Source organism: Ovis aries, chromosome 12 (assembly GCF_016772045.2).
Source record: "Ovis aries strain OAR_USU_Benz2616 breed Rambouillet chromosome 12, ARS-UI_Ramb_v3.0, whole genome shotgun sequence".
NCBI lineage: Eukaryota > Metazoa > Chordata > Mammalia > Artiodactyla > Bovidae > Ovis > Ovis aries.
In genome coordinates, this window is record NC_056065.1 from 37,913,086 (window position 1) to 37,968,949 (window position 55,864).

General features: G+C 40.0%; 1 protein-coding gene across 6 annotated transcripts; it reads left to right on the plus strand.

Moving 5' to 3' along the window:
- The first annotated feature begins 6,768 nt into the window (after positions 1 to 6,768).
- FMO3 (flavin containing dimethylaniline monoxygenase 3) lies at positions 6,769 to 37,158 on the plus strand. Of its 6 annotated transcripts, none has more exons than XM_060396475.1 (9): positions 6,769 to 6,829; positions 7,491 to 7,688; positions 18,077 to 18,265; positions 21,153 to 21,315; positions 21,801 to 21,943; positions 23,016 to 23,215; positions 29,258 to 29,613; positions 32,184 to 32,256; positions 36,906 to 37,158. In XM_060396475.1, exons 2-9 carry the CDS (start codon positions 7,557 to 7,559, stop codon positions 36,919 to 36,921), a joined length of 1,272 nt encoding a protein of 423 aa, XP_060252458.1. In that variant the 5' UTR covers positions 6,769 to 6,829; positions 7,491 to 7,556; the 3' UTR covers positions 36,922 to 37,158. The 6 variants fall into 6 exon arrangements, with proteins under 6 accessions (XP_060252458.1, XP_060252457.1, XP_060252456.1 ...); XM_060396474.1 differs by having other exon boundaries at positions 7,551 to 7,688; XM_060396473.1 differs by lacking the exon at positions 36,906 to 37,158 and adding an exon at positions 32,940 to 35,790 and having other exon boundaries at positions 6,769 to 6,971.
- The last annotated feature ends 18,706 nt before the right edge of the window (positions 37,159 to 55,864 follow it).

Genomic DNA, 55,864 nt, shown 5'->3' on the forward strand with positions numbered 1-55,864 from the left:
AATGCTGACCTCAGGAAGACCTCATGTTGATCAATATTCTCTAGGGCCTCTGCCACCAGTGTTCTTGCCACCTCAGTGAGCAGCAGCTGACACCTTCCTCCCTCTGAAATTCCTCCAAGATTCATAGAGAAGTCCAGTCCTGGCTCCTATGGATTTTCTGCTTTGTGCTGAGTCCCAGTGTATGTGAAACCTTGTGTACACCCTCCAAGAATGGCATCTTTGTTTCCCCAGACCTATGGAACTCCTGCACTCAAGCCCCACTGGCCTTTCAAGTCAAATGTTTTGGGGATTTCTACTTCTAATGCCAGACCCTCAGGCTAGAGAGCCTAGTGTGGGGTTCAGGGCTCATTCTTGTGGGAGAACTTCTGTGATATAATTATTTTCCAGTTTATGTGTTGTCCACCTGTTAGATATAGGATTTATGTCATGAAAGTTCCCCCTCCTGCCATCTCATTGTGGCTTTTTCTTTGCCTTTCAATGTAAAATATCTTGATCGATAGATTCCAGTCTTTTTTATTGATGGTTGTTTAGCAGTTAGTTGTGATTTTGGTGTTTTCTCAAGAGAAGGTGAGCTCAAGTCCTTCTACTTCACACTCTTTTCCAAAATCAAGGAGCTGCTTTTACTTTGGATGTTTGCTGTCTCCTTCCTCCATGTGTTGGCCATGATCCCCTTGATATGAGATATGTAGGTACACTTTGCACACTTCTACAATAGCAGGGGCATAAGCCCAGCACTTGTTCACAGATTCCCTAGGGGCTGGCACTCTCCATGTCCTCCTGGAAGAGTAGGGGCAGGGCCTGGTACCTGCTCATGGATTTCCTTGGGAGGGGGGTTATCTTCACCCACCCACCCCCAGACAAAGAGGGCAGGGCCTGGAGCCTGCTCCCAGATTTCCTAAGTGCTGGTGCTCGCTGTGCCCTCCCAGGACAGCAGGGGCAGGGCCATCTGTGGTGGCAGCCAGTGCCTACATCTGGAGCTCACAATGGCAGCAGTGACTCAAGCCTGCCTCCAGAGTTTCTGTAGGTGGTGTCTTGTTGCCCAGGAACACTCACAAGGAAAAAGTATCTTCCGGTGGCCTCATCCCTCTCCTCGTGTGCTCCCAATTAATGCTGCCTTGCACCTTGGCAAGTCCAGGGTTCTTCTGAGTACACACTCAGTTGCCACAGCCCAGCCTCTTCAGGCTGTTTCCACACAGTCAGTCCTGGTCCTCTCCCTGAGCCTGACCTCTGAAGCCTGAGCTTCAGAACCCAGCCCCTGCACCTGCCAACAGATAAATATCTCTGGCTGGGGAGCAGAGGGCTGCAATGCTGACCTTCTGTGCAGGTTACCCTTCATTTGCCTTCCACGATCTGGTTGCCATGCTCTCCTCCAAGGCTCCAAAGCTCCCTCTCAGTCCAGTCTAATCTCCCCACTGGTGAGGAGACTTCCTTGGGTGCAAGAACATTTCCTCCTTCACAGCTCCCTCCCTGAGGTGCAGGCCCCATCCAGTTCCTTCCTCCTCCCTGCCCTTTTTGTCCTATTCAGTTATATGGAGGTTTTCTTGTCTTTTCAGAAGTCTAAGGTCTTCTGTCGGTGTTCAGTAGCTATTCTCTGTGAATCATTTCACTTGTAGAAGGTGAACTTTTCCACTTCCTACTCTTCTGCCATCTTGATACACATCAGTGTCCACTAAATATTTCATAACACAAGCCACTGCATCTATAGTTCCCATAACGGCTATCGGTATTAAATCAATATATTCTCATCAATGAACGACTATTAAAATTTTTAATCCAACATTTTTTATTACTACAGTAGCCCTTATTATAAAACTTTGACGTTCCCATTCCACTTTGAGTACCAGAAGTTACACAAGGTATTCATTCCATTAATATCAAGTTTAATCTTATCAACATGATAAAAACTTACACTTAGATCAATTTTATATCAAATTCAGAGATGATTCATTGGAAAAGACCCTGATCCTGGGAAATAGTGAAGGCAGGAGAAGGGGGTGACACAGAATGAGACAACTGGATGGCATCACCGACTCAATGAACATGAGTTTGAGCAAACTCTGGGAGATAGTGAAGGACGGGGAAGCCAGCTGTGCTGCAGTTGATGGGGTTGCAAAGAGTCAGACATGACTTATCAACTGAACAACAACAACAACAACAAATCTAGATATATCAATTATTGCTGTAATATCAATTACAGTTAGAATACTGAGGAAGGTTTAACCAAACACAACTAAAAAAATCTGCCTATTTATCAACTGGCCATATTATAATAATCTTTTTATAGTAATATCTATTATGATCAGGAGCTTTGGCAGTTGATTAGTATATATCATTAGTAATTAGAGATCCTGATATAGCATCTCCTATAAACAATGTAAGCTCTACTTCTCCCATCATCACTCTTAGGGATTCCTGGATGGCTCAGTAGTAAACAATCTGTCTACTAATGCAGGAGACAAGGGTTTGATTCCTAGGATGGAAAGATCCCTTGGAGGAGGAAAAACTGTCCTTAACCAGTAATTTAACTCTTGAAGGGCGTTCGATAGATTTGACTAACTTTTCATTACATTTAGCAGTTGTCTCATCAGTTTCAGGTGCAATCAGTTTTATTACTAGAATTATCGATCTAAAACCACCAGCCACATCTCAGCATCAAATACCACCACCGTTTGATCCATTCTAATGACAGCTGTATTTTTACTACTTTAACTCCCAATACTAACAGCTGGTATTACTGTATTATTTATCTTTCCTTCAATTCTCAATGATAAACTTACTGGGTAAAGTATCCTAGATTATAAGGTTTTCTCTTTCAGCAGAGATAAACTATCCCTGTTCCATTAGGTTTTCTTTCAGGGGTTTTCTTATTCTTTCACTTGAAATATATTCTTCCATCTTCTCATTTTGTTTAACTTTTTCTGTCTCTATGAATTAGGTGAAACAGCTACCTATTCCAGTCTTGAGGGGTGTCTGTGTGGGAGCGTTTCTTTGCAGTCAGAGTGTGGGCAGTGGCTTTGGTGGGAGAGCTGCAGTGTCAGGAATCAGTGATCTCTTATACAGTAGGATTCAAAGAGCTTTCTGGAATTCAACTGATCTTAAAGGGAATATGTAAACAGGGGAACATATTAGTTAAGGGCATGTTTGATTTGGATTTGTCTTTACTTAGTTGGAATTTTTACCTTCATTTTACATCATTCTTGGCCATTGTCGCAGCCTTTTGGGATTCATAATCTCTGCATATAAGCAGATAAATAAACAGATGGAACTAATAACTTAATTATTGTCCCAGAGAATGAGCGACATTCCCAGCCATACCTCCATTAGTTGAAGAGTAATTCTGCCTTATTCTCATTTCAGAGGCAAGCAGGAGTGTGATGAACATCCACTACAGAAGAATATATCAGGATTGCTAAACTGAACTGGTAAAGGCATATTTATTTCAAAACTTTCTTCCCTAGGAAATTTCTTAAAAACAAAACTACATGCTCATACTTTGAACCATTTTAGTACCTTCGCTTCACAGAAGACCCGTAATACCCTGAGCAATGGTTCACTAGAATAAGGCTGTTTCTCTAAAGCAGGGATCAGTTCAGTTCGGTTCAGTCACTCAGTTGTGTCCGACTCTGCGACCCCATGAACCGCAGCACACCAGGCCTCCCTGTCCATCACCAACTCCTGGAGTTCACCCAAACTCTTGTCCCTTTAGTCAGTGACGCAGGGACAGACCTGGCCAAGTCTCGTCCCATTTGTTTTGTACAACTTGCAAGCCAAGAGTCACGTTTACATTTTGAAATAGTTGGAAAAAGATCAAAGAATAATATTTTATAACATAGAAAAATTTTATATGAACTTCACATATCAGCGTCTATAAGTAAGTTTTCTGAGAACACACCCATGCCCATCAATTTTCTATGGCTGTTTTCACACGACAGCACAGAGTGGAATCATTCCAACAGAGACTATATGGGCTACAAAGGAAAAGTATCTAATATCTGGCCTTCTGCAGAAAAAGTTTCTCAACCTCAGCTCTAGAGTTCATGTGAGGAAAGGAGGCATTGAATTCCCCAGGTACTACAAAATGAACACCTCTTTACAAGCTTGTAAATGCATCTTTCTATGCAATTATGGGGACTATACAAGACAAACAACAGAGAAAAGAGAGACAGCTAGTAGGGTCTAGGTGCTCAGCACCAACATTCCTTCAGGAAATCCTTGTCATTCCTCTCATGGAAGCACTCACTTTTAAACTATCACCTAGAACCTTGAAACTACAGGATTCAGGAGAACAATAGTCAAATAGAGTGTGTAGGCAGTATGGCCAGGAATTAACAGTAATCTTATGATCCACCAGGGACTCCTCTTTGGGGTGCCACACTCTCTAAGCTAAATTGTTATTCCTAATGTTCTCTCTCACCCAGCCCCACTCCAGAGATCCTGAAGGAAACCACATAAAAGAGTGTGGAAAAGAGGAGGCGATGACGCAGGGAGTGGCCACTCCTCCAACCAGGGCCTGGGCATTTGGGATTCTGAAGATGAGAGGGCTTTGCAGAAAACTGCAGCAACCAAAAACTAGGCTGAGATGCCAGGGGGAGAGGATGGGCTAGTTAATGGGTACACCACAGATGAATTACACTCCTATAAAGGGCAGAAAGGGGGAAGAGTAGCCTTTTTTACCTTGTGGAGAGAGACAATAGCATCAGAGGCCAAGATAGAACTGGGTGTGATGTGCACACCCTTTAGACAAAATAATGTTATACAGACAGTACTGCTTCCTCAGGAAGGTATCTGTGATCACTATAGTTTGTGTAGCATTAAAAACTAAAAAGAGCTCTATATGAAATGAGAGGAGATAAAATCATGTGAACTAAATTGCAGCCTAGAAAATTTAGGAAACCTATGATTTTAAAAAGTTGTTCTGGGGTCTTCCCTGGTGGTCCAGTGGTTAAGACTCTACACTTTCACTGCAGGGAACACAGGTTTGATCCCTGGTCTGGGAATTAAGATCTTGCATGCCATGCAGCACAGTAAGAAAATTTTTTTAATAAAAATAAAATTAAAAAGTGGTTTCTTCTTACTTACAATGCACATTTACCATATTGCTAACTACATGCCAGATTTACATATATATATAGACCAGTCTATATAGTAGTCTATAAAGTCTATATAGTCTATATAGACCGGTCTATATATATATAGACCAGTTCAGTTCAGTTGCTCAGTCATGTCCGACTCTTTGCAGCCCCATGAATTGCAGCATGCCAGGCCTCCCTGTCCATCACCATCTCCCGGAGTTCACTCAGACTCACGTGCATCGAGTCAGTGATGCCATCCAGCCATCTCATCCTCTGTCATCCCCTTCTCTTCCTGCCCCCAATCCCTCCCAACATCAGAGTCTTTTCCAATGAGTCAACTCTTCGCATGAGGTGGCCAAAGTACTGCAGTTTCAGCTTTAGCATCATTCCTTCCAAAGAAAATCCCAGAGCTGATCTCGTTCAGAATGGACTGGTTGGATCTCCCTGCAGTCCAAGGGACTCTCAAGAGTCTTTTCTAACACCACAGTTCAAAACCATCAATTCTTTGGTGCTCAGCCTTCTTCACAGTCCAACTCTCACATCCATACATGACCACAGGAAAAACCATAGCCTTGACTAGATGGATCTTTGTTGGCAAAGTAATATCTCTGCTTTTGAATATGCTATCTAGGTTGGTCATAACTTTTCTTCCAAGGAGTAAGCGTCTTTTAATTTCATGGCTGCAATCACCATCTGCAGTGATTTTCAAATACATTTGTACCCTCTAAGTTTGTGACAATTGAGCAAGAAATAGTAGTAGTGTAGATCTTCATTTGATTAATGAATAAAACAAGAATTGAAGAGGCTTAATGACTTGCCCCGTGTCACACTGCTGTAAGTGACTGAACTAAGATCTGAGGTGTTTCTGACTCTCCACTTTACTATATTTACTTAAGAGATGAGGATTACCACATCCAAAAGACATAAAGAGCAATTTCTCCAGAGTTAAATATATGTCAGTTTATTTTAAACATTGTTTGCTTAATGAGAATAATTGAGGTATCAATTTTAAAATAATTGAGGTATCATAATTTTGAGGAACACGATTAGTAGGAAAACAATTTTTACAAACTTCAATATACCTCGTGACTGGGAGTTAGGTATAGTTTACTTAGCCTTATGACCAAATAATTTTACCTGGTACAAATGGATCAATGTATGGAATTTGATCTTTTCCATGACAACACATTAGCCAGAATCAATAAAAGATATTTTTGAGAAATCTCACCTTTGACCTCAAAGGTCAAAAGAGAGGATAGGAAGAAAGAGAGAAAACTCATCATCACTGCAGGGACCAAAAACTCTCAGTTAAGCAACTAGTTTTCAAGAGTATTGGAGGGGGCAGAGGCGGGGGGCTACTATAGAATACCTACAGAAGAATTAGAAATGAGAAAAATAAAGTAAACTTTAAATAACACATCATAAAATGGAGCAGAAAACTGCAGAGTCATCTATCTGGGACAAGTGCCTGAGTCCCAGGCCAAAAGTCCAGGCTTGTAAGCATTAGATTGGGTTTGCTAATGGAAAGCAAGGACTGGGTGGCCAATAGATTGGAGCAGAGACTAACTCTCTGGGGGCATGGATGTTGCCTCACATGCTGGAGGACCCAGAAGCAAGTTCCTCTTTAAGAGTAGCTCCTCCCACTTTCCAATACCACCCTCCTAGAGTATTGGTTCAGGGAAGCATTTTTTCTTTCAAACTGCTCAGACGTTTTGGACAAGACTTAAATCCACAGAAGAGAGGAAGATCACCAAAAGGTAGAAAAAGAATGATACTGCAATGATTTGAGAGGGAGGAGAGTGGGACTGCTAAATGGAGAAGGAGTGTGCTACATTTATACCAAATATGGCCAAAATGAGAAGGACATATAGTTCAATAGAGATCTTTTTTTTCTGAGCAGTAAGGATTCTAACTTTTGTTATCCAAATCTACTTTTCTGTGTAACTATGTGATTTTGCCTAAAAAAAAAAAAAAAGAAGAAGAAGAAGAAGAAGAAGTAACAGTCGAGTCTAAAGATACTGTCAGGAATAGGAAAAGATTAGGAAACAAATTTTTAGAACAGAAGTTAAAGGTAGTAGCTAGTGAGAAGTTGTTTTTAGATAAAGAGATGCTTTTTATTTTTAATTGAGAAGGTTAAGAACATTATTAGAGGAAGAAACAGGTGACTACCTGGCATGAAATACAGATGGAACCAGACCTTTTTCTTCCTCCAGCCTTATGTAAAGTAGAAAGAAGGAATGGATGTGTGTGTGTGTGTGTGTGTGTGTGTGTGTACATACACATACATATGTCTCTTCATATATACATATGGGAGTGGGTATGAGTGTATGTACATGAGTGTATGTATATGTATGTGTGCATATATACATATATACTTACACACATATATTTGTTTCTTCTTCCATGTATGCACAACAGTTTGTGGGAATAAGTGTGTGCGTATGTGTTTTAGTTGTGAATCTCTGGGCCTTTGCACAGGCAACCATGGTGAAGAAAGTGGCCATCATTGGAGCAGGCATCAGCGGCCTGGCCTCCATCAGGAGCTGCCTAGAAGAGGGCCTGGAACCCACCTGCTTTGAGAGGGGTGAAGACGTTGGGGGCCTGTGGAAATTCTCGGTGAGTGGGACATCACTGCAGCAGACCGGGGAGTGAAGGGGGAAGTGTGCGAGAACACGGTGCTTGAGCACAGGCTGTCATGGCAGCTACAAGTGCTCTACCAAGCTTAACATCAGTGGCAGGTGGGGAAGCGAACCCTTGCTTACTTCAGAAGTAAATGGGATAGTGAGCTGGTCAGTCTCTGCGTATAGAACTCAACCCATAAATCACTAATAAGTGAGCCACTTGGGGATAAAATTCATGGTCAAATATTGGCTAAGCTTATGTAACAGAATTACATGAGCTAATCATTTAAAAAGTGCTGGTGCTTTCCATTCATTTGTTGAGTTTCTGGAACAACCTCTTAGAGATTCAGACCACAGATTTTAAGATTTCAGGTGCTGACTTTTTTCTTGCCAAAAATACATAATTCTTGAGATTGCTGCAAGGGGAACCAAGAAGAGGACACATTGATTTGAAGTTGTTCAGTGACTTTTGTTATTGTTCAGTCACAAGTCGTGTCCAGCACTTTGCGACCTCATGGACTGTAGCTTGCCAGGCTTACTTCTATGCATTTATATTAAGGATTCTATCAGCAGGTATGCTTGTAAGCTGTTGTTAGATCACTTCCAGTGATCCTGTCTAACAAGCATATCATCAGGTGTGGAGGCTTCCCTGTGCCCCAACTCTCTCCGTGACTACAACCTTAGGAATACTGTCTGGTTAAGCCTACTCCTGTTTTCTTCTTCTTCTGATAAACCATAAATACATAGGAACATAGGAAGATCAATAACCTCATTTTTTTGTTTTTACCATGCCACACAATATGTGGGATTTCAATTTCCAGGATCAAACCTGTGCCCCCTGCATTGGAAGCATGAAGTTTTAACCACTGGACCACCAGGAAAGTCCCCAGTGACCCCTTTTAAACCACTATTCCCTCCACAAGTACAAAATTAGTGTTAAACTTTATACCTTAATAGAAATGTTATGTTTAAGAAGAAAGTGTCTATGATGGCTCTTTAAATATTATCAATATATGAAAATTGTTCTTACTAATATAGATATTTTCTAGATTTCAAAGAACTCTTTTTGAACCACCCAGCATCGATTATTTTAAAACTGGAGTATAATTGCTTTACAATGCTGTGTTAGTCTCTGCTGTACAACAACATTAATACATATACATATATCCCCTCCCTCTTGAACCTCCCACCCACCCCATCCCACCCTTCTAGGTCATCGCAGAGCACTGAGCTCAGCTCCCTGTGCTATACAGCAGCTTCCCAGGACTGCAGAGCTCAGTGCTTGTCACTGGAATGTGCTCACAGAATTTCAGATTAGCACAGTGAAGGCTGATAGGGCTGTTTTATTAAGTAATTTCTATATACCAAACACCTTTCTCGTTTCATTCAATCTATATAATATATAATAATCCTATATGCGAGGTATGAATTTTTCCCTTTTACAAATGAATCTGAAGCTTAAACGGAAAAAAAAATAAGGTAAATAGCTTGTGAATGGCTAAGACAAGACTCCAATTCAGTCTGACTTGTATTTTTAGTTTGAATTCTTAATCCCTTAATAAATTGCTGGATGCCATTTCAACAAGTGGCCTGTTGAGCTGGCAGGTCTTCTACCCAGTGATCTTAACCAGATCCTCACATTCACACTTACTTTGCAAAGCATTGTTGAAGAAAGACACTGCTGATAAAGCTTTTGAGAGTAGCTGCCTCTCCTGTTGCTCAAGAAAGGCTTTAAAATTTGAACTTAGCATCATGGAGGGATAAACTACTCACCTGCAAGCATGAGGTACTCTTCAAGAAAAAGAAAAATTACCCCAGAGGATGGAACCTCAAACCCAGAAGCTGGAGCCTTGAGGCACAAATGCTTATTTCCCAGAACTTCAAACCTAATGAAACTTACCCTTCTGGATTTCAAAATTGCTTGGGACTGATGATTCCTTTTTTTTCCTTCCATTTTCTCCCTTTTGGAATGAGAATGTTTATTATTGGTACTCTATGACTGTCCCATCATTGTATTTTGAAATAAGATAATTTATTTTCTAGCTTGACGGGTCCAGAAATACAGAATTCTGTCCCAGGGTGAATTACACTGAGTCACTTTGATACCTGATTCAGATAGTTTAGACAATGAGATTTAGAATTATTGAGCTGATGATATATAAGTGAGATTTTGAACCTGATTTTTTGCTGCAGTGGATTGAGACTTTGGAGATGCTGAGATGAAGTGAATGTATTTGACCTGTGGGATAAATGTGAATCCTTAGTGGCCTGACAGTGGACTGTGATAGGCTATTCAAATAATGGGCCCCTCAAAGATATCAGGTCCTGATCCTAGAACCTGTAAATATTCCTAATGAGGGGAAAAGAAGATATTTACAGGTATGATTAATAATCTTGAGATGATGAGATTATTTTAGATTATGGCATGAAACTTCCCTGGTGGTCCAGTGGTTAAGAATCCACATTTCATGGGTTCAATCCCTGGTCAGGAAATGAAATATCCTACATGCCGGCCCTGGGGCAACTAAGCCCACACACCTCAATGAAAGATCCCACATACCACAACTAAGACCTGACACAGCCAGAAAATAAAATAAACTTTAAAAGAGAAGAGAGAGAAAGGCAAAGGGAGTTTTGACACACAGAAACAAAAGAAAAAAGGGAATATGACTTTATCAGAAAGAGAGACACAAAGATGCTATGCTATGACTGAGAAGGAGACATTAGTCAAGAATACAGGTAGTCCCCAGGTGCTAAAAAAAAGCCAAGGAATGCTGGCATCCAGCAGGAGCGGGAAGAGACAATGAATCTCCCCTAGAGCCTCTGGAATGGACTTGGCCTTGCCAACACTTTGACTTAGGCCCGGTGATGCTGGTTTTCAACTCCTGGCCTGTGGAATCATGAGGGAATAGATTCCTGTTGCTTTAAGCTCTCAGGTTTGTGGTAACTTATTATAGTAGCCGCATGAAACTAATAAAGTTGATTATTCAGAATTCCCTAATTATTTCACCTCTGTGGGAGGACTTGAAGATGCAAATGATACTGTGACTTGCAGTGTTTCTCAAATACTTCTATGAGTCTGTAGCAGTATACCTAGAAATCACATTACAGGACTATACTATAAAATCAAGTTAAATTTTGTATTTTCATTACAGTTAGTTTAAAAAGTCAGCATTTTACATTTTCTAAGATCCAATCATTAGATAAGTGTAAAAAATAATATAATAATAATAAAACTTCAGGGACTTCCCTGGCAGTCCAGTGTTTAAGAATCCACGTTTCCAATGCAGGGGCCATGGGTTCAATCCTTGGTCGGGGAATTAAGATTTTGTGTACTGCATAATGCAGCCAAATTAAATTAAAAAAAGGAATGTGCACATAATTCAAGCTTTTGTAGCTTTCTCCTACAGCACTTTCTTAGGTCCTTCTATTAATAGTTCCTTCTTCTAACCCAGATCTAAAGGCAGAATGATGTATTTGCCTCACCTGCTTTGATCATTGAGAAAATACTTTATGACTAGGCTGCAGGTCTAGGGAGAAGGTCTTTCTCAGGAGTTCCACAAACAACATGTCAACAAATTTCCTGGATTTTGGCCTGAAGTATCATGAATAAAGTCTCCTTTTTCTGGGCATGCAATCCTTTGTTCACTTCCTCTGATTTTTTTTCTAGCCTATGTATCAATTTGATCTTTAATATTTAGTCTCTCCTTGTGTTGACTATAATCACTGTCAAGCATCCTCAACTCATCCAAAGCTGTGAATTCCTCCACCTTCGCATCCCACATGCACACTAGCAGAGTCAACAACCCAAGGGAATAATAGAAAACTCTCATCATATTTCAAAATCACATTGCTTTCTGATGCAGATTTGGCAACTAATCTACCACTGAATTACTTTTCAATAGCAAGGCCTCAGACACATTGGCTTTTAATATGATTGGAATATTCTAATATGACACTAAAAATGTGTAATCTAGGGGCCTGACATCTTTGAGTTATATGAGCCCTAATTAAATTTCTAGTGCTCAGTGCTTTTCATTATGAACTAGCAACTCTACAAAGAGATCTACAGTTTGATCTTTCATCAAAGGGAAAACCATTTCAGATAGAAAACAATGTTAATTTTTTTAACCTATATGTTAATTTTATTTCATTTTATTATTTTACTTTACAATACTGTATTGGTTTTGCCATACATCAACATGAATCCGCCATGGGTGTGTATAGAAAACAATGTTCATTTTTTTAAGGAAAGAAAAAATGTTTTTCTTTGGAGTCCCTTTTAGAGTTTTTTTGACTCTTTAAATTTGAAAATGCAATCTTATGAACTGACTAATATTTACACAGTTGTTTTCTGTTTGTTTTTGGTTTTTACGGATTATAGAGTTGGTCAAACAGTAACTTAGCAAGCATTGCATCTTGCACTTTGGTCTGTCATTAGTTGATATACAACAAACCCTGTATTTTAAAAAGATGAAATATGCCTTATTTTCAAGTGCCAATGGAACATTTCTAAAACTGATTCTTAAATCAAAAAATACTCAAATTTTTTGAAAAAGTATGTAAGTAAAATGAAATCCTCAGTTGACAATAAAATAGAAATTTATAACAAAATAAAGATGGAAAATACTGCCTCCAGGAAATTAAGTTCTTTCTTAAAGATCAATTAATTAATATTCTTTTAGAAGTTTGGACTCAGTAAGACAAATGATTGATAACTTAAAACAGAGAAAATAGAACGGATGAAAAATTATCAACTGCTAACTATCTGATTTTATACCATGAAGGATATCAATTGGAAAATGGTTATAAAAAATAAGATAATTCAATGAGGTGCATGATCACAAAATTGCCAGACAAAAATCAATAGTTTATATATGTAGTAGGGTTAGCAGACTGGCTTGGCTCTTTTCACACTAAAGCTGGTCCATTTTATTTGATCTATGTTTTTAATTTCAGTCCATTATTTTAAAACCAGGATATTTCACATAAAAATCTAAGGAAATGTCTTCTTTTGAAAAGTCAGAAAATCAGGTAACCCTGGATCTCCTCTTACTCTAATACGTAGCCTCTTTAGGCTGAATTTAAATTCTGTGTTTTATCATGTTCATTTTTTATTCATTTCTTGTAATTTTCTCTGCATTTATACAATTTATTTTGACTGGTGCTACATAAAAACAATAATCCCTTAGAATTTTTGGAACAGATTCATTTACAAAATTTTCCATTTTCTCTTATTCCTATAGTCATATCATTCTTTTTTTTTAATTAACCTTCATGTCTATATTATTACAACCATGTAAATATCATTGCTAAGCTGCTTAGTGGATTCTGATTATACTTTCTTTCTTGATTAACTTTTCATTTTCACTGGAGTTAGTAACTGCCTTGTGGTCTTTGTTGATTTAATTTTACAATGCTATTCTATTTCACTCCCCAACCTCTCCCACATAATTTTGACTCTCCTCTGAACAGTTAAATACATGAGGTGTTTCACTGGCTTAATTCTTCTCTTAACTGTCTCTTAAAGACACTCTTCTGGATTGTTTCCCTTCTCTAGGCTAACCACACTGCTATTATCCTGGGTAACCCTGTTTTCTGAAAACTTTATCTTCCTACTATTTTTTTATTCTCTCATTTTAGAAGAGTATATGAGAGTACCTCCTTGGCAGTTTTCTATGAAATTAAAATATATGAAGTAAAAGACTGTAGACCTTGAATCTTACAAGATCACTGTTTGATCTGGATTCCTGTTTGATTAGATCTAGTCTAAACTTTCAGGCTTCCCAGGTGGCACTAGTTGTAAAGACCTCCTGCCAATGCAGGAGACATAAGAGATGCTGATTAGATTCCTGGGTCAGGAAGATCCCTGGAAGGAGGGAATGACAACCCACTCCAGTATTCTTGCCTGGAAAATCCCATGGACAGAGAAGCCTGGTGGGTTATGGTCCATAGGGTCGCAAAGAATCAGACACAGCTGAAGCAGCTTACCACATTCTTAACTTTCCGCTTTCTTTGATCTGGTAAGTCAGTTATCACTCATCCATCTGTGCTCTACTTTCAAAATATTGTTTTTGTTTCTTGTTTGCTTTCACTTTTTTTTTCCTTTTTTCCCTGTGAGTTTATACCTCTGATACCTTTACAGTAATTTTAGGGGTGTGTGCATGCTAAGTCACTTCAGTCGTGTCTGACTCTTTGCAAGCCTATGGACTGTAGCCTATCAGGCTCTTCTGTCCATGGAATTTTCCAGGCAAGAATACTGGAGTGGGTTGCCATTTCAAACTCCAGGGGATCTTCCCAACTCTAGAACTGAACCTAGGTCTCCTGTATCTCCTGCATTGGGAAGAAGGTTCTTTACCAATAGCACCACCTGGGAAACCCAAGTTTAGAGGAAGAAGAGTTAAATACATCTGCATAATCTTTCATATGTAATCAGAAGTCTGAGTTACTTTAGTAATTTTAAAAAGATAGATAAAGCTACTTCCATAGATAAGCAAGATTTGGTTCTTTTTTGATCATTTGCCCCCCCCCCAAATAATTATACTTGAAAATGTCATTTACGATCTTAGTCATTCTCTTATGAACTTCTCATATGATCAACTTAAAAGGATCAGTCTATACACATGGACTCTGAGATACACTATAATACCAAATAGGAACAATAAGATGTTCATGACATATATATTTTTTTTTAATAGCAAGTCACAGACGATGTGATTAGCTGATGCTGCAACTCCTTTTCAGTAACCATGGCCCTTGGGGAACCTAAGAAAAACTAAACACCAATCAGCTCTGCATTGCTAGGGAAATTCATTATCCTGGAACAGCCCAAACTGCAAAAGCACCTCAAATCTGTCTCAAGGGTTTGCATCATTTTAGTATATAAAATTCCTCCTTTGCTGTTACATAATTTTCCTCAACTTTGCCTTGCTCCAAAACTTTACCTTGGACTTTGTATTAGTTTTCTATTTCTGCATAGGAAATTACCACAAACTAAAGCAGCCCAGGGATGGGGGAGCCTGGTGGGCTGCCATCTATGGAGTCGCACAGTCAGACACAACTGAAGCAACTTAGCAGCAGCAGCAGCAGCAAAGCAGCTAAAAATATTTCTTTATTACTCTCAGTTGCCCAGATCAGTGGACTTCCCTGGTGGCTCAGATGGTAAGAGAGTCTGCCTAAAATGCAGGAGACCCGGGCTTGATCCCTGGGTTGGCAAGATCCCCTGGAGAAGGAAATGGCAACCCATTTCAGTACTCTTGCCTTGAAAATACCATGGACGGAGGAGCCTAGTGGGCTACAGTCCATGAGGTTGCAAAGAGTCGGACACGACTGAGCCACTTCACTTTCACTTTTCACTTACACAGATCAGAAGTACAGCATAGTTCAGCTAGGTTCTTTGGTTAGGGTTTCATGAGGTCAAAAATTAGGTGCTGCCTGGGCTGGGCTCTTATCTGGAAGCACATGGAAAGAATCTGCACACTACAGGATGGTGGCTGAATTCAGTTCCTTGTTTTTTCAAGATTAAGGTCTTTGTTTCCTTGCTGGCTGTAAATGGGATTCCTTTCAACTCCTAAAGGCTGCCAGTATTGCTTGGCATATGTCTCTCTCCATCTTCAAAACCAGGAACCAGCTGAATTCCCCTCATGTTTTGAACCTCTGACTTCTGATACCAGCTAGAGAAAACTCTGCTTGTAAAGGGACAATGTGATTCAATAATACTTAACAACATAGTCAGAGGAGTGATATAATATTTACAGATTTCATCCATACTCAAAGGGCAAATGACTACACAAGGATGAGATACACTAAGGGTCATTCTTAAAAGTCTGTCTACCATATAGCTCATTTTACCAGTTGAGGGAAAATATGAAATTCTTGAGTGAAGCATGTCAGCCAAACTTAAAACTCTCACTCTGTCCAGGGAGATCCTCTCCCATTTTCTCTGGTGAGTTCTTAATATTTTGAAATGTTTTTTCTGTAATACTAGACTACTAAGTGTTCAGGTCACTCTTTGACATCTAGCATAAATAGGACAAGACAAATATCCAGAATTACATAGAGAAACACATAAAATCATGCTAAGACCCAAGGAGTACCCCATTTGGCACAGCTTAATCTGTAGGTCTCTTTAGGAGCAATGCTCAGTCTTTTAGCTTCCCTTCCTTGTCCCTCAGCTCTTTCTAAAATTGTCTCTGGGCTTATGCAGAAATAGAACTTATATGACCTTGTGGTGAAGCAAAGCCAAAGTTTCCCAAATTCAAACCCAGTCTTGGGCTGTCCTCTGAATCATCTGGTCTCCTGATGTTCCTATTGTAGATGATTACCCTTCATGCCTATCCTTCAGTAATCTTCAACCAAAAGCCAGTTAATGAACCTGCAACTGTCCTCCCTCAGCTGTCAGGGGCTGATGAACCTCCTAGCTGAACAGACTCCACTTACCAGGTGCAGTTTGCTCACTGAGTCCCTGACCCAAATGGTCCATTCTTCAGCTCTACTAAAATGCCACCTAGCTGGCCCCCAGCCCTTGGCAACTCTCTGGCAAACTAGCTACTAAGAGACTCAGATGACTTCTGCATCCCCTTTGGGAACAGGAACTCTTATGTTTTATTCAAACTGAATGAGTTCAAAAGAGCTAAACTAAGGTCTGAGCTTTTCTTAATCATGTTACCTCTTCCTAATCACTGCTACTTGACTCTTCAGTGTCAACCCTCCCCAACCCAGGTTGTTTTGGGGAGCCTTTGAAGTGATATCTTACCAGAATTTCAAATGTGAAAACAAGTTCCCTCTGCCCTCGGAGTTTTGCTCAATCTTTCTAACATGCCAGTTTGGTCGCTCAGTCGTGTCTGAATCTTTGTGACCCTATGGACTGCAGCATGCCAGGGTTCCCTGTCCATCACCAACTCCCGGAACTTGCTCAGACTCATGTCCACTGAGTCAGTGATGCCATCCAACCATCTCATCCTCTGTCATCCCCTTCTCCTTCTGCCTTCAATCCTTCCCAGCATCAGGGTCTTTTCCAATGACTCAGTTCTTCATATCAGGTGGCCAAAATATTGGAGCTTCAGCTTCAGCATCAGTCCTTCCAATGAATATTCAGGACTGATTTCCTTTGGGATTAACTAGTTTCATCTCCTTGCAGTCCAAGGAACTCTCAATAGTCTTCTTCAACACCACAGTTCAAAAGCATCAGTTCTTCTATCCTCAGCTTTCTTTATGGCTCTCACATCCATACATGACTACTGGAATAACCATAGCATAGATGGACCTATGTTAATTTCAGAACTTTAGCCCAAAGAATAATGCTTAGGATTTAAGTAATCTCCTTTTCTGTCGCTGTTCCCCTTTCCCCTTATTCCTTTTTTTATTCCTTTCTTTATTCAGTGAAAAAAAAATTTTTTTCACTGTGGTAAATAAACCACAATAAAAATTTACCAGGTAGCTATTTTAAAGTGTCCACTTCTGTGGCATTAAGTTCATTGACGTCATCATACAATCATACCACCATCCCTCTCCAAAACATTTTAATCTTCCCAAAGTAAAACTCTGCAGAAATTAAACAATTTAACTCTCAATTCCTCCCTCTCCCTGGCCTCAAGCCACCACCACTCTCTTAGTCTCTGTGAACATGATCACTCTGGGTATCTCAGAAAAATGGAATCATACAGAAATTGTCTTTTTGTGACTGGCCTACTTCATTCAGCATATGTCCTCAGTGTTAATGCATATCACGGCATGTATCAGACCTTCCTTTCTTCTTAAGGCTGAATAATGTTCCATTGCATGTATACATCACATTGCCTGTCCATGCTCATGAGCTGGCATATTGAAATCATGCACAGGTAAATTTTGGGAAATACTATCACTGTAATTAATGGTTCAAAGCAACAAAATTAATCCAGTTATATGTTCTTAAAAGGACATGATGAAATTGAGACTCTATTTCCCTTACCTTAGAAAAGATGTGAATAAAGATATATTTTTCTTTTTTAATATAAATTTATTTAATTGGAGGCTAATTACTTTACAATATTGTATTGGTTTTGCAATACATCAACATGAATCCGCCACAGGTGCACATGTGTTCCCCATCCTGAACCCCCCTCCCTCCTCCCTTCCCGTACCATCCCTCTGGGTCATCTCAGTGCACCAGCCTCAAGCATCCAGTATCATGCATTGAACCTGGACTGGTGATTCGTTTCACATTCTAAGTTCCTTTGATTATCATCAAATAATTTAAGTGAAGTTAATTTATGCCTCATCTTATTGCATTTACTTTTGGAAAAGACCAACCAAAAATGAGTGATAATTATTTGGGACTAGTCCTGACCATGATAAATATACTCATTTACAAACTCTGATCCATTTAAAATGTTTCTTTCACAGGACCATGTAGAGGAAGGCAGGGCCAGCATTTATCAGTCAGTCTTTACCAACTCTTCCAAAGAGATGACATGTTTTCCAGACTTCCCATTTCCTGATGATTTTCCTAACTTTATGCATAACAGCAAGCTCCAGGAATATATTACTATGTTTGCCAAAGAAAAGAACCTCCTGAAATACATACAATTTAAGGTAAGATATTATTAACAAAAAAAAACTTATTGGGGGCATAACTGTGAGGAATTCTATATTTATTACAAGATCCCCATTTGTTCCTTTCACTATCTCTTTCTCAATTGTAAGCAATTTTAATAGTATGGCTTCTTTGACCCTAGATTTAGAGAGCATACATTCCTCTTAAGAATATGTAGGAATTTTTTTTTACTTATTTTTTTATTTTTGTTTTTTATTTTTTTAATACAAATTTATTTATTTTAATTGGAGGTTAATTATTTTACAATATTGTATTGGTTTTGCCATACATCAACATGAATCCGCCACAGGAAATTTTTAACTACACATAGTTCTTGAATCAAAATGCCATAAACTTAGAAATAAGAGCAAAGAGAAAAATTCTTGGGTAAACATGAATTTATAAATTAAGAACTCATTATTCCTAAACAATTTACAGGTCAAAAAAAGAAATTGCAGGGGAAGTTTTTAAATATTTAGAGCTAAATGATTATTTAATTTTGATATATCAATATTTATGGAAAGTAGAGAGCACAGAAACTTTTATGAAAATTATAAGCTTAAATGTTTATGTCAGAAAATAAGAAAGATTTTCTAGGTGATCCTTAAGCATACTAAAATATGAGAACTTACACTCTGGATATAGATGATATCTTTCATTTTGAGACAATAACATTCAAAATAAAATGACAAGGAAGTACATTAGGAAATTGCTGTTACTACAAAAGTTATTGGCCACCAGAGTATTTACTACATGTTCTACGTGGCTCTTGTAAACTATAATTCAATTGTCAGAGCTCCAAAAGGAATCACTCTTATACTGCAGAGAATACTGGTCATACACAAGGAACCACGTGGAAATAAAATTTAATAAAACATATAGATAAGGGCTTTCCTGGAGGTCCAGTAGATAAGAATCTGCCTTGCAATGCACACCAGTTCAATCTCTGGTCGGGGAAGATCCCACATACAAGGGGAAGTTAGGCCCAAGAGTTGCAACTACTGAGCCCACATGCCACAACTACTGAAGTCTGCATGCCCTAGGGCCCGTGCTCTGCAACAGGAGAAGCTGCCACAATGAGGAGCCTTCATGCCACAACTAGAGAGTAGCTCTTAATTTCTAATGCTGAGACGCCATATGATTCTATGATCATTTGGCAAAGTTGGAAAGTCTTTCTATGTTTTGATGATCTGAGAAAGGTAGCCTTCTTAATCTAGTAAAGAGACCATTAAGGAAGCTGCAGGGTTAGTTTCACTCCAATAATGACAAAACCCTGATAGTGTTTAATATCAGTGCATCTTCACAAAACTCAATGACCACACAAGTACAAAGTTAAAAAAAAAAAAAAAATAGAATCCTCCTTTCTTGAAGGCCTACTGTAATAGACACTATGGCCTCATTTCTTTCTCCCTTATATCCCTTGATATTGTTTATGGAAATTTTCCCCCGAGAAGCCATCTGTTCCAATTTATGGGGAGTGTCCATGTTATGAAATAGTGAAAGTTACATGATTCATTTGGGGAGGAAACTTGTAACTCTTGGCCAGTTGGCATCATCTTCAAACCTACAGAGAGAAATGCAATAGAACAACAACCCTGCAAGCGCTTTTAACTCTGCCTTCACTTCTCAGTCCAGCTCATTCTCTTACTTTGTTAAGAAACAGCACGGTATGACTGGGACACAGAAGAAAAAGAAAAGCATGTTGTCACTTGAGTGAGCCTGCCTCAGAAATGTTACCAAGTCAGGGTTGGGTGTTTCCTGTCCTTTGGAAGAAAACAGTCCTAAATAGTACCTTCCACATCATGTAGCCCGCACTATGACTGAGATCAGCTTCCTTGGCTGACTTTTAGTCAAGTGTAAATTTAACTTCAAACACATAGCAAAAGGATGAGAGTAAAAAAAATGCTATATTTTCACAGGATCTATTTCATGTAAACTCTGTGTCTTGACCAAAATATGAACCGCCTAAAGAATGAAATTGGAAAGTCAGTGGGAGAAACAGCTGTAGAATCAAGGACCTATATTTAAATTTTGAACCTAGTTATTGGATTTTATGCACATTATTTAACTTCTTTAAGTCTCCATTTCATATATAAAATGAAGCAACTATGTATATTATTCTGAAGATCAAATAAAGGCTTTAAAGCAGTTTAAAAAAAATAAAATGGCTAAAGAAATACGTTAGAAAATTGCTGTTACTATGTAAATTATTGGCCACCAGATTATTTACTACATGGGCTACCTGCCTCTTGTAAACTATATTTCAATCGTCAGAACCCAAAAATGAATCACTTTCGTACTGCAGAGAATACTGGTCATACACAAGGAACTATGTGGGGATTTAAACACACACACACACACACACACACACACACATATAGATAGGGGCTTCCCTAGTGGTCCAGTGGATAAGGATCTGCCTTGCAATGCAAGAGACACTGGTTTGATCCCTGGTCCAGGAAGATCCCCTGTGCCACGTGCAACTAAGCCTGAGAGTTACAACTACTGAGCCTACACTCTGCACCACAACTACTGAAATTTACACCCCCTAGAGCCTGTGCTCTGCAACAAAAGCCACCACCACAATGAGAAGCACTCACCCCATAACAGGAGAGTAGCCCCCACTCACTGCAACTAGAGAAAGCCTGTGAAGCAACAGAGATGCAGCACAGCCAAAAATGAATAAATATTTTTTAAACTCATACAGATCATTTTATGCTTTGACTTATTAAAAAGAAATTTTGAATTTATAATATACACCTTCACAATGAATTAAGTATTTTTCCTAAGGCACTATTAAGGATTTTCTTCATACTATTTGATGATGTTGGTGCCAAATCTGCCTTTTGGCATTGAATAAAGATTATCTTTCTGTGTTTCTCTTAGACAATTGTATCCAGTGTAAATAAGCGTCCTGATTTCTCAACCACTGGCCAATGGGATGTTATCACTGAAAAAGATGGTAAAAAGGAATCAGCTGTCTTTGATGCTGTAATGATTTGTTCTGGACATCATGTGTACCCCAACATACCTAAAGAGTCCTTTCCAGGTAAGGCCAACGTTTACGCTGCCATCCATACATCTTGCATGAAGAAATAACCTTGATGATGTCTTTCTTATGTATACAAAAGTATAGTTTATAAAAGTACACATTAAATTAAAATATGCTTTTCTTGTATCTAGTGGGCTTCCCAGGCAGCTCAGTGGTAAAAGAATCTGCCTGCCAATGCAGGAGATGCAGGTACATTCCCTGGGTCAGGAAGATCCCCTGGAGGAGGGCATGGCAACCCACTCCAGTATTCTTGCCTGGAGAGTCCCATGGATAGAGGAGCCTGGTAGGCTATGGTCCATAGGGTCGCAAAGAGCTGGACATGACTGAGCACATATATCTATACAATTAGATATACTGTATCTGATATAGTTTAAGTGTTAAAATTCCTATTACTGCAACCGTATTCACTAACAAGCTCTGTTATAGCAGTTTTTTTAAGTGAAAATCAAAATAATTCATATGTTTTCCACTTTTTCACTCAGGAATAAAACTTTTTAAAGGCACATGTTTCCACAGCCGGGACTATAAAGAACCAGGAATCTTCAAGGGGAAGCGAGTCCTGGTGATTGGTCTGGGGAACTCGGGCTGTGACATCGCCTCAGAACTCAGCCACATAGCCGAAAAAGTATGCCTCCCTGATACTCAGGGAACTATCTTTAATACCATTTGAAAAGTGTGAAAGAAATTGGGGAGGGCAGAGTCCTTGATGCAAAAAGTAAGTAGCAGTTCATATAGCTCAATGCCCTTTGGTAACAGGTGGGATTTTAAATAGCTTGATGCGGCAAAGGCAGAACATCAGCTGGAATGATGTCATTCAACAAGCTGATTCTTTGGGATGTTTGGTGTCTAATGTGTCCAATAAGTTCTTCCAAAACCAGTGGGATCATCAGACAAGCACTAGAAGAAATATGACCAGTACTCAGTTATTGGTCACCTACACCAGAGAAGATTTGGCTAAAAGATGAAAATACCACAGAAATGATTTGACAGGTGTTGATCCTAAGATATAGGTTATAGTGCAGGAAGTTTATTTGGGAGTGCTCTCTGGATGAATACCACTGAGGGAAGGGAAAGAAGTTTTCCTTTATTTACTCTGAAGCTAGGATAATCCTTCTGAATTGTCCCTAGTTGAAGTGAGAGGCTGGGTCAAAAAAATTTTTTTTACCAGTATAGACGTTTATTTTTATTTACATATATTGCCTCCCTTTTGAGCCTCCCTCTCATCCCACCCCCATCCCACCTCTCTAGGTCATCACAGAGCACCTGGAGCATGTTATACAGAGTGAAATAAGTCAGAAAGAAAAAAAAAAACAAATATCATATATTGAAACATATATATGGAATCTAGAAAAATGGTACAGATGAACCTATTTGCAGGGCAGGAATAAAGATACAGATGGAGAGAATGGATTTGTGGACACAGCAGGGGAAGGAGAGGGTGAGACAAATTGAGAGACGCTAGGTCTTTGTCTTCCTCCCTCAACCGGTCACTGAATGCAGGGGATCCAAAAAGATTATAAGATGTTGGGGGAGGCCCCCTCTTCACCAAAGCAACTCCCAAAGAGGGCTGAGAGCTGAAGGCTGCCTTCTGGGCACTGCCAGCAGTGGTGTAATAACTCCATTCCTAAAGGCAGATCTGAGAGGCATATCCACTACAAACAGTCACCACGTTAACAGTTGAATTGGTGTTTTTCAAGGTCATCATCAGCTCCCGAAGTGGCTCCTGGGTGATGAGCCGGGTCTGGGATGAAGGCTATCCATGGGACATGCTGTTTATCACTCGATTTGAAACATTCCTCAAGAACACCTTACCGACAGTCATCTCTGACTGGTGGTACATGAAGCAAATGAATGCCAGATTCAAGCACGAGAACTATGGCTTGATGCCTTTAAACGGGTAAAGCAGAGTTAAACACGAAATGCCTGCTAACTTTTATTTCACTGTCAACAACCCTAATGTGTGAAATAACCCCTAGGCAAATCAAAGTGAAGTAATCACCTCTCACATTTCAGAGGACAAAGAATTGCAAAAATTAGGAGTGTTTTCCTGTTTCACAATTCCCCTTACCAGATTTGCACAGCTGGAAAGTTATATAACAGGTCAAGAATTTTACTCCCTAGAGTAATGATAATAATAGTCAACATGTTTTTAAGTACTTAATACATATCAGAGCCTTATTAAGTCTCAGACATGCATTATCTCACTTTACTCTCACGACGACTATGAAAAAGTGAAAGTGTTAGTCTCAGTCGTGTCCAACTCTTTGTGACCCCATGGACTGTAGCCCACCAGGCTCTTCTGTCCATGGGATTCTCCAGGCAAGAATACTGGAGTAGGTTGCCATTCCCTTCTCCAGGAGATCTTCCCAACTCAGGGATTAAACCCCGGTCTCCTGCATTGCAGGCAGATTCTTTATCATCTGAGCCACCAGGGGAGCCACAGCAACTATGATGATGGCTCTATTATAATCTTCATTTGAGAGATGAGAAAACTGTGGTTTACCAAAGCCCCACAGCTAGGAAGTCAGAAACAGTGATTGAAGCAAGTCCAGATCTGCTGACTCCAAAGTACCTCACTCTTAGCCACCTTGCTCTAAAACCTCTTTCTTAACTGCAAAGTTAAGCAAAGCAGGTATCGGTGCTTCACTCATTCTGTTCAGTTCAGTCACTCAGTCATGTCCAACTCTTTGTGACCCCATAGACTGCAGCAGGCCAGTCTTCCCTGTCCATCACCAATTCCCGAAGCTTGCTCAAATGCATGTCCATCGAGTTGGTGATGCTATCCATCCATCTCATCCTCTGACATCCCCTTCCCATCCTCCCTTCAGTCTTTCCCAGAATCAGGGTCTTTTCCAATAAGTCAGTGAATCACATTAGGTGGCCAAAGTATTGGAGTTTCAGTTTTAGATTCAGTCCTTCCAATCAATATTCAGGACTGATTTCCTTTAGGACTGACTGGTTGGATCTCCTTGCAGTCCAAGAGACTCTCAAGAGTCTTCTCCAACACTACGGTTTAAAAGCATCAATTCTTCAGCATTCAGTTTTCTTTATGGTCCAGCTCTCACATCCATACATGACTACTGGAAAAACTATAGCTTTGACTAGACAGACATTTGTTGGAAAAGTACTGTCTCTGCTTTTTAATATGCTAGCTAGGTTGGTCATAACTTTTCTTCCAAGGAGCAAGCGTCTTTTAATTTCATGGCTGCAGTCACCATCTGCAGTGATTTTGGAGCCCAAGAAAATAAGTCTCTCAACAAAGTTTCCATTGTTTCCCCATCTATATGCCATGAAGTGATGGGACCGGATGTCATGATCTTAGTTTTCTGAATGTTGAGTTTTAAGCCAACTTTTTCACGCTCCTCTTTCACTTTCATCAAGAGGCTCTTTAGTTTTCCTTCACTTTCTGCCATAAGGGTGGTGTCATCTGCATATCTGAGGTTATTGATATTTCTCCCAGCAATCTTGATTTCAGCTTGTGATTTATCCAGCCCAGCATTTCACATGATGTACTCTGTATGTAAATTAAATAAGCAGGGTGACAATATACAGCCTTGACATACTCCTTTCCCGATTTGGAACCAGTCTGTTGTTCCATGTCCAGTTCTAACTGTTGCTTCTTGACTTGCATACAGATTTCTCAGGAGCAGGTCAGGTGGTCTGGTATTCCCATCTCTTTAAGAATTTTCCACAGTTTGTTGTGATCCACACAATCAAAGGCTTTGGTGTAGTCAATAAAACAGAAGTAGATCTTTTTCTGGAACTCTCTCACTTTTTCAATGAGCCAATAGATGTTGACAATTTGATCTTTGGTTCCTCTGCCTTTTCTAACTCCAGTTTGAACATCTGGAAGTTTACAGTTCATATACTGTTGAAGCCTGGCTTGGAGAATTTTGAGCTTTACTTTGCTAGCGTGTGAGATGAGTGCAATTGTGCAGTAGTTTGAGCATTCTTTGGTGTTGCCTTTCCTTTGGATTGGAATGAAAACTGACCTTTTCCAGTCCTGTGGCCACTGCTGGGTTTTGCAGATTTTCTGGCATATTGAGTGTAGCATCATCTTTTAGGATTTGAAATAGCTCAACTGGAATTCCATCACCTCCACTAGCTTTGTTCATAGTGATGCTTCCTAAGACCCACTTGACTTCACATTCATTATCTCATTGCACCATTCGTTACCTTTGCTTTCATTCACACAGTTCAGTTCAGTTGCTCAGTTGTGTCCGACTCTTTGAGACCCCATGAATTGCAGCAAGCCAGGCCTCCCTGTCCATCACCAACTCCCGGAGTTCACTCAGACTCACGTCCATCGAGTCATTAATGCCATCAAGCCATCTCATCATCTGTCATCCCCTTCTCCCCCTGCCCCCAATCCCTCCCAGCATCAGAGACTTTTCCAATGAGTCAACCCTTTGCATGAGGTGGCCAAAGTATTGCAGTTTCAGCTTCGGCATTAGTCCTTCCAAAGAACACACAGGGTTGATCTCCTTCAGAATGGACTGGTTGGATCTCCTTGCAGTCCAAGGGACTCTCAAGAGTCTTCTTCAACACCACAGTTCAAAAGCATCAATTCTTCGGCACTCAGCTTTCTTCACAGTCCAACTCTCACATCCATACATGACTACTGGAAAAACCATAGCCTTGACTAAACAGACCTTTCTTGGCAAAGGAACGTCTCTGCTTTTCAATATGCTATCTAGGTTGGTCATAACTTTCCTTCCAAGGAGTCAGCATCTTTTAATTTCATGGCTGCAGTCACCATCTGCAGTGATTTTCAAGCCCCCCAAAAAATAAAGTCCAACACTGTTTCCACTGTTTCCCCATCTATTTCCCATGAAGTATTGGGACCAGATGCCGTGATCTGAATGTTAAGTTTTCTGAATGTTAAACTTTAAGCCAACTTTTTCACTCTCCTCTTTCACTTTCATCAAGAGGCTTTTTAGTTCCTCTTCACTTTCTGCCATAAGGGTGGTGTCACCAGCATAACTGAGGTTGTTGATATTTCTCCTGGCAATCTTGATTCCAGCCCAGCATTTCTCATGATGTACTCTGCATATAAGTTAAATAAACAGGGTGACAATATACAGCCTTGATGTACTCCATTTCCTATTTGGAACAAGTCTGTTGTTACATGTCCAGTTCTAACTGTTGCTTCCTCACCTGCATATAGGTTTCTCAAGAGGCAGGTCAGGTGGTCTGGTATTCCCATCTCTTTCAGAATTTCCCACAGTTTATTGTGACCCACATAGTCAATGGCTTTGGCATAGCCAATAAAGCAGAAATAGATGTTTTTCTGGAACTCTCTTGCTTTTTCCATGATCCAGCAGATGTTGGCAATTTGATCTCTGGTTCCTCTGCCTTTTCTAAAACCAGCTTGAACATCTGGAAGTTCACGGTTCACGTATTGCTGAAGCCTGGCTTGGAGGATTTTGAGAATTACTTTACTAGTGTGTGAGATGAGTGCATTGCTGTCATTACCTGCCCCTTAATGGAGCCCTCCCACTGATTTATGGCCACAATGTTTTCATCTTCAGCCTTCTCCTCACTCTCTCCTAAAATATCCTCCAAGCCAATCACATGATAAGAAATTACTTTGACATGGGTGAAAAAAAGCCCACGTTCTAAGCTGTTTACATCAAAGTTAATTCATTAAGTCAACAAATAGTTATTAAGCTTTTATTATGTGCCAGGACCTGTGGATATAGCAGTGAACAAACTCATAAAATCCCTATCCTCGTGGGGCTTATATTCTAATAATGGGAAACAGACACAAATAGCATGAACTCTAAATAAGGCAGACAAGGGTAACAGGGGATGACAACAAGACAATTTTAAGCAACCCTTAGAGAAGGTCTCACTGAAAAAGCTTTCAAGCACATTTCTGAAGAAGATGAGAAAATGAGCCATAAGGGTATCTGGAGAAGACTATTCTTGACAGTAGAAACAGCTAGGACATCATTTCTTCAGGGGTATGACTGCCATGTTTGACAAAATACAGCGGCTTCTTTTCTTGGAGAAGAAGACTGGGTGAATAGCAGGAATTGAATCCAGAGACATCAAAATAGCCAGTTGACGCTGGGTCTTGGAAGCTACTGTAAAGACTCTGGCCTTTACTCTGAATGCAGTGGGAAACCATAACAGGCATCTGACCAAACTGGAGACAAAGTCTAAGTTAGTTTGAAGAGATCACTTTGACTGTTATGGCCATAACTCACTGTAGGGGGTAGGTCAAGGAAGGAAGTGGAAAGACTGGTTAAGAGGCTATTATCAAAAACCCAGATGAGATGGGAAGGTGGCCTGAACTAGGATCATCAGTGCTCAGAAGCTGTCAGGTTGGGATAGAGTTTGAAGGTAAAGTGAACAGGATTTTCTGTTCGATTGAATAGCAAATGTGAAAGCAAATAAAATGTCAAGGATATCTTAGAAACCTTTGATCTGAGCAAGGGAGCAAAGATGGAGGTGATGTCTACTGAGATGTGGACAACCATGGGAGGAGCAGAAGTTTAGTTTTAAATGTATTAAAGTTGGAATGCCTGTTTGGTATTTGCATAGAAGAATGTGGAACAGCAGTGGATACATAAAACAGAAGAGAGATTCAACCATAAGTTTAAAATGTGGACTGGTCAGAATATAGATAGTATTTAAATAAATGAAAACTAGATGACATCTCTTGAAGAATGAATGTCAACAGAGAAGACAAAAGACTGGAGGCATGTTGCTATTTAGAGGTCAGGAAGAGAAGAATTCAGCAGAGGACACTGAGAAGTAATAGTGAGGTATAGCGATGTAGCTAGAAAGGAATCAAGAGTGAGTGATGACATGAAAGCAAAACGAACACAGTTTTTCAAGGAGGAGGAAACCATCAAGTGTGAGTTTACTAATAAATTAGGTAAAATAAGGAGTAAGAGTGGACCACTGGATCTGGTGGCTTGAAGATCCCAGTGGCCTTAACAGAGGAAGTTTCAACATGGAAGTGGGTTTAAGATAAATGGCAGATAATTTGAGCGGTTGAATCCAGCCTTCTCCCAACCAGCAGTCCAACCAATCTCATCGTCTGGCTCAGTTTCCTCCCCAGCAGCATCCAACTATGGCTTTCTCTCACACACACACAGTTCCCGTCATCCTATAAGAACCATGTCTTTTCTTCCAACATTATTCCATTCACCCCTAAGGCAGAGTTCTGTGCACTCACTAGAGATATTACTGAATAAAAAATAATCAAAAGCTCTCTCTTTCCAGATTTCCAGTTTCCTCTTTTTCTCCTGGCCTTATTTAAATTCCTAGACCCTCAGTTCCTCACCTGACATGGTTTTGTCTGCATGGGGTTCACACTTCACTCTATGATAGAACCTGGCTGCAGCCTTCCACTTTGGCTTCCTTCCTCCTATTTGATCTTCTTTACATCACAATGGTCACTTTGGATTATATTACGTTAAGAATAATGGCTAACATTTTGAGCTCTATCTATGTGCTACAAACTGCACCAAATTCTTTATATTACTTAGGTCTGCCGATGATCTGAGATAGGTATAGCAGTTATTACCACTTCAGGTGACGAAGATGAGGCAAGAGAAAATAAGAAAATTTAATTTGATCAAGGTTCACAGTTGATTAGTAGCAAAGAAAGAAATTTAAAGACCCAAGTACTCTGATCTTTGTTTTTCCTGATATAGGGGATATGATCTGAGTGCTTATTCTGGAATCTGGGGAGACTTCTGTGGGAAAAGAGAGAAAGATCAAAGGAAATAGAGACGGGATTAGCAAAAACCAACTTCTGTTACTCCACAATGTGGCCTTACATAAGTTTTATCTATCAGCCATATTGATGACACTCCATGGCACATTTAAAAATCTTAGGTAGGTTTTTCCTATCAATTAATTATGGACCAATAAAACAAAGGAAATTGTACTTTTCTAATGCTTGTTTCTGTTTTCCATACAGCGCCCTGAGGAAAGAGCCTGTGTTTAATGATGAACTCCCAGCTCGCATTTTATGTGGTGTTGTGACCATTAAGCCAAATGTGAAGGAGTTTACAGAGGATTCAGCTATTTTTGAGGATGGGACAGTGTTTAAGTCCATTGACTGTGTCATCTTTGCAACAGGCTATAGTTATGCCTACCCCTTCCTTGACGACTCCATCATTAAGAGCAGAGACAATGAGGTCACCTTATTTAAAGGCATCTTCCCGCCTCCACTGGAGAAGCCAACCTTGGCTGTGATTGGCCTTGTCCAGTCCCTTGGAGCTGTCATCCCCACTACTGACCTGCAGTCTCGCTGGGCAGTGCAAGTAATTAAGGGTGAGTAGACAAAGAATCTCATTGATGGGGAAGATGAGAATGCCTTTGAGTCTTTAGGAAAACAATATTCTTATTAACAAGAAACAAATCCTAGGTCCCACCCAGTTTCCAGAATCTATAATTCTATATTTTTGGTACTATATTCTATAAGCAATTAAAAATATATTGGATTGTCATAAACAATAGTACAAGACAATGATTCAAGAGTGTTTTTATGATTTATAACTCCTTGCATGTTCAGTGGCTTCAGTCATATCCGACTCTTTGTTACCCCATGGACCATATCCTGCCAGGTTACTCTGTCCATGGGATTCTCCAGGCAAGAAAACCGGAGTGGGTTGCCACTTCCTCTTCCAGGGGATCTTCCCAACCCAGGGCTTGAACTCACATGTCTTATGTCTCCTGAATTGGCAGATGGGTTCTTTACCACTGGCACCACCTGTTAAGCCCTATAACTCCTTAGAATTGTCAATTATCCAAGACCTTTCATTAAACTTGAGAATACCAGAGCTTCTCATCTTAGGTCCAGAAGAACTTTATAAAATTAAGATTTTCAAAACTCAATAGAATGATATCGCTTGAAAGGTTAATGAAAGGAGATATTTCAAAGCCAATATCCAGCAACTTTAAATATCCACATTCACAAAAAAAAAGTATGATTTCTGGAAAGGAAGTGGCTTTCTTGCTCTGTTTTCTTCCTTGTCATGTATCAGATAAGGACACGCAGTGGATCAGTAGAAGCAGAAAGCATTTGGTGTTGTAGACAGTCTCTAAGGTAAAGGAATCCTAAGTCCTTGTATTTTAAAAAGAAAAAAGGAACAGTAAACTTGATTAGGGTCAAGCAAAGAAGGCAGGCAGCATCATCCAGCGCCAAGTACTAGAATCAGATTCACATTAAGGTTTGAATGCCATTGTGGGCAAATTCAGAAAATAAAACTAAGCTATGGTTAAAGAACAAATTGAGATGTCAAAGTGTAATGTGCAAAGTCTGGTTGGTCTTAAACCTGAAACTTCTGGATAATGAATCTTAGCAGGTCTGTTTCCTTTGAAGCCACATGTAAGGCTTCCAGTCCTACCTGACTTGCTAGGGTTTAAATGCTCTTTTATCCTGGATATTTGAACCTGCAACTACATGTCCTGCATCATCACTCACCACCAGGCTCCCAACCACATCATTATGGTCCTACATATCAGCAATGTCTCTACATCTCCTTCACTCCCCTGGTCCCAAGCAGAGATGTGTCCCAGGGTAATGTTTCTCCAGCAAGGAAGCAGCCAGGAAAGTGATGGAATGAAACCCTACTTAGAATTGAACTCAGGATTCAGGTTCAGAAAGACTGGCATTAAAATGTAGGTCTTAACTGCTTATAAAATATTCACTTACTCTCTGTGAAGATACTAGTTATAACCTGGGCTCCGAAGAAAGGAGACAGGGCAGAGACCCAGCCAACAGAGAATAGATGCAAAGACTCAGGGGAAATGAGAGATAAGGCAAACAACCCAATTTGGGGGAATAGGATTACCAGACCAAGGAGTCGGTTACAAGCAGCCCAATGGCAATAGCTGGTGGATTACAGAATATAGCCTCTTCTCTATCTCTCCTCTTGCCCAAGGACAGAAGCAGTTCCAAGGTTTGGAACAAGGCCATGTTGACTAACTGTTATGATCCTGCCTGTAGGGAGTTCAGGAACAGAGAGTCACTGTAGGTCTTGAGCAATCAGATCTAGACTAGAAATTCTAGTCTTGTTCCAGGTGACCCCAAAGTTGCCAAAGAAACCACACGAGATTTGAAGCATCTCCAAATACAAAAGCTTGGGTCTAGGTTTTACAGAATTCTGTAAGTTAATGCCAGGAACAGCCTGAAATCCTGGGGCAGCCCCAACTCAGATTTGGCCTCCCAGGACCTCCCTATATCCTTGGTGACTTGTGGACAGTCCACATCCACAGTCTCATTCAGGAGCTGTTGGCTTTCCAGAGAGAATCTTGTAGCTTCGTCAAATTCTCTTTCTTATCTGTTAGAAATTCCCTTTTTGGGCAAAGCAAGATAACTTCTTATGAAGATCTGTTCCCGTGGCAGATTCATGTTGATGTATGGCAAAACCAATATTGTAAAGTAATTAGCCTCCAATTAAAATAAATAAATTTAAATTTAAAAAAATTTTTAATAAATAAACACTGGCAAATTACTTAGTAACAGCAAAAAAAAAAAGAGATGTCAATATACCTTTGACTATAATTTATTAGATGGCATACTTAAAAATAAAGCTGAGAGAGTAGAATATAATCCTTCAAACTGATTTTTAAATCCAATAACCAGTTTAAGAGCAAAGATAGAAAGATGAAAGGTTATTTGGTTTTAATCACTGTGACAAGTATCATCTCTGAAAAGATTAGCAATGGCATATGTTTGTCTCAGAATGACACCCTGGTTATTTGTTCAAGATATTATTTTGCTAGATAATGACAACAAATTTTAAAAATACTAATGCGATTATTTAAAAAGAAACACTGCAGGCTAGTCCTATGCCAGACTTATTTAACTATTATCATGTCTTTCCACTTTTTTTTAGGAACTTGCCCTTTGCCTTCTGTCAAGGACATGATGAATGATATTGATGAAAAAATGGGAAAAAAGCTCAAATTGTAAGAGCATCTATGGTAAAGGGGATCTAGAATTTTCATAGCAAAATCTGACTTTGTGAATACTTAGAACTGTTTTAGTCTTGAATACTCCTGAGTGGGGCCATTAGGGTGACAGCTATGAGCTAAATTCAGCCATTCAACAAATAGTTATCAAGGATATATTGCACCTGATATGCCACTAAATCCTGTTTCAGCCCTCCATATCTCCTGCAAAAAGATTAAAAATCAGAGGAGCTTGGGAACACATGGATGTGGACTTCTATTTTCTAGCTCATAAATCCTCTAAAACGTAATGATCCCTTCCATCAGGTGGCTCTAATAAAATGACTCAGCCACATAAGAACTAGTCAGAAGAACTAGGCTCCAGTCCTACTTCTGTCACTAATCAGCTCAGTGGCCATGAATTAATAACTTCACTTGAGCAAGAGACAATTCCTCTACTTGTAAATATGGATAAAATTGCCTTTCTCAGCAGCCTTGTTGTGTTGTGGAATGTCCAAGTGAGATCAGTATGAAAGTCCTTCAGTAAAATCTACAAAGTACTGGATAATGAGCAATAATCGCCTTACCAACAAAAGGATCGATGTTGATTTGCATAGATAAAAAGGTGTGAGCCATTTTCCCTGTTCTTGTTTCTACACAAAGCTCGGATAGCCACAGTCTTGTTTCTCTCCCTCCTCTAGGTTTGGCAAAAGTGATACCATACAGACGGATTATGTTGTTTATATGGATGAACTTGCCTCCTTCATTGGGGCAAAGCCCAACATTCCATGGCTGTTTCTCACAGATCCAAAGTTGGCATTGGAGGTTTACTTTGGCCCTTGCACCCCATACCAGTTTAGGCTGGTGGGCCCAGGAAAGTGGCCAGGAGCCAGAAACGCCATCCTGACCCAGTGGGACCGGTTACTGAAACCCATGACGACAAGAGTGGTTGGGAGTCCTCTGAAGCCTTGCTTATTTTGCAACTGGTTCAGACCTGTTCTTATTTCTGTTGTATCAATTGCTGCTTTCATTGTGTTGTTCTAGCCACCACTCTATCTAGGATTCTGAACATTACTAACAGTATCTGGGAAGAACCTTCACTAAAAATTAAGAATTTCACACCTTCTATTTTCCTATTCAGTGGGCATTAGTAAGACAGTACTATCTCTAGGCTTCTAAATAAGCCCATATGAGAATCATGTCATGATCTAAAGAGCATTTATCATTTTCCCTTAATTTTCACTAACACTTCATAATTCCATAACATTTTATAGTTAGATAAATGCTTTTTAACTTAACCCATCTGAAATATTTGACGATTCCTTTTCTCCTTTAACAGTCTTTGAAATATGTATTTCAAATCTAAACAGCAAGTAAATTAAGCAGAGTAGTCACAATATGATAGTCTCAGCCTAATTTTACAAACTATTCACCAGGATCAAGGGGGGAATTTGGTTATTTGACTATTCTATTTTTGTTTTCTGCTGTGTCCTCCAGGAAATTCCTCCTGTTCCCTGGCCAAGAAAAGTAGCATTAAGACCCTGTCTATAATGAAAGTTAGCAAGAAGTGACTCATTTTATTTATATTCTCAATAAAGAAATAAACTTTCACATGTAGCAGCAAGATAAGGACAACAACGACAATGAGTGGATCACCAAATATACCTTTTAACTGAATGTAAAGTCATAAAAAATTAAATCTTTAGCCAAAGCTGTGATCCAAGTCTAATAAAACCTGACATGGATCATATAGAATCATATCCCTTATGGAATGTAGTACCAAAATAAATCTAAAATGTTATTTTTAAAGTATTATTACATGTTACAATTAAACTTTGATAGTTAAAAATGTTTACATTTGACATTATGGAGCAGATAAAATAATCCATTAGCATCATCAGTTACCAGGTGGTTCTTCATATTGTTAAACTCTATATTTCTTACTACACCTTCAATTTTTTCCAAACAAACTGTATTATTTTTTAAAAATGTGTTATATTTGGTTATGAAGGAACAGACACAGATTTGGGGGAAAATACTATTGTATCTTTCTTATCCACTATTCCTTTCTCTATTATGTTTCTTTAGATAGAATACTTACAAAACCCTGGAACCTGTCAAATCTCTACCAGTTCCTAATAACCACACAAAAAGTCCTGCTAGGCTCAGAAGTCAGCGTAGTCTAAGCAGGACAGCCGCTTTAATCTGTCAGAGACTGAGGACACACCTATACCTTCATCTGTAGCTAGAGCCCGTAGAGCAACGAGGAGAAAGAGACCACGTTTTTCTCTAACACTTTCTTCTTTTCTTTTTTTAATGCTCTTGGTATTTTAATCTTCAGAGCTAAGATTTATTGTGGATGCTGTTGTACACAACTTTAAATCATTCCCTTTTCCTAATTGTTAAGTCAATAGACACGAGCTAGTGAAAGACAGGGAAGCCCGGCGTGCTGCAGTCCATGGGGTTGCAGAGTCGGACACGACTGAGTGACTGAACAACAAAGCAGAGTAGCATTCTGCTTTGAAGTTCTTACAAGATGTGAAATATTCCTAAATATTACCAAGTGACACAGAACTTTTCCGAAAACCCTATGGCCTAAATGGAATCAAAGTGAAAGTGAAGTCGCTCAGTCATGTCTGACTCTTTGCAACCCCGTGGACTGTAGCCCACCAGGCTCCTCCGTCCATGGGGTTCTCTAGGCAAGAATACTGGAGTGGGTATTTTGTTGAAGTTATAAATACTAGTGCACAAAATAAATTGAAGACTAAAACTGATATGATACCGTTTATATTATTCTTCCTCATATGATTCTTTAAGTTTTGTAAACATTAATTGGCTCATGAAGGATAGAATATTCTTCCTAAACTATTATAGCCAACAAACTCTTTTTAAAATTAACTTTTATTGGAGTATAGAAACTAACAAAGCTGTTAGTTTCTACTGTACAGGAAATGAATCACTGATATATACACATATATCCTCTCCCTTTTTCACTTGCTTCCCATTCAGGTCACCACAGTGCATTAAGTAGAGATATACTCTCTTAATAGTCCTATTAACATCAATCTAGTCTCATAACAAGCGCTTCCCAGGTGGCTCAATGGTAAAGAATCTGCCTGCCGATGCAAGAGACTCAGGAGACATGGGTTCAATTACTGGATCAGGAAGATCTCCCAGAGGAGGAAATGGCAATACACTCCAGTATTCTTGCAGGAGAATCCCATGGACAGAAAAGCCTGGGGGCGGGAGGTGGCGCTACAAGTGCATAGGGTCACAAAGAGGTGGATATGCCTGAGCATGTTCACACACATTCCCATAGGAAATTGAACTACTGCAATGTCTTAATTACTTTGTACATAACATTAATGATTCTCAATTATTCATTTCTGCATATTTAACTCTGATAAGATGAAATGTGTGTGTATTTCAACTGACTTACAGAATTTGAACATATGAAGTACACAAGATTATTTTCACTCCCAGTTTCATCTAGAAATTCTTACCTGTTCTTTAAAGTACATAGATGTTAAAAATAAAAGCAAATAAACAAAATTGTTTTGTACAGCTGATAAAGCTATACTAATTAGGTATGAAACTGACCTGCAGGATCACAGGAATATTGGCCACATCCAGTTTCCATAATGGGAGGAAGGGCCTTGAAAGAGATTTTGGCAATTCAGCCATTTAGAATTATCCAGCTTCTGAAACCAAGTGGTAGATTTTGGCCAAATACTGAGGTCAATGCCAATCTTCAGTGTATTTAACTACTAATCTTTTTCACTTTCTCTTTTCTGGCCTTTCATTTTCCTCTTTATGTTTCTCTCCTTTCTTCTCTGTTACCATTCTTTCTTCTTTTTGCCTTTCTTCAACTTCTTTGTCTTCCTTCTTCCCCTTCTGTCTTTCTTTTTCCTTCCCCTTCTGACTTTCTTTTTCCTTTTCCTTCAGCAGAAATGGAGGCAGGAGCACTCACTTCAGAGGACTCTTAGATCTTCCTACATGCTTACTCTAAACAGTCTTCCAAGAAGTGAGCATGCTCCCCTAGGCACAACCATGCTAGATGCTGTGATGAAAATGCTGAGTTAAATATCACCCTTTCAGTCTATGTTTAAATATCTTCAGTCAGGTACACACTCTGGTATGTAACAGAGAACTGAAAAAAAAAAAATCTAACTTTGTTTTGAGCAAGCAGAAACACTTTTTATAGAAATCAAGTCTTCGTGTTCTCAGTTGTCCAAGATTTTCAGAATTTCTAGAATCTGCTATAATGTTAGAGTGATAATTAACCTTAATTAGTCCTCAGAATAACCCTTTGATACAGGTGTTATCACCAGAGATTCTTAGAAGTCAAGAGAAGTCTATTTTTTCTATATGAACATTTTTTAATGAAGAAATGTCAAAAATATTATAAAAACTGTAATTAATCTTAAAAGGTTATATAGAAAAAAGTAAAACTTAAGCACAAAAGAATATAATGCAATATTGCATATATAGTCAAAAGATAATTACAGGTTTTATTACTAAAATAGGGATTTATAATACCCTACCTGTACCCTGGACACGACTGAGCGACTGAACTGAATTGAGGGATGTGTAAGAACAGACTGGTTCCAAATAGAAAAGGAGTACATCAAGGCTGTATATTGTCACCCTGCTTATTTAACTTCTAGGCAGACTACATCATGAGAAACGTGGGCTGGAAGAAGCACAAGCTGGAATCAAGATTGCCGGGAGAAATATCAATAACCTCAGATATGCAGATGACACCACCCTTATGGCAGAAAGTGAAGAGGAACTAAAAGCCTCTTGATGAAGTGAAAGAGGAGAGTGAAAAAGTTGGCTTAAAGTTCAACATTCAGAAAACGAAGATCATGGCATCCAGTCCCATCATTTCATGGGAAATAGATGGGGAAAAAGTGGAAACAGTGTCAGACTTTATTTTTTGGGGCTCCAAAATCACTGCAGTTGGTGACTGAAGCCATGAAATTAAAAGATGCTTACTCCTTGGAAGAAAAGTTATGACCAACCTAGATAGCATATTCAAAAGCAGAGACATTACTTTGCCGACTAAGGTCTGTCTAGTCAAGGCTATGGTTTTTCCTGTGGTCATGTATGGATGTGAGAGTTGGACTGTGAAGAAGGCAGAGCGCCGAAGAATTGATGCTTTTGAACTGTGTTGTTGGAGAAGACTCTTGAGAGTCCCTTGGACTGCAAGGAGATCCAACCAGTCCACTCTGAAGGAGATCAGCCCTGGGATTTCTTTGGAAGGACTGATGCTGAAGCTGAAACTCCAATACTTTCGCCACCTCATGCGAAGAATTGACTCATTGGAAAAGTCTCTGATGCTGGGAGGGATTGGGGGCAGGAGGAGAAGGGGACAAAAGAGGATGAGATGACTAGATGGCATCACCAACTCGATGGATGTGAGTTTGGGTGAACTCCGGGAATCGGGGATGAACAAGGCGGCCTGGCATGCTGCAATTCATGGAGCATAGCCATAGCTATGACTAGAAGAACCATAGCCTTGAGTAGACAGACCTTTGTTGGCAAAGTAATGTCTCTGCTTTTTAATATGCTATCTAGGTTGCTCATAACTTTCCTTCCAAGGAGTAAGCGTCTTTTAATTTCATGGCTGCAGTCACCATCTGCAGTGATTTTGGATTCAAAGCATTGGACACGGCTGAGCAGCTGAACTGAACTGACCTGTACCCTAAGATTCAGCTGCAAGTTCAATCTTTAAAGATAGAAAATTTCTTTCAGTTCTATCATAGTGAATTTCATTTGGAGACAACACTAAAATGATAAGTGTGAGGCCCTTTATGAATAGAAGTCTTGGACCAAGTGGTCTCTCTGATGGCCCTTCTAATCAGGATCTTAAAAGTCAGTGGTCCTCAACACAATCCAATAGAATATCACCAGTTTAATAGTGCAATGCTCTACCTACAGTCCTGAAATGACACTTAATAGACAATAAAACCTATCTACACACATTAAAAAATATGTCAATCACTGTAGCCTCAGTTGTAGTGTATAGGATCTCTTTGGATTTTTCACCTACAAATACACATACACTGGGTTTCAAAAGTTGTTTGAAATATTGGAAAAATCATTGAGCAGGATTTTAAATGATTTCCAATATCTGAAAAGAAGTAAGAAAAAGGGCATCCCTGGTGGGCCAGATGGTAGAGAATCTGCTTGCAGTGCAGGAGACCTGGGTTCAGTCTCTGGGTTGGGAGATCCCCCAGAGAAGGGAATGGCTACCCACTCAAATATTCTTGTCTCATCCTAAATGAAACAAAATCACCCCTAATAAGAATCACTATATAGAGATTGAAAAAAATCTGAGTCAAAGATTATAATCCAGGATTATACACTCATTCAGAAAGAGCACAGTTCAAATCCAAAGCCACATCATATGACATTTAATCCGGTATATTGTGTCAGCATGTCACAACTGCCTCTTTATTTGGAATGGTTTTTCAGGGTGACATCTGACCTTTTTGTGTCTTGTCCAAGATCTGTTTATCTTTGCAGACATGGAAATCATGCAGCACATATTTTTCCTCAATACAAATAATATACAAATCATAGTCCAACTTGCTGACATTGATAAGTGATATTCAGTTCAGTTCAGTTGCTCAGTCATGTCCGACTCTTTGTGACCCCATGAATCGCAGCATGCCAGGCCTCCCTGTACATCAACTCCCGGAGTTCACTCAAACTCATGTCCATCAAGTCGGTGATGGCATCCAGCCATCTCATCCTCTGTCGTCCCCTTCTCCTCCTGCCCCCAATCCCTCCCAGCATCAGAGACTTTTCCAATGAGTCAATTCTTCGCATGAGGTGGCAAAAGTATTGGAGTGTCAGCTTCAGCATCAGTCCTTCCAATGAACACCAGGACTGATCTCCTTTAGGATGGACTGGTTGGATCTCCTTGCAGTCCAGGGGACTCTCAAGAGTCTTCTCCAACACCACACTTCAAAAGCATCAATTCTTTGGTGCTCAGCTTTCTTCATAGTCCAACTCTCACATCCATACATGACCACTGGAAAAACCATAGCCTTGACTAGACAGACCTTTGTTGGTAAAGTAATGTCTCTGCTTTAATATGCCATCTAGGTTGGTCACAACTTTCCTTCCAATTAGCTATATATAACCAGTTCTTTGTATTGACATCCAGAGGCTACAAGGACTGGCTGGACTCTCTTTTATTTGAAGTACTTATATAACCATTTATAAATTTTCTGTTTATACATAACACTGCCTACTTGATGTATTATCTGGCACATAGATAGGCATCTCAAACATAAAACAACTAAATCCCACTCTTCATTTTCCTCACCACTAACACACCTATATACCCCAAACTTGTTCCTCCCTCAGCCTTATTCACCCTGGTAATAACGTCTAAATATTCAGTTTCTCAGGCCAAAAACTAAAGCATGATCCTTCATTGTTTTCTTTGCCTTCTGTATTAGTTTGCTAGAACTGCCCTAACAAAATACATGAGATTGACTGGCTTAAACAACAGGAAGGTATTTTCTCACCTTTCTGGAAGCTAGAAGTCTGAGACCAAATTGTCAGCAGGATTGGTTTCTTCTAAAGTCTTTCCTATGTTTGTAGACAGCCTCTCTCCTCCCTCTGTTATCACATGGTCTCCCCACTTTGTGTGCCTGTAACCAAATCTTTTCTCCTTATAAACACACAGATATCCTGGACTTGGCCCATACCAAAACCTCATTTTAAATCAGTTACCTCTTTAAAGACCCTCTCTCCAAATACAATCTGAGGTACTGGGGCTTAGAACTTCAATACAGAAATTTGAGAGGGAACACAATTCAGCCCTTATCACCTCACTACCTTCCTATCTATATCATCAGCAGATGTTTGTACTTCTCTCTACCTCCACAGCCTCTGCCTTGGTCCAAAACACTATTAACTCTTAATCATCACTCTAAGAGCCTCCTGAGTAGTCTCTTTGCTTCCAGTCTTGCATCCTAACATTCCAGTTTCTATGCAGCAACACAAGTGATCTTTCTCAAACACATATAGGATCTTATCACCCCCAAGATTAAATCTCCACAATAGTGAGCCATTATAATTAGAACACAACACAAGATCCACGAAAGCCTTTGACTCTGTGGATCACAACAAACTGTGGAAAATTCTTAAGGGGATGGGAATACCAGATCACCTTACCTACCCCCTACGAAACCTGCATGCAGGTCAAGAAGCAACAGTTAGAACCATACATGGAACAATGGAAAATTGGGAAAGGAGTACGTTAAGGCTGTATATTATCATCCTGCTTATTTAACTTATATGCAGACTACATCATAAGAAATGCTGGGCTAGATGAATCACAAACTGAATTCAAGATTGCCAGGAGAAATATCAACAGTCTCAGATATGCAGATGATACCACTTTAATGGTGGAAAGTGAAGAGGAACTAAAGAGCCTCTTGATGAAAGTGAAAGAGGAGAATGAAAAAGTTGGCTTAAAACTCAGCATTCAGAAAACTAAGATCATGGCATCTGGTCCCATCACTTCATGGTAAATAGATCGGGGGAAAAAAGGAAACATGACAGACTTTATTTTCTTGGTCTCCAAAATCACAGTAGATGGTGACTGCAGCCACAAAACTAAAAGATGGCTGCTCCTTGAAAGAAAAGCTATGACAAACCTAGGCAGCATATTAAAAAGCACAGACATTGGTTGGCTGACCGAAGTCCCTATAGTCAAAGCTATGGTTTTTCCAGTAGTCATATACAGATGTGAGAGCTGGGCCATAAAGAAAACTGAGCACTGAAGAATTGTTGCTTTTAAACTGTGGTATTGTAGAAGACTCTTGGGAGCCCTTTGGACAGCAAGAAGATCAAATCAGTCAATCCTAAGGAAAATCAACCCTGAATACTCATTGGAAGGACTGATGCTGAAGCTGAAGCTCCAATACTTTGGCCACCTGATGCAAAGAGCTGAGTCATTGGAAAAGATCCTGATGCTGGAAAAGACTGAAGGCAGGAGAAGAAGTGGATGACAGAGGATGAGATGGTTCGATGGCATCAACAACTCAATCGACATGAGTTTGAGCAAACTTCAGGAGATGGTGACGGACAGGGAAACCTAGAGTGTTATAGTCCATGAAGTTGTGAAGAGTCAGACATCACAGTGGCTGAACAATGAACAACAAATGGAAAGAAACCTATGTTACTCATTTATGAGGCTAATCAACTTGTTATATAAAGTATAGAAGTACATGGTTGCCCTTGTTCCTTATTATTACCATCCTCATCCAGATAGCATTCCCTGTATTTTTAGGACATCACACTGTTCTCCAAGGGCTTTCACATTTATCATCCTCTTTTCATGAACACACGAGCAGTATGTAAGCTTACCAGGATAGTCTCCATGTCTATATTGCAGATGAGGAAATAAATATACAAAGAGCTAGTGGCAGAGCCAAGAATCTTTCAATCCCCTGGCAAGGTAAAGGTTAATTCTTTGACAAAAAATAGAAGGAAAGCAACTATAGGCCACAAGCCCAGTTCACTGTTGACCATTTTTCTAGGGTTAAGATAACACTATTTAACAAAGGAAATTCTGACTACCCTTTCCAATCTTAAGATGGTTCCTACAGCACTCAAACCTTTTCTTATAGACTTTGTACCTACTGTATTCATGACTGCTGTTCACAAACTCAGTTATTAGACTTAGCTATGGAGGAAGCCCTGAAAATAAACAGCTTACTGAATTGGAAACATAAGTTGGTCAGAATAACTGCCCATTTCTTCTTGCCAAAAGGATTAAGTTGTAATAGTATACCCCATGAGGAAATGTAAAGCATCTTGCTTGTTGTGTAACTATGTGGGAGTCTGGTAAACAGAGGTTTCAACTTTGTGTTGAGTCCATGCCACAGATATGTAGAAAGTCCAAGGCACTCCCTGACACTGGGAGAAACTATAGAGGCAATGGGGTTTGCTTTGGAGTTACAAGATTTCCCTTTATGCTTTTGTGCTCCTTGGTATATTTGCCATGTTATTCCTATAACATGCTTTCATACTTCCCCTACTTTCACACTAACCTCAACAAAGAATCTGTAATTCACTCTCATTAAGGTTTATTGAAAACTGCTGACAATGTCATCTCTGCTGAGATGTATATTTCAACATCTCATTTACATGATTAGTACTTTAATTCTGTTCTGTACATTTTTATTGGAGTATAGTTGATTTCCATATAGTCAAGGATATGTATGGTCTTCCCAGTGGTCATGCACAGTTGTAAAAGCTGGACCGGAAAGAAGGCAGAATGCAAAACAATTGATGCCTTTGAACTGTGGTGCTGGAAAAGACTTCTGAAAGTCCTTTGGACAGCAAGGAGATCAAACCAGTCAATCTTAGTGGAAATCAACCCTGAATATTCGTTGGAAGGACTGATGCTGAAGCTGAAACTCCAGTATTTTGGTAATCTGATGCAAAGAGTTGACTCAGTAGAAAAGTCCCTGATGCTGGGAAAGAAGGGAGGGCAGAAGGAGAAGAAGGGCTGGAAGACATCACTGATGCAATGGAAGTGAATTTGGACAAACCCCAGGAGATGGTGAGAGACAGGGAGACCTGACATGCTGCAGTCCGTGGGGTCACAAAGAGTCAGACATGACTGGGCAACTGAACAACAACAACTGATTTACATTATTGTGCTAGTTTCAGGTGTACAACAAAGTGAATCAGTTGATATTCAAGAGGACGGCAAGGTGGTAATTCCTTTCTCGTAGCAATAATGAAGACAAGACAGTGAGTTTCCAAGTGGTAGCAATAGTCAAAGTCTTACAAATGGTTCCAAAAAACACTGTGGTTCAATATGGTCTACCCATTTGAGTAAGAATCCAGCCAGAAGTAGATGGTATGAAAAATTCCAACTACTGAATGGAAAGAAGGGATTATAGATAAGAACCAGACAGGCTCTCAGAGTACCACTCAAGTGGCCTAGAGACCAGATTAGAGTCTTTTTAAACTTTTCTGATTTTAAAAACAAAGAGGGTAAAAGTCCAGCCATAAGAGAAAGGATTAGTCCAGTGTACTCCAAGAAGCATATACCAAGACAGGACTAAAAGAAAAACTTCATTCCAAACTAACTAGACGATTTACATTTCACTCTCTGAATAAACCTATCTTCATGTCTATGTGTGTTCTAAGTCACTTCAGTCATGTCTGACTCTTTGCAACCCTATGGACTATAGCTCACCAGATTCCTCTGTCGATGGGATTCTCCAGGCAAGAATACTGGTGTGCGTTGCCACACTTTCCTCCAGGGGATCTTCCCAACTCAGGGATCAAACTCACATCTCTTATGTCTCCTGCATTGGAAGGCAGGTTCTTTTTTTTTTTTTTTTTTTCAGTGTAGCATTGCTTATTTATTTATTTTTATTGGTTTTGCCATACATTGACATGAATCTGCCACAGGTGTACATGAGTTCCCATCCCTGAACCCCCCTCCCACCACCCTCCCCATATCATCTCTCTGGGTCATCCCAGTGCACCAGCCCCAAGCATCCTGTATCCTGTATTGAACCTAGACTAGCAATTCATTTCTTACCTGATAGTATACATGTTTCAATGCCATTCTCCCAAATCATCCCACCCTCTCCCTCTCCCACAGAGTCCAAAAGTCTGTTCTTTACATCTGTGTCTCTTTTGCTGTCTTGCATACAGGGTTATCATTACCATCTTTCTAAATTCCATATATATGTGTTAGTATACTGTATTGATGTTTTTCTTTCTGGCTTACTTCACTCTGTACAATAGGCTTCAGTTTCATTCACCTCATTAGAACTGATTCAAATGTATTCTTTTCAATGGCTGAGTAATACTCCATTGTGTACATGTACCACAGCTTTCTTATCCATTCATCTGCTGATGGACATCTAGGTTGCTTCCATGTCCTGGCTATTATAAACAGTGATCCTCTACACAGAAAACCCTAAAGACTTCACCAGAAAATTACTAGAGCTAATCAATGAATATAGTAAAGTTGAGGGATATAAAATCAACACACAGAAATCCCTTGCATTCCTATACACTAATAATGAGAAAGTAGGAAAAGAAATCAATTCCATTCACCATTGCAACGAAAAGAATAAAATACTTGGGAATATATCTACCTAAAGAAACTAAAGACCTATATATAGAAAACTATAAAACACTGATGAAAGAAATCAAAGAAGACACTAATAGATGGAGAAATATACCATGTTCATGGATCGGAAGAATCAATATAGTGAAAATGTGTATACTACACAAACCAATCTACAGATTCAATGCAATCCCTATCAAGCTACCGGCGGTGTTTTTCACAGAGCTAGAACAAATAATTTCACAATTTGTATGGAAATACAAAAAAACTCGAATAGTCAAAGCAATCTTGAGAAAGAAGAATGGAACTGGAGGAATCAACCTGCCTGACTTCAGGCTCTACTACAAAGCCACAGTCATCAAGACAGTATGGTACTGGCACAAAGACAGACATATAGATCCATGGAACAAAATAGAAAGCCCAGAGATAAATCCACACACCTATGGACACCTTATCTTCGACAAAGGAGGCAAGAATATACAATGGAGTAAAGACAGTCTCTTTAACAAGTGGTGCTGGGAAAACTGGTCAACCACTTGTAAAAGAATGAAACTAGAACACTTTCTAACACCATACACAAAAATAAACTCAAAATGGATTAAAGATCTAAACATAAGACCAGAAACTATAAAACTCCTAGAGGAGAACATAGGCAAAACACTCTCTGACATAAATCAGAGAAGGATCCTCTATGACCCACCTCCCAGAATACTGGAAATAAAAGCAAAAATAAACAAATGGGATTAAATTAAAATTGAAAGGCAGGTTCTTTAACACTAGCGCCACCTGGGAAGCCCCCTTCATGCCTACAGATACAGTTATCTTTCTGCTTGGAGTCTAAGCATCTTTCAAACCCATCTTAAATCTAAACTCTTTCCTGCTGAGTCAGACTTTTTACCTGTTCCCCTGGAACATGCTAAGGTCTAACTCTGATTATGAATCTAAAGGCAACAAAGGATAGATAGGGGTGTATCTTGAGGATAACAGCCACCCTTTCACAGTTATTACAGGATCTTTAAGCATCCTCAGATATGGAAGGTAGGCTGCTTCCAGGAGTAGAGTGACTCACAAGTATAAGATTCTCAACTTCATTGAAAGACTTGATGAGGCTGGGGATTCAGCTTATGCTATGATTCTGAAACCTACAAAAGTAAAATTTGCTCTGATTTCCAGCAAGAGTATCACTGAAGCTAAAAGAAATAAGAGGTTCTTTTAAGTGCACCACAAAAGCTCTGCCTCTCTGACCATTCATTGAGCCCAGAGTCTAAAGACCTAAGCCTGTCATTTTCCTTCTTAAGCACTTCAGTTTGTTCAGAAGTAGCCATCCTTCCACTTGACCTTTTGAGCATCTCTGTTGCCACACAGGTAAGCATAAGAGCCACTTGTTCCTACAAGGCACTTGCTTTAGTACACTATTTGCCAAAATCAAACATAGGTGATAATATGGTTAGCTGTGATACCACCATTTTCCATGGATTACTGCATCCCAATTCACAGTTATCAAAGGGCTCAACACTACATTCAGATCTAAGGACATGACCAAGCCAGCTCCTAAATGTTATTTTTAAGTGTTTGTTGTATTGGACCATTCCTGACAGCAACTTTTGTATTAGTCAGTACCCATTCACCATTTATTTTAATATAAAGAATATAATAATAAAAATTGTTGGTGAGATACTAGAAACCCTAAAGAACAAAAAGAGGATACAGAATATTATAGAGATAGTAACTGCAGAAAGGGCTACCACCTCCAGGCCTAAGAGACTGGGATGATTGGAACTTAGAAGCTTAAAGGAAACTTGCAGACCTGCGATTGCACCTCTGAGGAGGGTGCCAGCTGGCTAGTGTTGGCTCTTTGAAGCAGCATGTAGAAACTGGCTCTATGAGTACTGGAACAACTATAACCTGGAACTAGCCATGGAACCAGTATATTGCTGCAGTAGTGCTGACAGGAACAGGAAGCAAATAGAAAGGAGTAAGTCCCTTCTTTTCTAGGTTCTAAACTCCCCCAGACAAGGAGCCAGCTGGCAAAGAAGAATGAGGTTTGCAGAGTTCCAGGCCCAGAAAGTAGAGCAGAAAAGAACAGGTTTGATGAAAAGACAACCTACTGAATGGGAGAAAATATTTGCCAATGATATGAACGATAAGGGATTAATATCCAATGTATATAAACAGTTCATACAATTCAGTATTAAATACAACCTGATTCAAAAATGGGTGGAAGAACTGAATAGGATTTTTTCCAATGGGGAAATACAGATGGCCAGTAGACACATTAAAAGATGCTCAACTGATTCATACTGTTGTTGTAACAGAAACCAACAGAGCATTGTAAAGCAATGAAAAAAAAATGTTTTTAAAGATACTCAGTATCACTAATCTTCAGTTCAGTTCAGTTCAGTTCAGTCGCTCAGTTGTGTCCGACTCTTTGCGACCCCATGAATCACAGCACACCAGGCCTCCCTGTCCATCACCAACTCCCGGAGTTCACTCAGACTCACGTCCATCGAGTCATTAATGCCATCAAGCCATCTCATCCTCTGTCATCCCCTTCCCCTCCTGCCCCCAATCCCTCCCAGCATCAGTCTTTTCCAATGAGTCACCTCTTCGCATGAGGTGGCCAAAGTACTGGAGTTTCAGCTTTAGCATCATTCCTTCCAAAGAAATCCCAGGGCTGATCTCCTTCAGAATGGACTGGTTGGATCTCCTTGCAGTCCAAGGGACTCTCAAGAGTCTTCTCCAACACCACAGTTCAAAAGCATCAGTTCTTCAGCGCTCTGCCTTCTTCACAGTCCAACTCTCACATCCATACATGACCACAGGAAAAACCATAGCCTTGACTAGACGGACCTTAGTCGGCAAAGTAATGTCTCTGCTTTTGAATATACTATCTAGGTTGGTCATAACTTTTCTTCCAAGGAGTAAGCCTCTTTTAATTTCATGGCTGCAATCACCATCTGCAGTGATTTTGGAGCCCCAAAAAATAATTCTGACACTGTTTCCACTGTTTCCCTATCTATTTCCCATGAAGTGTTGGGACTGGATGCCATGATCTTCGTTTTCTGAATGTTGAGCTTTAAGCCAACTTTTTCACTCTCCTTTTCACTTTCATCAACAGGCTTTTTAGTTCCTCTTCACTTTCTGCCATAAGGGTGGTGTCATCTGCATATCTGAGGTTATTGATATTTCTCCCAGCAATCTAGATTCCAGCTTGTGCTTCTTCCAGCTCAGCGTTTCTCATGATGTACCCTGCATATAAGTTCAATAAGCAGGGTGACAATATACAGCCTTGACGTACTCCTTTTCCTGTTTGGAACCAGTCTGTTGTTCCATGTCCAGTTCTAACTGTTGCTTCCAGGGAAATGCAAATCAAAACCACAGTGAGAAATCACCTCACAACTGTCAGAGTGGCTATCACCAAAACTCTACAGATAACAAATGCTGGCAAGAATGTGGATAAAAGGGAACCCTTATACATTAGTGGTGGGAGAGTAAATTAGTGCAGCTACTGTGTAAAACAGCATGGACATTTCTCAAAAAACTAAAAACAGAACTACTATGTGACCCAGCAATCCCATTCCTGGGTATATACAAGAAAAAAACAAAAACACTCTAAAAAAGATACATTCACCCTAATGTTCATAGCATCATTATTTACAATTACCAAGAGATAAAAGCAACCTAAGTGTTCACCAACAGATGAATGAATAAAGAAACTGTGACATATATACAATGGAATACTACTCAATCATAGAATGAAATTCTGCTATTTGCAGCAACATGGGTGGACATGGAAGGCATTATGCTAAGTGAAATGTCAGACAGAGAAAGACAAATACTGTATGATATCATTTATATGTGGAATCTAAAAACTTACAACAAACCAGTCAATATAACGTAAAAGAAGCAGACTCACACATATAGAGAACAAACTAGTGGTTATGGGGTAGAAGGAAATATAGGGGTAGGGGAATGGCAGGTACAAATTACTGAGTGTAAGATAGGTTCAAGGATGTATTGTACAACACGAGGAATATAGCCAATATTTTTTAATAATGATGAATGAATGATAATAATAATGATGAAATAATTTAAAATTAACTTTTAAATTGTATAAAAATTAAAAACAATAAAAAAATTTTTAACGACTTTGAGTCAAAGGAAAATAATCAGCCAGCATTCTTTAAACCCATCCCAAATACCACTGCTGCTGCTGCTGCTAAGTTGCTTCAGTCGTGTCCGACTCTGTGCAACTCCATAGACGGCAGCCCACCAGGCTCCCCCAGCCCTGGGATTCTCCAGGCAAGAACACTGGAGTGGGTTGCCATTTCCTTCTCCAATGCATGAAAGTGAAAAGTGAAAGTGAAGTCGCTCAGTTGTGTCTGACTCTTAGCAACCCCATGGACTGCAGCCCACCAGGCTCCTCCATCCATGGGATTTTCCAGGCAAGAGTACTGGAGTGGGGTGCAATTGCCTTCTCTGTCAAATACCACACTTCCACCATAAAGCCTCTCAAGTTACTCCCATATAAATGTTTGTTCTCTCTCACTTGAGTCAATATAGTAACTTGGTTTCCTTTTGGCATCACTTGTATTTTTCCCTAAGTAGATTTATGCTTGTACTTATCTTAATCTCTCCCCTCCCCATTGTCCTTCTCCTCCATACATGGACACATCCATGCTGGTTAGTGAATACTGAAACAGTAATTCACCTCTCTCCACATCCCCTGTGACTTCCCAATAACTAGTTGTATTGATTCACTGCCACATAGTAGGTATACATATTTTAATGAGTGACTAAGTTAGTAAATAAATTTAACTGATTGAGTATCAGTCTAGGGAAATCAGACTTGGATAACAGTAGGGGTTTTTGAACATAGGAACACCTTGGTTAAACAATATATCATTTGAGGAAATAGAAGGAAATGGCCTCTTTGTGGAGTGATTGACCCAATTTCAAACTCAGGAAAATTCTCAGCATCTAATTCACTGCACCTTCCTCCTTATCCTCCTGACCATGTCAGAAGGGAGATATATGCCAAAATTTCACAGACTTAAGTGGATCCAAAAACTGAAGCCAGTTTCACATAACACAACAAATAGAACATATTTTGCAACCAGTAAGAAAAACAAACTTTAAAAAAAGCATCTGGTGTAGACTTATCTGAAAAGTTAAACAGAATATTATACTCAGAACAAAGGAAGGATGGTTCCAAGTGTTCTTGTGGGAAGAGATGAAGTCTGTTCCAAATCCCAAGAAACCAAAAAATACTTCTGGCAGATGAGCTGAATCACTGTTCTGTGTTACTAATAAGAAAATATTTAGAATAGGGTCACCAAGTTAAATCAACATTTACTTATAGAGCTCCTACAGAATACCCAACTCTACTGGGTGCTGAGGAAGATAAAATATAGGTACACATTATGGTCCATGATGGGAAATACTGAATCAGTCGAACAGAGGTAAGACTTATGTGACAATGAGCACACCATCCCAGAAGTCTCCAAGGTAAGGTGGGACATCATATTTGATCTACAGGAACTCATCAGCAAAGTGTTTAGGTACTAGGAAGCCTTCTTGAGGAGACTGAAGTTTATTCAGGGTCTGAAAGATGCACAGGACTTGTACAGACCAAATGGAGGTGAAAGAGTTCCTCCACCCCTGAATTTAGAGGCCTGCACCAGGAGAGAGCATGACCACAAGCAGAGAGATGAGAAGGAGTGGGGTGTATGTGATGGGTAGACAGGGTGTGTGCACAGAAATGGTGGATGGCTAGAGCAGGGCAGAGTGTGACTGCCAGCAGGAAGTGATCTTCAACTCCTAAGAAGGAGCATGACATAATAGGTGCTTTGGGAAGATTAATTTCTCAAAGTCACTTGAAGTCCCAGCTTCAGAAGAATGACCCTTGGGAAAGAGCAAAAAAAAGAAACACTGCTAGCCGCAGAAGAGTTCTTCAAAGAGAATGGAGGTGAGTCTAAGTTCATTAAAGTCATCACTGAAGAAAGGAAAGGGGATACTGCCATTCTGACCCTTCAGACTTTCTTCTGACTGAACAGCTTTCTTCTCTGTGGCCCAAGGCCTCCTCTTAGATAAACCTGAGGGGTCACCTTCAAGGCAATTGCCATAAAATCTTGTGCTTGAAGAAAACTTCCAGGAAAGAGAAACCTAAATCTCTTTTCCCATCTCCCTCTTCTATATTTGGCATAAACCAGGTAAAGCTAGGCATCAGCTCAGGGAAAGGAGTAAGGGAGTAACTCTGTGGTCTGAGCAGTTCTGGAGATGCAATAACGTGAACCCCAGGGATCTAGAATCACAGTAAAGCAAGGCCTCTGGCTACAGTTGTGAGTCTCCCAAGACTCCATTAGGTTCAGCAAAATACAATAATGAGAATTACAAGATAGGAAGTGATCTGGAAAATCTTCCCAAACCCTCACATATTCTGCAATAATCAGCTTGTCTGTCAAGCATCAGCGCTTCTCACGCCTTATACAAGGCTCACAGTAAATTCTCTTATTCTTCCCCAGCCTCCAAGAATTCTAGTCTGCTTCCCAGCGAAGTCAGACAACAGGCAGCCTGTCCAAACTACTTCTGCTCTGTCCAGCATTCAAACTACAAACCACCTATGGAATTTGGAAAATGGGGAATTGAAGAAAGAGGAATGAAAAAGCTGGTTTAAAGTTCAACATTCAAAAAACTAAGATCATGGCATCCAGTCCCATCACTTCATGGCAAATAGATGGGAAAACAATGGAAACAGTGACAAATTTTTATTTTCTTGGGCTCCAAAATCACTGCAGATGGTGACTACAGCCATGCAACTAAAAGATGCTTGCTCCTTGGAAGAAAAGCTATGACAAACCTAGACAGCATATTAAAAAGCAGAGACATCACTTTGCTGATGAAGTTTTGTCTAGTCAGAGCTATGGTTTTTCTAGTAGTCATGTATGGATGTGAGTGTTGGACCATAAAGAAGGCTGAACATCAAAGAATTAATGCTTTCAAACTGTGGTGCTGGAGAAGACTCTCAAGAGTCCTTGGATAACAAGGATATCAAGCCAGTCAATCCTAAAGAAAATCAATACTGAATATTCTTTGGAAAGACTTGATTCTGAAGCTGAAGCTCCAATACTTTGACTACCTGAAGCAAAGAGCCAACTCAGTGGTAAAGACCCTGGTGCTGGGGAAAATTGAGGACAGGAGGAGAAGGGGGCAACAGAGAATGAGATGGTTGGATAGCATCATCAGCTCAAAGGACATGAGTTTGAGCAAACTCCAGGAGAAGGACAGGAAAGAGTGGTGTGCTTCAGTCCATGGGGTGGCAAAGAGTTGAAACAACTTAGTGACTGAACAACAATAACAACAATTCTTATATAGCTCGTTTGGCTTATACTTCAGAGGCCCCAAACAGTAGTAGTCTCTCCACAATAGTCCCCTTGACCCAGAAGGGGAGGCACTGGGAGGTACTTCCTCAGCAACATCTCCTCACAATGGGGTCCCATGCTGCTTCTAGGCAGCTGTACTGGACAGGATTTAATATAACCCCATTTTAGCTCATCTTGGGAGGCTCACATTTGGCCCTCAATAAACCATTTCACACATTTTGTTGCAACCCCTCTGGGAGTGTATGCCAAAGCCAACACAGAAGGTCCTTCCTAGGTAGCCAGCCAGAATCTGATCCTCTAGATTTCCCAGGCAGGAGGCAGATAGACAAAGTTCCTCTCTCTAAGTAATTGAATGGAGCTCCTCCTTTATGCATGTGGCAAGAAGCAGGTCTTCTGATCCCATCGCTTTGATCGAAAAGAGACACACAGCACACCTGCAGCTCTTTCCAGAGAGATTCATTTCAAGATTCTCTCTCAACCCATTTTCTTGACACTCTTACACTTTCAGTTGCATCAGCTGAAACTTCCAATTTAACTTGGCTCTTAGCAGCCAAATTGAGTCAACTTTTGGACTTTAGGGTCATATAGAACAGTCTCTTAAGCAGTTTAAGTATATTTGTGTTGTCTTTAGCTTACATTTTCTTTTTTTTTTAATTTTTTTTTAGTTTTTTATTTTTTAAATTTTAAAATCTTTAATTCTTACATGCATTCCCAAACATGAACCCCCCTCCCACCTCCCCTCCCCATAACATCTTTCTGGGTCATCCCCATGCACCAGCCCCAAGCATGCTGCATCCTGCGTCAGACATAGACTGGCGATTCAATTCACATGATAGTATACATGTTAGAATGTCATTCTCCCAAATCATCCCACCCTCTCCCTCTCCCTCTGAGTCCAAAAGTCCGTTATACACATCTGTGTCTCTTTCCCTGTCTTGCATACAGGGTCGTCATTGCCATCTTCCTAAATTCCATATATATGTGTTAGTATACTGTATTGGTGTTTTTCTTTCTGGCTTACTTCACTCTGTATAATCGGCTCCAGTTTCATCCATCTCATCAGAACTGATTCAAATGAATTCTTTTTAACCGCTGAGTAATACTCCATTGTGTATATGTACCACAGCTTTCTTATCCATTCATCTGCTGATGGACATCTAGGTTGTTTCCATGTCCTGGCTATTATAAACAGTGCTGCGATGAACATTGGGGTACATGTGTCTCTTTCAATTCTGGTTTCCTCGGTGTGTATGCCCAGAAGTGGGATTGCTGGGTCATAAGGTAGTTCTATTTGCAATTTTTTAAGGAATCTCCACACTGTTCTCCATAGTGGCTGTACTAGTTTGCATTCCCACCAACAGTGTAGGAGGGTTCCCTTTTCTCCACACCCTCTCCAGCATTTATTGCTTGCAGATTTTTGGATCGCAGCCATTCTGACTGGTATGAAGTGGTACCTCATTGTGGTTTTGATTAGTTTGATTTATTCAGTAGATTGGGCTTCCCCGGTGGCTCAGCAAGTAAAGAATCTGCCTGCAATGCAGGAGCCGCAGGAAACAAGGGTTCCATCCCTGGGCTGGGAAGATCCCCTGGAGGAGGGCATGGCAACCCATGCCAGTATTCTTGCCTGGAGAATTCCATGGACAGAGGAGCCTGGCAGGATACAGTCTATGAGGTCATAAAGAGTCAGACACAACTGAAGAGATTTAGCGTGCGCTCATGCATTCAGTAAACCAACAGATTCACAGAATGTTGGAAGGATGCCATTAATAGTTCAGTTTTCTCATTTTACAGAGATCTGAAGTCTTGTGAGAATTAACACAAAATGTACAACCAAAGGGGTAAATCACTGAGTATTTATTATATAGCCCTTAGAGAAGAGTATGAACGTGTTTAGGGGTTCTAGGAATACAAAACTGGTTTCCAATTCTTTTTTCTTTTGACTGTGCTGGGTCTTTTTGGGGGCACGTGGGCTTTTGCTAGTTGCAGTGCAAGGGCTTCTCTTGCTGGGGAGCACAGGCTGTAGGGTGTGCGGGCTCAGTAGCTGCAGCATGTGGGGCTCTCTAGTTGTGGCACACAGGCTTAACTGCCCTGTAGCATGGGGGATCTTAGCTCCCCAACGAGGGATTGAACCCTTGTCCCCTGCATTGGAAGGTGGATTCTTAACCACTGGACCACCTGGGGAAGTCCCTGGCTTCCACGTCATACCACATAACCCACGGTGCTAGACACTGCTCAGTGACATTGACCCACTCCTGTAGGGTCCCTCCTGCATCCCAAGGATTGGAAGGTTCAATACTACATTTCTAAGACTTGTTTGCAGTTAAAGCTTGGATACAATTTAGGTTTTCCCATTGAGATAAATATCTGGGCTTAGAAGGCAAAGGGAAGCAGAGGCTACATTTCTGTGACATGTTGGTGGGCAAACATGTTCCAACAGATGTGTTTACATCAGTCAGACTCCATACCTCACTGTTTGAAGACATCTGTTGTAACAGCAGAAGTTTCCTGTCCTTTGGGTGGTAGCTCTAGTGATATGATCTTACAAGGCCTGTGGCAGCCCTCTGGTTTCTGCTCCTCCTACCCTTTTATCTACTCCTTTTTTTGTGAAATAGAAAAATTTCTGCTTCCTGTTCTAAATCATGAGTGATATGTATATAGGCCATGAATATAAAATCTTAAAGATGGAAGGACCTTCTTGGAGGCATCAATTCTATAATCACCTAGCAAGTCCCCAAACATCTACCTCCTAAATATTTCATATGTCCAGTCTCAATTCTCCCTTCTGCTGACATTGCTCTAATTTAGGTCCCCCACATCTCTGCCTAGACCTCTGAAATAACCTCCTGGGTTTTTATATGCTTTATTGTAGTTATTGTCCATTCTAATTTCCATGTGAATCTGGTCTTTTCTGATCTTATCACTCCCTTGTGCAAAATTCCTGAATGGATCACCACAACCCAGAGGATATATCCAAACCCTTGAATGTGGCACTTCAGTGCTCTTCATAATCTGGGCCCTGCCTGATTAATTCATCTGCTATTCCCATCACCTTCAGTTCAGTTCAGTTCAGTTCAGTTCAGTTGCTCAGTTGAGGAACTCTGACTCCTTGCGACCCCATGAATCGCAGCACGCCAGGCCTCCCTGTCCACCACCAACTCCCACAGTTCACTCAGACTCACGTCCATAGAGTTGGTGATGCCATCCAGCCATCTCATTTTCTGTCATTCCCTTTTCCTCCTGCCTCTAATCCCTCCCAGCATCAGGGTCTTTTCCAATGAGTCAGCTCTTCACATGAGGTGGCCAAAGTACTGGAGTTTCAGCTTTAGCATCATTCCTTCCAATGAACACCCAGGAATGATCTCCTTTAGAATGGACTAGTTGGATTTCCTTGTAGTCCAAGGGGCTCTCAAGAGTCTTCTCCAACACCACAGTTCAAAAGCATCAATTCTTTGGTGCTCAGCTTTCTTCACAGTCCAACTCTCACATCCATACATGACCACTAGAAAAACCAGAGCCTTCACTAGATGGACTTTTGTTGGCAAAGTAATGTCTCTGCTATTTAATATGCTATCTAGGTTGGTCATAACTTTCCTTCCAAGGAATAAGCATCTTTTAATTTGCTGCAATCACCACCTGCAGTGATTTTGGAGCCCAGAAAAATAAAGTCTGACACTGTTTCCACTGTTTCTGCATCTATTTCCCATGAAGTGATGGGACCAGATGCCATGATCCCATCACCTTACAGTTCAGCAACACTGAACTGACTGCAGCTTGCTCTATCTTGTTCTCTTTTTTGTGCATTTGCACATATTTTTCTCTCTATTTTATGTTCCTTGCCCATCATCTACCTAAGAAACCTCTATTCTTCCTTCAAGATTCAGCTTTCTTCTCACTTCCTCTTAACGTTTCTCTCACTCCTCTTCCAGGTGGACCTAGACATTCCTACCTGAGTGCCAGCACTCCACTGAATCACACTTCCATTGTGACTTTGATCACCTCTCTCCATTAGACTAAATGTTTCTAGATGGTAAAAGTGTTCTTTCCATCTTTGAGCCCCTAACAGACTACTCTAATGCATGACATGGAAAGCACTCAGGGAAGTGGATGGAAGGGAAGG

Bases quoted from the DNA above. Each gene is read 5' to 3' on its own strand.
- FMO3 (XM_060396473.1), top strand. From the start codon at position 7,557: ATGGTGAAGAAAGTGGCCATCATTGGAGCAGGCATCAGCGGCCTGGCC. The intron at 21,316-21,800 runs GTAAGGCCAACG...TTTTTCACTCAG, and splicing joins ACCTAAAGAGTCCTTTCCAG to GAATAAAACTTTTTAAAGGC. The intron at 23,216-29,257 runs GTAAAGCAGAGT...TTTTCCATACAG, and splicing joins GGCTTGATGCCTTTAAACGG to CGCCCTGAGGAAAGAGCCTG.